General features: G+C 44.6%; 1 protein-coding gene across 2 annotated transcripts; it reads left to right on the forward strand.

The window, feature by feature from the left end:
* The first annotated feature begins 26,782 nt into the window (after positions 1-26,782).
* Positions 26,783-58,886, forward strand: LOC123061551 (glycerol-3-phosphate acyltransferase 1). Of its 2 annotated transcripts, none has more exons than XM_044484707.1 (2): positions 26,783-27,557; positions 57,798-58,886. In XM_044484707.1, exons 1-2 carry the CDS (start codon positions 26,841-26,843, stop codon positions 58,656-58,658), a joined length of 1,578 nt encoding a protein of 525 aa, XP_044340642.1. In that variant the 5' UTR covers positions 26,783-26,840; the 3' UTR covers positions 58,659-58,886. The 2 variants fall into 2 exon arrangements, with proteins under 2 accessions (XP_044340642.1, XP_044340641.1); XM_044484706.1 differs by lacking the exon at positions 26,783-27,557 and adding an exon at positions 49,936-50,868.
* The last annotated feature ends 13,203 nt before the right edge of the window (positions 58,887-72,089 follow it).

Below are 72,089 nucleotides of genomic sequence, written 5' to 3' on the forward strand. Positions count from 1 at the left end.
AGAAAAATTCAGAAGGTTAATAATGTTGTTAGCAAGTTTGGGAAATTTTTGCAGTTGGACAGAGTCAGAAGCTTTCGGGCAAGTCTAATGGTCAAGGTGAGGGTTGAGGAGCTTAGAGACCTTCCAACTAGTATTGTTTTCGGTGAAGGATATGAATTTCAAACAGATTCTCTTACTGTTCCTGTTGTGATCCTACAACAGCAGATGATGGGAGAGGAAGCACCTGATGAGGACCCCATTGATCCACAAGGAAACCCACATCCTGCTCCACATCAATAGAATTACCATCCAAACTAGCACAATTTATTCATAGGTCCTCTACATCAACATGAACAAGATGATCATCAGGCTCCAAACCAGCAGCAAGCTCCACACCTAAACCTACAACTTGCACTCAATATGGTGGCACAAGATGAGCAACATAATGCCAACTTAGAAGAAGAATATGAGCAGGAGGAGATGCCAGGTTGTGGGCACTGGGTTATGCCACAAGATGCAGATCATGAGCTTCATGCTGGAGAATTTATGGCACTGCAAGATATCCTATAACCAATGGAAGTAGAGGTTAACATCGCACTTGCTGCCAACAGTAGCATTACTGTATCTGAGATGCCACCAAATAATAGTGCTAGTTCAGATGCATCCGCTAATGGACCTTTGGCGCCACAACCACAGCGCCTACCAGATTTGAACTTGGTGGCCCAGCCCAATGGGCCTCAAGATCCACCTCAGGCCCAAGAGTTTAATCAAGCAGTGCAGATACCACCACCATAGCCCACCATTCTGCAACAGGACAGGATTCTCAACGAACAGTTCCAATTGGGACCAGATCCACTTCTAGAGGCCACCACTCAGTAGTCTGATAGTTATCAAAGGGATATTTTGGCTGATCCTATGATAAATGAGTTCCTATCTCTTCTTAAGAATAGTACCCAAGAAATTCAGAGGATCACTACAGTCTCTAACACAGATACAATCAGACATGCCCAAGGAACTGATGCCAAGGAGAATAGAGAGACGGATACAGATGAAGATTTGATAGCCACTCAAAATAAGCATGCTCTTGATGCTATCTAAATTTTAGGTGAGGACCAACAGTCTGACACATCAGCCCCACCAGGATTTCCTATTCCTGCATATCTTTACCAGGCTCATACTGTCTGCCCAGGTCCACTTCATCTTGAGCATGAAGATGTAGTTAATCTGGAGAACACTAATCTCTGCAATGTGGGCAACGAAGAAGCCTTTCTTGGGAAATAAGGTGCTATGGTTTGGAAAGAGCACTTTGCACCTACCAAAGACAGTACCAATATCATCCAAGTACCATCTGAATGGGTCAATTTTTTGTCTGTCACTCTACTCACCCCAGATAAATTTGATTTGGCTAAGAAATTCATCACTTCCATGGTTTGGGGAATCATCTCATCCAACTCTAAAACCAACTCAACCGTGCCATTTGTTATCCCAGATAAGTGTCCTACTGATAGCTCACTAGCATGCATGCTATACTCTCATTCCCAGGGCACTCAAGAACAAGCAAACTCCTCCCCTGCTGAGAAATCCACATCTGAAGCTATGTCAGCATCCTCCACCTCTGCTTTGCACAAAAGCAAGAAGAGGAAGGACAAGATCCCTTTGGTGGAAACTAAGGTAAGAAGAAGCTGCATGCTATAGAAATTGTCAAAAGGTTTTAGGAAAGCTGTATGCAGAAATAGAGATTGTCTTGCTTGTTGCTCTGCTCCACCAGTTTTACCAGCAAAGATCATTAAAAGCTTAAACACCACTTTTTGCAAGGTTTCTGACAAGGACACCACAGAAGAAATCTTAAGCAAGAAGGCCAGGAAGAACAAGGGAGACAACACTGCAACAGAAGGATCCAAAGTTGCAAAGGAGAAGAGCAAGAAGTGGATTTGACCTTTGGTTGTTTTTGTCAGGATAGATCTTTTGTGTAGTTTGTAAGAAAGTTATGTGAGATGGTCTATATGACTTTTGATGCTCTTTTACCTCTTTATCATGATGACAATTGCCTTGTTTTTTCACGTGTTACTGAAACCTACATGTTGCTTCCTAGGTTATGTCAGAGTACTGTATCTCTCTTAAGTTGGTCAGTTAAGCACCTGCATCAGATGAATAGAGACTGGAACATTCTTAACTGGAATATCAGAGGTCTGAATGACCCATAAATGGCCAACTATTGCTAACAAGATTGAAGAAACCAAATGCTCCATTATATGCTTACGAGTAACCAAAAAAGAAGACATTGACTCTGTATTCATAAAAAAATTCTGTCCTAGAAGAATCTCAAAATTCCATTTCCTTCCTTTGATTGGGGCATCTGGAGGCTTGCTTGTATCATGGAATGAACAACTTTTTTCAAGACAACTCTTCCATATAAATAACTTCTCCATATCCATACAATTCACTTCAAAACACAATGGTGAGACCTGGATACTGACCAATGTTTATGGCCCTTGCCAGCAAAGTGAGAGACACAATTTTCTGCAGTGGTTTGAAAACTTCACAATGCAAGATGATACAGACTGCTTAATAGTGGGAGACTTTAACTTTATCAAATACCTCAATAATAGAAGCAGAGAAGGTGGAAATATTAGTGATATGTTAGCTTTCAATGAAGCTATCAGTAAACAGGCCCTTATTGAAGTTCCCCTTAAAGGCAAAAAATTTACTTGGAGTAATATGCAAGACAGCCCATTGCTAGAAAAACTGGATTGGTGCTTCACTTCAGAAGCCTAGACTCTCAAATATCCTGCTACATATGCCTACCAATTAGCTAAGACCACCTCAGACCATGTCCCAATCAAGATCTCCATTGGATCATCTATCCCCAAATCCAGGGTTTTCAGATTTGATTTTTTTGGCAGGAACACCACCAATTTAAGGAAGCTGTGCACAACATCTGGACTCAAGAGGTTAATGAAGAAGATAGTGCCAAAACAATAGCAGTGAAGTTTAAAAGGTTGAGGAAGGGACTGAAAGTTTGGTCCAGGGAGATTTTAGACCTGAAGAAAATTATTCATTGTGCAAACTTCCTAATTCTGTGTTATGACAATTTTGAGGAATATAGAGATCTTTCACAGGAAGAATCCAATGGCAGAATCATCATCAAAACCCACTTAGGAACTGTCTTGGAGCACCAAAGAAAATATTGGAAGCAGAGGGCTACAATCAGACAAATTAAGGTGGGGGAAGCCAATACCAAGTACTTCTAAGCTAGAGCTACTATCAAACTCAGAAATAACTGCATTGTCATGTTGAAAGATGAAACAGGTTTTAAACATCTTGATCATAATGCTACGCCTGCTATCCTATACAAAGCCTTCAAAGAAAGACTGGGTACCAAGATAAAGACTCAAAACCCTCTGCTCATCCAACACTTGTTGCATCCCATTGATAATCTTTGTGAGTTGGAAGTGCCTTCTGAAGTAAATATGCCCTAGAGGCAATAATAAAGTTGTTATTTATATTTCCTTATATCATGATAAATGTTTATTATTCATGCTAGAATTGTATTAACCGGAAACTTAGTACATGTGTGAATACATAGACAAATAGAGTGTCCCTAGTATGCCTCTACTTGACTAGCTCGTTAATCAAAGATGGTTAAGTTTCCTAGCCATGGACATGTGTTGTCATTTGATGAACGGGGTCACATCATTAGAGAATGATGTGATGGACAAGACCCATCCGTTAGCTTAGCATAATGATCGTTCAGTTTTATTGCTACTGCTTTCTTCATGACTTATACATGTTCCTCTGAGTATGAGATTATGCAAATCCCGAATACCGGAGGAACACCTTGTGTGATATCAAATGTCACAACGTAACTGGGTGATTATAAAGATGCTCTACAGGTGTCTCCGATGGTGTTTGTTGAGTTGGCATAGATCGAGATTAGGATTTGTCACTCTGTCTATCGGAGAGGTATCTCTGGGCCCTCTCGGTAATGTACATCACTAAGAGCCTTGCAAGCAATGTGACTAATGAGTTAGTTGTAGGATAATGCATTATGGAACGAGTAAAGAGACTTGCCGGTAACGAGATTGAACTAGGTATGATGATACCGACGATCGAATCTCGGGCAAGTAACATACCGATGACAAAGGAAAAACGTATGTTGTTATGCGGTTTGACCGATAAAGATCTTCCAAGAATATGTAGGAACCAATATGAGCATCTAGGTTCCGCTATTGGTTATTGACCGGAGATGAGTCTCGGTCATGTCTACATAGCGCTAGAACCCGTAGGGTCCGCACGCTTAATGTTCTGTGACGTTTTGTATTATGAGTTATATGATTTGAAGACCGAAGTTTGTTCGGAGTCCCAGATGAGATTGGGGACATGACGAGGAATCTCGAAATGGTCGAGACGTAAAGATCGATATATTTGAAGGCTATATTCAGACATCGGAAAGGTTCCTAGCGATTCGGGTATTTTCGGAGTACCAGAGAGTTATGGGAATTCATATTGGGTCTTAATGGGCCATACGGGAAAGGAGAAAAAGGCCTAAAGGGTGGGCACGCCCCTTCCCCATGGACTGGTCCGAATTGGTCTAGGGAAAGGGGGCGCCCCTTCCTTCCTTCTCCTTCTCCCTTACCTTTTTCCTATTCCATGTGGGAGGTGGAAACCTACTAGGACTAGGGAGTCCTAGTAGGACTCCACACTTTGGGCGCGCCCTATGAGGGCCGGCCTCCTCCTCCCTCCATCCTTTATATGCGTGGCTAGGGGGCGCCCCATAGACACACAAGTTGATCATTGATCTCTTAGCCGTGTGCGGTGCCCCCTCCACCATAATCCACCTCGGTCATATCATCGTAGTGCTTAGGCGAAGCCCTGCACCGGTAGCTTCGTCATCACCGTCATCACGCCGTCGTGCTGACGAAGCTCTCCCTCGACACTCAGCTGGATGGAGAGTTCGTGGGACGTCACCGAGCCGAATGTGCGCACATCGCGGAGGTGCCGTACTTTCCATACTAGGATCGGTCAGATCGTGAAGATGTACGACTACATCAACCACGTTCTCACAACGCTTTTGCTTATGGTCTACGAGGGTACGTGGATAATACTCTTCCCCTCTTGTTGCTATGCTTCACCATGATAGATCTTGCGTGTGCGTAGCAATTTTTTTTAAAATTACTATGTTCCCCAACAGTGGCATCTGAGCCAGGTCTATGCGTAGATGTTATATGCACGAGTATAACACAAAGGAGCTGTGGGCGTGAGTATATACATATTGCTTGCCATCAGTAGTTGATTCTTGATTCAGAAGTATTGTTGGATGAAGTGGCTCAGACCGACATTACTCGTACGCTTACGCGAGACTAGTTCTACCGACATACTTCGCACATAGGTGGCTAGTGGGTGTCTGTTTCTCCAACTTTGGTTGAATCGGATTCAATGAATAGGGTTCTTTCTGAAGATCAAAAAGCAATCACTATACCACGTTGTGGTTTTCAATGCATAGGTAAGAACGGTTCTTGCTAAGCCCGTAGCAGCCATGTAAACTTGCAAGAACAAAGTAGAGGATGACTAACTTGTTTTTGCAGGGCATGTTGTGATGTGATGTGGTCAAAAGATGATGCTAAATTTTATTGTATGAGATGATCATGTTTTGTTAAAGTTACCGACAACTGGTAGGAGCCTTATTGTTGTCTCTTTATTGCATAAGATGCAAGCACCATATAATTGCTTTACTTTATCGCTATGCGATAGCAATAGTTGCAAAAGCAATAGTTGGCGAGACGACCATGTGACGACACATTGATAAAGATCAAGATGATGGAGATCATGGTGTCATGCTGGTAACGATGGAGATCATGATGGTACTTTGGAGATGGAGATCAAAGGCACAAGATGATGATGGCCATATCATGTCACATATTTTGATTGCATGTGATGTTAATCTTTTATGCATCTTATTTTCCTCAGTAGGACGGTAGCTTTATAAGATGATCCCTTACTAAAATTTCAAGGTATAAGTGTTCTCCCTAAGTATGCACCATTGCGACAGTTCTTCGTGCTGAGACACCACGTGATGATCGGGTGTGATAAGTTCTACGTTCACATACAATGGGTGCAAGCCAGTTTTGCACATGCAGAATACTCGGGCTTAACTTGACAAGCCTAGCATATGCAGATATGGCCTCGGAACACTGAGACCGAAAGGTCGAACGTGAATCATATAGTAGATATGATCAACATCGAGATGTTCACCATTGAAAACTACTCCATCTCACGTGATGATCGGACATGGTTTAGTTGAAATGGATCATGTGATCACTTAGATGATTAGAGGGATGTCTATCTAAGTGGGAGTTCTTAAGTAATATGATTAATTGAACTTAATTTTTCATGAACTTAGTCCTGGTAGTTTTTGCATATCTATGTTGTAGATCAATAGCTTGTGATATAGCTCCCCGTCAATTTTTTGAAATGTTCCTAGAGAAAAATAAGTTGAAATATGATAGTAGCAATGATGTGGACTAGGTCCGTGATCTGAGGATTATCCTCATTGCTGCACAGATGAATTATGTCCTTGATGCAGCGCTAGGTGACAAACCTATTGCAGGAGCAGATGCACGCGTTATGAACGTTTGACAAACCTCGGTATGATGACTACTTAATAGTTTAGTGCACAATGCTTTACGGCTTATAACCGTGACTTCAAAAATGTTTTGAATGCCACGAAACATACAAGATGTTCTAAGATTTCAAATTGGTATTTCATACTCATCCCGTGTCGAGAGGTATGAGACCTCTGGCAGTACTTTGCCTACAAGGTGGAGGAGAATAGCTCAACCAGTGAGCATGTGCTCAGATTGTCGGGGTACTACAATTGCTTGAATCAAGTGCGAGTTAATCTTCCAGATAAGATAGTAATTGATAAAGTTCTCTAGTCACTATCACCAAGTTACTAGAACTTAGTGATGAACTATAGTATGCAAGGGATGACGAAAGTAATTCCCAAGCTCTTCGCGGTGCTGAAATCGATGAAGGTAGAAATCAAGAAATAGCATCAAGTGTTGATGGTTAACAAGACCACTAGTTTCAAGAAAAGAGCAAATGGAAAGAAAGAGGAACTTCAAAGAAGAAAGGCAAGCAAGTTGCCACTCCCATGAAGAAGCTCAAAGCTAGACCCAAGCCTGGAACTGAGTGCTTCTACTGCAAAGGAAATGGTCACTGGAAGTGGAACTGCCCTAGATACTTGGCAAATAAGAAGGATGGCAAAGTGAACAAAAGTATATATTTGATATACATGTTATTGATGTGTACTTTACTAGTGTTTATAACAACACGTCAGTATTTGATACTGGTTCAGTTACTAAGAGTAGTAACTCGAAACGGGAGTTGCAAAATAAACAAATACTAGTTAAGGGCGAGGTGATGATGTGAGTTGGAACCGATTCCAAGGTTGATAAGATCACCATCGCACACGCCCTTTACCTTCGGTATTAGTGTTGAACCTAAAATAAATGTTATTCGGTGTTTGTGTAAAGCGTATATGATTGGATCATGTTTATTGCAATACGGTTATTCATTGAAGTCAAGGATAATTGTTATTCTGTTTACATGAATAAAACCTTCTGAGGTCATACACCCAAGGTGAATGGTTTATTGAATCTCGATCGTAGTAATACACATATTCATAATATTGAGGCCAAAAGATGCAAAGTTAATAATGATAGGGCAACTTATATGTGGCACTGCCGTTTAGGTCATATTGGTGTAAAGCGCATGAAGAAACTTCATGCTGATGGGCTTTTAAAATCACTTGATTATGAATCATTTGATGCTTGCGAACCATGCCTTGTGGGCAAGATGACTAAAACTCCGTTCTTCAGAACAATGGAGCAAGCAACTGACTTATTGGAAATAGTACATACTGATGTATGCAATCCGATGACTGTTGAGGCTCGCGACGGGTATCGTTATTTTCTGATCTTCACAGATGATTTGAGTAGATATGGGCATATCTACTTGATGAAACATAAGTCTGAAACATTTGAAAAGTTCAAAGAATTTCAGAGTGAAGTGGAAAATCATCATAATAAGAAAATAAAGTTTCTGCGATCTGATCGTGGAGGAGAATATTGGAGTTACGAGTTTGGTCTTCGTTTGAAACAATGCGGAATATTTTCGCAACTCACGCCACCTCAAACACCACAACGTAATGGTGTGTCCGAACTTCATAACCGTACTTTATTAGATATGGTGCAATCTATGATGTCTCTTACTGAATTACCACTATCGTTTTGGGGTTATGCATTAGAGACAGCTGCATTCACATTAAATAGGGCACCGTCTAAAAATCCATTTAGACGACACCATATGAACCGTGGTTTAGCAAGAAACCTAAGCTATCGTTTCTTAAAGTTTGAGGTTGCGATGCTTATGTGAAAAAGTTTCAACCTGATTAGCTCAAACCCAAATCGGAGAAGTGCGTCTTCATAGATACCCAAAAGAAACTGTTGGGTACACCTTCTATCACAAATCCGAAGGCAAGATCTTTTTACTAAGAGTGGATCCTTTCTAGAGAAGGAGTTTCTCTCAAAGAAATGAGTGGGAGGAAAGTAGAACTTGATGAGGTAATTGTACCTTCTCTTGAATTGTAAAGTAGATCATCACTGAAATTAGTTCCAGTGATGCCTACACCAATTAGTGAGGAAGTTAATGATAATGATCATGAAACTTCAGATCAGGTTACTACCGAACATCGTAGGTCAACCAGAGTACGTTCCGCACTAGAGTGGTATGGTAATCCTACTCTAGAAGTCATGTTACTAGACCATGACGAACCTACGAACTATGAGGAAGCGATGATGAGCCCAGATTCCGCAAAATGGCTTGAGGCCATGGAATCTGAGATGGGATCCATGTATGAGAACAAAGTATGGACTTTGATTGACTTTACCTATGATCGATGAGTCATTGAGAATAAATGGATCTTCAAGAGGAAGACGAATGCTGATAGTAGTGTAACTATCTACAAAGCTTGAATTGTTGCAAAAGGTTTTCTACAAGTTCAAGGTGTTGACTACGATGAGATTTTTCTCACTCGTATCGATGCTTAAAAGTATGTGATACGTCTCCAATGTATCTATAATTTTTGATTGTTTCATGCTATTATATTATCTGTTTTGGGTGTTAATGGGCTTTATTTTACACTTTTATATTATTTTTGGGACTAACCTATTAACCCAAGGCCCAGTGCAAATTTTTGTTTTTTTGCCTATTTCAGTGTTTCGCAGAAAAGGAATATAAAACAGAGTCCAAACGGAATGAAATCTTCGGGAGCGTGATTTTTGGAACAAACGTGATCCAGAGGACTTGGAGTGGACGTCAAGCAACCAAAGAGGACTCCACGAGGCAGGGGGCGCGCCTACCCCCCTGGGCGCACCCTCCCCCCTCGTGGCTCAACCGACCTACTTCTTCCTCCTATATATGTTCACATACCCCGAAAACATCCAGGAGCACCACGAAACCTTATTTCCACCGCCGCAACCTTCTGTACCCAATTTAATTTTATTTCTTGCTTTTTGGTTCTGTTTAGTAATAAATAATTCATCTAACCTCTGTTTAGATGTGGTTTCATGCTTTTAATTAGTGTCTGTTCCAAGTAGAACCTTTGGGAAGACTTGGGAAAAGTCTTTACGATCTTGCTGTAAAAAACAGAAACTTTAGCGCTCACGATATTTGCTGCCATTTTTTATTGGAGAGTGCTATTTAGTTAATTATTTTTGTAGATGATTAATAGATAAATTCCTAACGTCCATAAATTTATTTTAGAATTTTTGGGGTTCCAGAAATATTCGAAACATACAGATTACTACAGACTGTTCTGTTTTTGACAGATTCTGTTTTTCGTGTGTTGTTTGCTTATTTTGATGAATCTATGGCTAGTAAAAGAGTTTATGAACCATAGAAAAGTTGGAATACAGTAGGTGTAACACCCATATAAATAAATAATGAGTTCATTACAGTAGCTTGAAGTGGTGGTTTGTTTTATTTTACTAACGGAGCTCACGAAGATTTTCTTTTAAATGTTGTGTTGTGAAGTTTTCAAGTTTTGGGTAAAGATTTGATGGATTATGGAACAAGGAGTGGCAAGATCCTAAGCTTGGGGATGCCCAAGGCACCCCAAGGTAAAATTCAAGGACAACCAAAAGCCTAAGCTTGGGGATGCCCCGGAAGGCATCCCCTCTTTCGTCTTCGTCCATCGGTAACTTTATTTGGAGCTATATTTTTATTCGCCACATGATATGTGTTTTGCTTGGAGCGTCTTGTATGATTTGAGTCTTTTCTTTTTAGATTACCACAATCATCCTTGCTGTACACACCTTTTGGGAGAGACACACATGAATTGGAATTTATTAGAATACTCTATGTGCTTCACTTATATCTTTTGAGTTGGATAATTTTTGCTCTAGTGCTTCGCTTATATCTTTTAGAGCACGACGGTGGTTTTATTTTATAGAAATAATTGATCTCTCATGCTTCACTTATATCATTTTGAGAGTCCTTTATAACATCATGGTAATTCATTTTGGTTATAAATTTTAAATGCTAAGAGAAGTTGGATGCTTGATAGATTGTTTTGAGATATAAAGGTGGTAATATTAGAGGTGTGCTAGTTGAGTAATTGTGAAATTTATGGATATTTGTGTTGAAGTTGGCCAGTCCCGTAGCATGCACGTATGGTAAACGTTATGTGACAAATTTGAAGCATGAGTAGTTCTTTGATTGCTTTCCTTATGAGTGGCGGTCGGGGACGAGCGATGGTCTTTTCCTACCAATCTATCCCCCTAGGAGCATGCGTGTAGTGCTTGGTTTTGATGACTTGTAGATTTTTGCAATAAGTATGTGAGTTCTTTATGACTAATGTTGAGTCCATGTATTATACGCACTCTCATCCTTCCATCATTGCTAGCCTCTTCGGTACCGTGCATTGCCCTTTCTCACCTTGAGAGTTGGTGCAAATTTCGCCTGTGCATCCAAACCCCGTGATATGATACGCTCTATCACACATAAACCTCCTTATATTTTCCTCAAACAGCCACCATACCTACCTATTATGGCATTTCCATAGCCATTCCGAGAAATATTTCCATGCAACTTTCCACCGTTCCATTTATTATGACATACATCATCATTGTCATATTGCTTTGCATGATCATGTGGTCGACATCGTTTTTGTGGCAAAGCCACCTTGCTTAATTTTTCATACATGTCACTCTTGATTCATCGCAATCCCGGTACACCGCTGGAGGCATTCACATAGAGTCATATTTTGTTCTAAGTATCGAGTTGTAATTCTTGAGTTGTAAGAAAATAAAAGTGTGATGATCATCATTAGAGCATTGTCCCATGTGAGGAAAGGATGATGGAGACTATGATTCCCCCACAAGTTGGGATGAGACTCCGGACGAAAAAAGAGGCCATAAAAAGAGAGAAAAGAAGGCCAAAATAAAAAAATGAGAGAAAAAGAGAGAAGGGACAATGTTACTATCCTTTTTCCACACTTGTGCTTCAAAGTAGCACCATGATCTTCATGATAGAGAGTCTCTTATTTGTCACTTTCATATACTAGTTGGAATTTTTCATTATAGAACTTGGCTTGTATATTCCAATGATGGGCTTCCTCAAATGCCCTAGGTCTTCGTGAGCAAGAAAGTTGGATGCACACCCACTTAGTTTCTTTGATGAGCTTTCATATATTTATAGCTCTAGTGCATCTGTTGCATGGCAATCCCTACTCCTTGCAGTGACATCAATCAGTGGGCATCTCCATAGCCCATTGATTAGCCGCGTCAATGTGAGACTTTCTCCCTTTTTGTCTACTCACACAACCTCAATCATCATATTCTATTCCACCCATAGTGCTATGTCCATGGCTCACGCTCATATATTGCGTAAAAGTTGAAAGAGTTTGAAAAGGCTAAGTATGAAACAATTTCTTGGCTTGTCATCAGGGTTGTGCATGATGGGAGCATTTTTTGTGACCAAAATGAAGCATGGGCAAACCATATGACTTTGTAGGGATAAGTTTTCTTTGGCTATGGTATTTTGATAAGACATAATTGCTTTATTTTATACTTTTATATTATTTTTGGGACTAACCTATTAACCCAAGGCCCAGTGCAAATTACTGTTTTTTGCCTATTTCAGTGTTTCGCATAAAAGGAATATCAAATGGAGTCCAAACAGAATGAAACCATCGGGAGCGTGATTTTTGGAACAAACGTGATCCAGAGGACTTGGAGTGGACGTCAAGTAACCAACAAGGAGTCCACGAGGCAGGGGGCGCGCCCTCCCCCTCGTGGGCCCCTCGTGGCTCAACCGACCTACTTCTTCCTCCTATATATGTTCACATACCCCGAAAACATCCAGGAGCACCACGAAACCCTATTTCCACCGCCGCAACCTTCTATACCCAAGAGATCCCATCTTGGGGCCTTTTCCGGAGCTCCGCCGGAGGGGGCATTGATCATGGAGGGCCTCTACATCAACTCCATGGCCCCACCGATGATGTGCGAGTAGTTTACTTCAGACCTTCGGGTCCATAGCTAGTATCTAGATGGCTTCTTCTCTCTTTTTGGATCTTAATACAAAGTTCTCCTCGATCTTCTTGGAGATCTATTCGATGTAACTCTTTTTGTGGTGTGTTTGTCGAGATCCGAAGAATTGTGGGTTTATGATCAAGTATATCTATGAACAATATTTGATTCTTCTCTAAAATCTTTTATGCATGATTGGTTATCTTTGCAAGTCTCTTTGATTATCAGTTTGGTTTGTCCTACTAGCTTGATCTTTCTTGCAATGGGAGAAGTGCTTAGCTTTCGGTTCAATCTTGCGGTGATCGATTCCAGTGACAGAAAGGGAAACGATACGTATTGTATTGTTGCCATCGAGGATAAAAAGATGGGGTTTATATCATATTGCTTGCGTTTATCCCTCTACATCATGTCATCTTACCTAAGGCGTTACTCTATTCTTATGAACTTAATACTCTAGATGCATGTTGGATAGCGGTCGATGTGTGGAGTAATAGTAGTAGATGCAGGCAGGATTCGGTCTACTTGTCACGGACGTGATGCCTATATACATGATCATGCCTAGATATTCTCATAATTATTCGCTTTTCTATCAATTGCTCGACGGTAATTCGTTCACCCACTGTAATACTTATGCTATCTTGACAGAAGCCACTAGTGAAACCTATGGCCCCCGGGTCTATTCTCCATCATATAAGTTTCCAATCTATTTTATTTTGCAATCTTTATTTTAATCTATATCATAAAAATACCAAAAATATTTATGTTATCATTATTATCTCTATCAGACCTCACTCTCGTAAGTGGCCGTGAAGGGATTGACAACCCCTTTATCGAGTTGGTTGCGAGGTTCTTATTTGTATGTGTAGGTACGAGGGACTTGCGTGTGGCCTCCTACTAGATTGATACCTTGGTTCTCAAAAACTGAGGGAAATACTTACGCTACTTTGCTGCATCACCCTTTCCTCTTCAAGGGAAAACCAATGCAGTGCTCAAGAGGTAGCAGTCTGTCCGAATCACGTTAGTTGTTGCCGCATTTTATGAAATCTGGCAAATGGATGTCAAAACTGCATTCCTTAATGGATTTCTTAAAGAAGAGTTGTATATGGTGCAACCAGAAGGTTTTGTCGATCCTAAAGGTGCTAACAAAGTGAGCAAGCTCTAGCGATCCATCTATGGATTGGTGCAAGCATCTCGGAGTTGGAATATATGCTTTGATAAAGTGATCAAAGCATATGGTTTTATACAGACTTGCGGTGAAGCCTATATTTATAAGAAAGTGAGTGGGAGCACTACAGCATTTCTGATAAGTATATGTGAATGACATATTGTTGATCGGAAATAATGTAGAATTTTCTGGAAAGCATAAAGGAGTGTTTGAAAGGAGTTTTTCAAAGAAAGACCTCGGTGAAGCTACTTACATATTGAGCATCAAGATCTATAGAGATAGATCAAGAGGCTTGATATATTTTCAATGAGTACATGCCTTGACAAGATTTTGAAATAGTTCTAAATGGAACAGTCAAAGAAGGAGTTCTTGACTATGTTGCAAGGTGTGAAGTTGAGTAAAGACTCAAAATCTAGCCATGACAGAAAATAGAAAGATAATGAAAAGTCATTCCCTATGCCTCAGTCATAGGTTCTATAAAGTATGCTATGTTGTGTACCAGACCTATTACGTACCTCACAATAAGTTTGGCAAGAGGGTACCATAGTGATCCAGGAGTGGATCACTGGACAACGGTCAAAAAATATCCTTAGTGTAATATGGAAATGTTTCTCAGTTATGGAGGTGACAAAGAGTTCGTCGTAAAGAGTTACGTCGATGCAAGCTTTGACACTGATATGGATGACTCTAAGTCTCGATCTAGATACATATTGAAAGTGGGAGCAATTAGCTAGAGTAGCTCCGTGCAAAGCATTGTAGACATAGAAAATTTGCAAAATGCATACGGCTCTGAATGTGGCAGACCGTTGACTAAATTTCTCTCACAAGCAAAACATGATCACTCTTTGGGTGTTAATCGCATAGCGATGTGAACTAGATTATTGACTCTAGTAAACCCTTTGGGTGTTAGTCACATAGAGATGTGAACTAATCACATACAGATGTGAACTATTGGTGTTAAATCACATGACGATGTGAACTAGATTACTAACTCTAGTGCAACTGGGAGACTGGAGGAAATATGCCCTAGAGGCAATAATAAAGTTGTTATTTATATTTCCGTATATCATGATAAATGTTTATTATTCATGCTAGAATTGTATTAACCGGAAACTTAGTACATGTGTGAATACATAGACAAACAGAGTGTCCCTAGTATGCCTCTACTTGACTAGCTCGTTAATCAAAGATGGCTAAGTTTCCTAGCCATGGACATGTGTTTTCATTTGATGAATGGGGTCACATCATTAGAGAATGATGTGATGGACAAGACCTATCCGTTAGCTTAGCATAATGATCGTTCAGTTTTATTGCTACTGCTTTCTTCATGACTTATACATGTTCATCTGACTATGAGATTATGCAACTCCCGCATACCGGAGGAACACCTTGTGTGCTATCAAACGTCACAACATAACTGGGTGATTATAAAGATGCTCTACAGGTGTCTCCGATGGTGTTTTTTGAGTTGGCATAGATCGAGATTAGGATTTGTCACTCCGTCTATCGAAGAGGTATCTCTGGGCTCTCTCGGTAATGTACATCACTATGAGCCTTGCAAGCAATGTGACTAATGAGTTAGTTGCAGTATGATGCATTACAGAACGAGTAAAGAGACTTGCCGGTAACGAGATTGAACTAGGTATGATGATATCGACGATCGAAGCTCGGGCAAGTAACATACCAATGACAAAGGGAACAACGTATGTTGTTATGCGGTTTGACCGATAAAGATCTTCATAGAATATGTAGTAACCAATATGAGCATCCAGGTTCTGCTATTGGTTATTGACCGGAGATGAGTCTCGGTCATGTCTACATAGTTCTCGAACCCGTAGGGTCTGCACGCTTAACGTTCTGTGACGATTTGTATTATGAGTTATGTGATTTGATGACCGAAGTTTGTTTGGAGTCCCGGATGAGATCGGGGACATGACGAGGAGTCTCAAAATGGTCGAGACGTAAAGATCGATACATTGGAAGGCTATATTCGGACATCGGAAAGGTTCCGAGTGATTCGGGTATTTTCGGAGTACCGGAGAGTTACAGGAATTCGTATTGGGCCTTAATGGGCCATACAGGAAAGGAGAGAAAGGCCTCAAGGGTGGGCACGCCCCTTCCCCATGGACTGGTCTGAATTGGACTAGGGAAAGGGGGCACCCCCTTCCTTCCTTCTCCTTCTCCCTTCCCTTTTTCCTATTCCATGTGGGAGGTGGAAACCTACTAGGACTAGGGAGTCCTAGTAGGACTCTACACTTTGGGCGCGCCGTATGAGGGCCGGCCTCCTCCTCCCCCCATCCTTTATATACGTGGCCAGGGGGCACCCCATAGACACACAAGTTGATCATTGATCTCTTAGCCATGTGCGCTGCTCCCCTCCACCATAATCCACCTCGGTCATATCGTCGTAGTGCTTAGGCGAAGCCCTGCGCCGGTAGCTTCATCATCACCGTCATCACGCCGTCGTGCTGACGAAGCTCTCCCTCGACACTCAGCTGGATCGGGAGTTCATGGGACATCACCGAGCCGAACGTGTGCAGATCACGGAGGTGTCGTACTTTCCGTACTAGGATCGGTCGGATCGTGAAGACGTACGACTACATCAACCGCGCTGTCATAACACTTCCGCTTACGGTCTATGAGGGTACATGGACAAAACTCTTCCCCTCTCGTTGCTATGCATCACCATGATAGATCTTGCGTGTGCGTAGGAAATTATTTGAAATTACTGCCTTCCCCAATACCTTTCACTAAAGATGAAATTGATAAAGTGGTGCAACAAATGCCTGCTGACAAACCACTAGGTCCAGATGGTTTTAACACAACTTTCCTTAAGCATTGTTGGGACATCATTGCACCAGATTTCTATAAGCTCATAGAGGATTTCCACTCAGGCAGGTCAATATTCAGATTATCAATTATTCCTTCATCAATCTGATACCCAAGCATGATGCAGCATCAACTCCAGCAGACTTCAGACCTATCTCTTTACTCAACTGCACACTTAAGATTATCACTAAATTGCTGGCAAATAGATTGTAGAAAGTCATCTTGGGCATGGTTAATAAAAATCAATATGGCTTTCTCAATAATAGGTGCATCCAAGATTACATGGCCTGGGCTTATGAATATATTTATCAATGCCAACAGAGTAAGAAGGAGCTCATTCTTTTAAAACTAGATTTTGAAAAGGCATTTGATATGATCAGCCATGATACTATTATAGAAGTGATGCAGGCTAAAGGTTTTGGACCAAAATGGATTCACTGGATCAAAATGATCTATGAGACTAGTTTTTCCTAAGTTTTACTCAATGGGATCCCAGGAAAACAGTTCTAGTGTAAGAAAGGTGTCAGGCAAGGGGACTCACTTTCACCCCTGATCTTTGTCATTGCTATTGATATTTTATAGTCTATGATGAATGAAGCAATGCAAAACTCCCTGGTTGCATCTCCATTAAATCACAGATCCAGTTCAGATTATCCCATAATCCAATATGCTGATGACACCATCCTTGTGGCTCATGCTGATATCAGACAAGTGCAGCACATCAAGAATTTGCTACTTCATTATGCAGACTATACATGTATGAAGGTCAACTACTCAAAATCTACCCTGGTGTCTCCTTAATACACCTGAGGCCAAAATGCAAGAGATATCTAACCTCCTTGGTTGCAGAATTGGAACTTTGCCTCATAAATATTTGGGACTACCTCTTTGCAGTTCTAAACCCAGAGTGATAGATTATGTTCCCCTGCTGCAGAGAATTGAACACAGATTACTTGGATGCTCTACCCTTTTGTACACTGGAGACAAAATTACACTCCTCAAGTCAGTATTTACAAGTATGCCTACATTCTTCATGTGCACATTCAGGATACCCAAGACTATGCTCAAACAAATCAACTCTTACCTCATGAACTGCTTCTGGAGAAAATATGGTTCTGAAGATAGAGGTACTGCTCTCAACTCTTGGCAGAAAGTTCGCAAACCCAAAACACATGGAGGTCTGGGGGTTTTGGATCTACATGCACATAACCAAGCTCTCCTAATGAAACACCTACATAAATTCCTAAATAAAGCAGACATTCCTTAGGTTAACATAATTTGGGAAGCTTACTATCTAGATAGTATTCCAAGAGACAAGATGGTAGGCTCCTTCTGGTGGAAAGAAATTTGAAAGCTACTTCGAACATTCAAGCTAAATTCTATTTGTAGAGCGGGAAAGGGTGATACTGTTAATTTCTTGAAAGACAGATGGCAAGAGATCCCTCTGAATGAGAAATACCTAGAGCTCCATTCATTTGCAGTTAGTCATGAGGTCACTCTCTTTCAAATCCAGCAACTAATAGACTTTAGTCAAAACTTCCACAAACCTCTCTCACTGGAAGCCTATAGTCAATTCAATGCCCTTGAAGAATTGGTAAGTAGCAAAACAAACTCTATTGTTCAAGATGTCTGGACCTTAAACACAGCTTCCCAAAAATTCTCATCCATGAAACTATACAAATCATTGATGGGAGTGAGTATAGCACACAACATTTTCATGATGGTTTGGAATTCTGCTTGCCGTCTTAGACACAAAATCTTCTTCTGGATCCAACTGCATGATAGGCTTAGAACAAGGAATATGATTAAAAGAAGGAATATGCATTTGGAAGATTACAACTGTGCTTTATGTTCAAATAAAACAGAGGAAACCGTTTCAACCTATTCTGGAACTGTCCTTTCACATGGCTATGCTGGAGCTCAATCATACACAGCAGAAGCAGAGGCATATCCACTTTTGATGAAGTGCACCTTTTGAAAGAGAGATTACCACCGGGCATTGCAATGGAAATCATTGTCATGGGATGTTGGAGTATATGGATGATCCGAAATGGTAAAATCTTCAGGAGAGCGCCATCTCATCCAGACTCTTGGAAATTCTACCTTAAAGAAGGACTCCAGATTACCAGGATTAGAGCAAAGCAAGAAAAAGAAGAACATATCAGCTCTTGGATAGTACAGAACTTGTAATTTAATTCCCATGTTTGATCGCACTGGTGTTGGGTGATTCTTGTTGGATAATTGTTTGTATATATTTTATTATAATGAAAATACCATAGAACTACAGTTCTATGGTTTCGCCTAAAAAAATGAAGTGCACTCCAAAGACTCACCCCTCCCCCACAGCCTTCTAATATGGAGGCTAGTGGGCCCATTTTGAAGCGGCCTTAAAAAATAATGTCAATTGGCTTTTGTATCAAAATTATAACACAAATGGTTATTATGACAATCCACCACATGTGACTCTGCTAGAGTTACTCTAATACTCCTTCATAGAATGGTTCTTCATAATTTCATGATTTTCGTTATTTTAGGACCACAAATTGCAACTTACTGTCCAGGTCGACAGAGATCACCACTGAGGAGCAGCGCACGACGACGACCATGGACTCCGAGCCTGCTGGGGGAGGGATGCCGACGCAAGAATCTATAGCCTTCGACAGGCTCAAGGCCTTCTACAACAATCTCATGAAGAAGCTGGGACCCCCACTCCTCCGCGAGGTGCAAGGCTCCTCCCCCCGCCCTGAGGCCGAGCCTTTCACCCCTAAGAGGACGACCAGGGCTTCAAAGAGAAGTGCCAATGCCAGCGCTGCCAAGCCAAAACTAGCGGAGAATGTCCTGCTACGCGCGCTCGGCCTTGTGCCCGATGACTTGGTGGCTGATGAGGCAGCAGTACAGGAGCTCCAAAGTTTCTTCGACTCGCCTCTGCGGGAGCAGCACATCAGGGTGATCGCGGCTCTGTTCGGGAAGGCTGTGCCACCCACGGATGAATTGGCGAGTGCGCAGGACACGACCATCGCCATGCTCTGATGCGTGCATTGCATTGGTGTGGGTGGATGCCTAGCTCTCCAATATCGTACAACCCAGAGGTTTTGTGTTGGAACGTGCGCGGACTCAACAACCCTGCGAAAAAGAAGGCAGTGAGGGACTTTGTTACTTTGGTGAAAGTCAATTTGGTTTGTTTGCAGGAGACTAAACTTGATGTAATCGATCAGTTCATAGTAATGCAATGTGTCGGGCCGTCCTTTGACGGTTTTTCTTATTTGTCAGCGGAGGAGACCCGTGGTGGCATCTTGCTCGCTTGGGACACAAAGGTGATCACAATCGACCACATCTAGTTGGAACCCAACTTTGTTACGGGCATGGTGACTAATAAGGAGGGAGAGAAGTGGTGGATTTCTGTGATGTATGCGCCCCAGGGTGATGAGCTCAAAATGCAATTCCTCTTGGATCTTTATGCCTGGAGAGCTTTATGCCCTGGGCCGTGGATGGTGCTAGGAGATTTCAACATGATCTTGCGGGCATCGGAGAAGAGCAATGATCACATTAACCGAACGATGATGAAAAGATTTCGAAGCTTTGTGGATGATCACGAGCTAAAGGAGCTCTACATGCATGGTCGGATGTTCACGTGGTCTAATGAAAGAAATGTCCCTACCTTCACAAAGATAGACCGGGTGTTGGTGTCGGTTGATTGGGAGTTGTTGCACTCGGATCACCTGCTCCAAGCCCTCTCCAGGGGTGTCTCCGACCACGCCCCCTTGGACTTGTCGACAAATGTTCATCTACATCATAAGAAGCGATTTTGATTCGAGATCTTCTGAACCAAACTGGACGGCTTCGACGATGCAATCCGGGAGGCTTGGACTTGCAGTGACGAGATTGTGGATCCGTTCAAACACTTGGATGCTCTATACAGAAATACAGATGTCTACCTTCAGGCTTGGGGGCAACGAAAAGCTGGTAACATAAAAACCCTCATGGCGGTGGCCAACTGGCTTATTCACAGGTTCGACCAAGCCTCGGAAGCTCACTGGCTATCGGACATGGAATGGTGGTTGAGGAGGACGCTCAAGGTTGCGCTGTTGGGTCTTGCCTCACTCCAGCGAACAATTGATCGACAGAGATCACAGATCAGGTGGTTGAAAGAAGGGGACGCCAACACAAAGCTGTTTCAGGCGGTGGCCAATGGTAGGAGATCCAAGAATTATATCGCATAGCTGAAGCACGAGGAGGAGATCCTCACGGACCAAGGCAAAATTGAGGACGTGTTCGCCGGGGTATATGACAGGCTGTTGGGTACGGCCAACACGTGTGTGCACTCCTTAAATCTCGATCTGCTGGGCTTGCCACAACTAGACCTCGCGGACATGGAGGAGATCTTCGCGGAGGAGGAGATTTGGAGCGTGATTAAGGAGCTCCCACCAGACAGAGCCCCCAGCCCTGACGACTTCATCGGTTTGTTCTATCACAAAGCTTGGCCGGTGATCAAGCACGATATCATGGCTGCCTTGCTTAAGCTGTATGTGGGGGACGACAGGGGTTTTTTCAAGCTCAATAAGGCGCACATCGTGCTTATTCCTAAGACTTTGGAGGCCTTGGAGGTCAAGGATTTTAGGCCCATCAGCCTCCCTCACAGCTTCTCCAAGCTCTTTGCCAAGATTCTGGCCATGCGGGCGCGCAGGAGATTGCACGAAGTAGTTAGCGCAAACCAGTCGGCTTTCGCAAAAGGAAGAAGTATCCATGATAATTACCTTCTGGTGAGGCAAGTCGCCCGCAAAATCTATGCGGCTAAGATCAAGGGGCTCGTCCTCAAGCTCGACATCCTGAGACCCTTCGACTCACTCTCGTGGACCTTCCTCCTGGAAGTTTTGAGGGCCAGGGGTTTCAGATGGAAGTGGATCAGTTGGGTTTCCATGCTACTCTGTTTTGTGAGCACAAAGATCATTGTGAATGGGAGCCCGAGATGCACAATCTATCATGCTAAAGGCTTGAGGCAAGGGGACCCGGTGCCCCCCCCTACTTTTCGTGATCGCCATGGACGTGCTTACAACGTTGTTCTGCAAAGCTACAAACGCGGGCTTGCTCAGTACGGTCTACAGCATCCTACCTCTACAAAGGCTATCTATCTACGCGGACGACGTCGCCATGTTTGTCAAGCCAGAGACGCAGAACCTGCACTACGTGAGAGAGCTCCTCGAGGTCTTTGGGGAAGCTTCGGGGCTCAAGATCAACTTCGCCAAATCAGCGGCTATCCTAATTCGTGGTGCAGAGGAGGATGGGCGGAGAGTTAGAGCTATTCTTCGCTGCCAATTGGGTGCGTTCCTGTTTAAGTATCTTGGCATCCCTTTAAAGATCCATCAGTTGTGCCACACATATTGGCACCCGCTCCTTGATCAGGTCAGGAAGGTGGTTCCAGCATGGCAGAGAGGGCTCATACACAGACTAGGCGGCTCATCCTTCTCAAATCGGTGGTCTCTGCAAGGCCCATTCACCAAATCATGGTTCTAGATGCCCCGGCTTGGGTTTTTGAGGAAATCAACAAATGGATGTGGGATTTCTTTTGGGCCGGGAAAGATAAAGTCAATGGTGGGCAGTGCCTTGTGGCATGGGACACAATCTGTCGGCCGACGAGCCTTGGTGGGCTGGGCATCAAGGATCTGAGTCTGCAGGCCATCGCTTTGAGAGTGCGCTGGGAATGGCTACGCAGAACGGATCTGCTTCGACCATGGCAGGGCATCCCACTTGCTGAAGACACCGAGGCCAAGTCGATCTTCAATAGCTTCATCAAGATTACACTTGGCAATGGGAGAGGATTATGTTTTGGATGGACAGATGGATTCATGGTTTCACGGTCAGCGAGATTGCTCCGTTGATCCTGGAGATGGTTTGCACGAGGGCGCGCAACGCCAGGACTGTCCGACAGGCACTGACGCATAACGCATGGTCGCGAGATGTGCAAGGTGACATCTCTTTCCCGGCGCACATGCAGGTGGCTCACTTGTGCCTTGCCATTGCGATGGTACCGCGGGACGATAACCTTCCTGATCAGTTCACTTGGCCTGCTGACAAGTTCGGAGCTTACACGGCAAGGTCGACCTACCAGAGATTATGCATGGGCTTTGTGCGTTCGCCGACTGCTATGGCCATCTGGCGGAGCTAGGCACCGTTGCGCTGCAAGATCTTCGCTTGGCTCATGGTTTAGTACCGCTTATGGACGTCTGACAATCGCGCCCGGCATGGGCTCCAGGACGAGCCATCCTCTTGCTTCACCTGCTTGCAGGACCAGGACAACGTTGATCACATTCACGTGAGATGCATCTACGTGCGGGAGGCATGGAATCGCTGCTTTGACACAATGCAAATGAACATTGCACCACCAACCCAGAGCAACACGTTTACCGAATGGTGGTTCCAGCAAAGTACAAGGTTCTCGGGCAAAATTCGTCGTGGTTTTGACTCCTTCGTGATCAGCGCGGCATGGGTTTTGTGGAAACATAGAAATGCGAGGGTGTTCAATAGAGTGCCCGATCAAAGGGCGCCCGAGCAACTGGCGACGCTTGTGCTTTCGAAGATCAAGGAGTGGTCGCTAGCGGGACTAGGTGTAGGAGCCTTAGATCCTTTTGTGAGAGAGTGATTTTGTTCTACATTCGGTCTTGGTGCTTGTCAAGCAGGATGTTCGCATCTTGCTAGACTGCTTGTAAATATCTTCTGCCTTCTATAAAAATATAGTACGCCATTTTGGCGTACTCTTGAAAAAAATCCCTTAGTTTTCGCCCACCCACTTATTTCCCTTCCAGTCAACCAAAACGTTCCGGTTCCCAGTCAATCTTGTCGAGTGTTGTGATTAGTTAGGAAATATGAAATAGACTAGGATATGTTTTGTCTTGTCTTATACTCCAAATTGACCATCTATTTATAGGAAAATGGTTGTGTACTCCTGTGAGTACGTACTCCCGCTCCTCATATACCACATAGATGAGTCTTCTATACCTCTTTATTATTTTTAATATACTTCATTAGTAATTATTAGATACCCCAAAATGAATTTCATGAAAAAATTCATGTGAGTCTACATATTTTTAAATTTTTACGTATATACTGATGTGTTTGTACGTGAAAAAGATATATTACAAAAAGTACGTCGCAGATGATATTTTTTCAACAAAACTCGTATTGAGGTATCTTAGAATATTTAATGAAGTATATTGAGAATGATAAAGAGGTATAATTAATGCGTATATGAGGTATATTAAGGATGGGAGTACATACTCCCAAGAGTATAGCCGCCTCCGCTGCTTTCGCTCAGCGCGCAACCCGCGGGGAGGTCGCCCTTCATGACCTTTGTTGGGGGCTGCGCCACCCGTACCTAGGGTTCGTCCGCCGGTGTTGTTGACCGGCTGCCGTAGAGAGTCTTTTTCCCCGATCGCTCGATACGGAGTTTTCTCTCTCCTTCCGATCGCCTTGATCGGTGATTACCTTTTTAGTTTTCCGATCTAAGATTGGTTTGTGCCGCCAGCCACCGCGGTCGACCCATGCGCGCCTCTATTCCGACATTGGTGCGGCCGGCCGGCCTCTTCTTCAACTCGGTGGCCACGTACGACAAGGGGGCCCGTCATGACCGTCGTCTGCACGTTTGCCCGTCCGTCGCCCTGCATCGGCCGTCACCGCCTTGATCCGACCGGGACTTCTTCATCACCACCCATCCCTGCCCCGTGCCATCTGCCTCGCCGGCCCCGTCCCCGACTGCCTCGGGCTCGCCGACTGCCTCGAGGTCGTGCGTCACTGTTGCGTTGGTCCCTCGAGCCTCGCTACCTAGGCGCCAGTGATGCATGGGCAGCCCGGGTACTAGTGCTGACGCGCTCGTCCGCACGTTGACCGTCGCCGCCGGCTTCATCTTGGACTCTGTCAGCACCCCGTCTTCACTGAGCGACGTCCCCGACATCGTGCGCGATCGGATTGATCACCCGCCTGCCCGCAGTCCACCTCATCTACGTCGTGCGATCGATTTGACCCGTCAGTTGCGCGCGCAACTCCGTAGTTTCTGTGAAGATCGTCCCAAGTGCAACGCGCCCCTACACCGATCGAGCAACCGGCTGCTGCTATGTTGCTCCGTCTCGCCATAGCGCCGCTGCCTCATGGTTCTTCTGACGGCTGCACCGGCTCATGTGCCGCTGCTGCGTCGCCCCTTCGGACTGTAGCTTCGCGACATGCGGCCCCCGCCACTGCCCGAGGCCGTCCCCATGGCTACACCGACCGGCGCACCGCTGCTGCATCGCCCCTTTGGGCCATAGTGCCGCGGCACGCATTCCAAGCCGCCGCCCCGAGGTCTTCCCGCCGTCGCCGCGACCATCATGTTGCCGTTGTGTCGCCCCTTCGGGCCATAGCGCCGTGGCACGTGGTCCACTTTGCCATCCTCATGTGTCAACTTCCACGTGGTATGCGCCGCACCACCTCCCTTAGTGGGGGAACACCACCATCCGCGCCGTTCTTCGTCATGCTATTGGATTCTCCTCGCCTACTTCGAGCATTGCCGCCGCACTCCTAACCTATCCGCCGCCGCCTTGTCAGGCCGCTGACGCCGCTCTGCTTTCTCGGCGCCGCTGCCTCTCGTTTACGCGAGCCACGCCGCCCGTCCACCCCCTTCATCTTCGTTCAGCACCAGCTCATCGCCAGCATCGCCGTCATCTTCCTCGACCACTTCATCTACTCCGACAACTGCGGTCTACATCGGCCCCTTCTACCCACGTTGACTGGCACCGCAATCATCGTCGAGTCCTTTTCTGTTGTCCCCTCCGACTCCTCTGACATGGCGTACAACTTGTGCAGGTCCCCGTCTACGCATGCCCGGTGCTGGCAACACCGATGCGTGCCTTCGTCCACGACTTGTTCCCGGGCCTGGCAAACCTGGCTCGACGCCTCGTCAACACCGTCTTATTCCCGTCGCACCACTGCTTCGACACTACTGCGCCCATGACTAACTCGCCGCCTACTTGCGCCCGTGGCTCCATGGCGACCTCCTCGACACCGACTATCCCGACTTGACATCAACCACGGCGTTCTTCGCATGGCTACCTCGACCACGACTACACCACCCACGCTCTCGGCTACTTCGACAACGGCACAAAGGGCTACTGCCCTGCTTGAGCAACCTCGCTGGTTTCCAGTCCAGCCACGACTTTCGCGATGCATTGACCGTTACGACTATGGGGGGTGTCCGCCGGCTTACCTTCGGATTCTTCTCCAGTCTCTCCGCCTACATCGCTACCGTTGTGACTGTGGAGGATGTTGAGTATCATGATTAGTTAGGAAATATATTTTTTTGAAAAATCACGGGCGGGGGGGGGGGGGGGGGGGAGCTCCCACCTAAATATATTTCTCAAATTTGTAACCCATTATTTGACTGATTACAAGGTGAAATTACATAAGCATGTGTAACCGTAATAAGAGGTAGGAACGCCATGAGGAGGCGGCCTGCTTTTGCTCTGTTTTCTTCATCCGGTGCGTCCAGAGCATGAGATCATCATCAATGATTCTCCTAAGTGTGAGGATACTACGGTTGTTTTGCTGCCTGAAGGTCATAGCATTTCTGGAGTCCCAAATCTTTCATAGAATAATGAGGAGGATGGAGTGCCAGATTGCCGCATCCAGCTGAGAAGGGAGACGGCGGTCCCAAAGATCATCGATGGTGGCCAAGGGGGAAAGGCCAATCCGTTGCCATATCCGCTGAGCGGGCATAGTGAGTCAGAGACCGTGTGCTTGCGGAGTAGGTTGCTTTTGGAGTTGAGTCGATCCCGGAACAGCAGCCATTGTAAAAACTCGCCCATGGTCAGCGTGTAGGCGGCCCTGGTGGAGAAGCATAGGCCACCATTGAGGTAGCGCCCGTCTGGCCCAGTCAACAGTTGGAAATCCTGCAGGAGAGACAACTCAGAGCACAACACGGCAGTAGCATTAGAGGTTAGGCAGTTCCGTAGGATTGAATCTAAACCGTAGTTAAAAACAGTAGCCATACGAGCGAGGGGTATAGTGGTGTGAGAGTAGAGACACGGGAATAATGTAGCGAGAGGTTTCTGGTGAATCCTTACGTCCAACCAGAAATATGTATTAGTACCAGAGTTGGATATGTTCTGACTTGCACCAATCTCTCTCTATCCTTCTAACAAATCTTTATATAAACACCTTTCAACGACTGGCACCGCACCAAGCTATTGTTGGCAGCTGGCTGGTGAAGTTTGCACAAGCACCGTTCTCCGTACGTGAGCCGGAAGTAGGAGATGGTCTTCCATAACATCCTCCCCAAGATAGGCGCCCACTGGCTCGTCAACTTGTACCGCTCGGCCAGGAAACTCCGCAGCTTGCAGAGCAAGCCATCTACCGTTGCCGCCTCCGGGTGCACCATCCCGGCCGCTGCCGGAAGGACGGTGCTGTACGACTTCCACGGCGGGATCCTGAGGTCCAGAGCTCTCTTCCCCTACTTCATGCTCGTCGCCTTTGAGGGCGGTAGCTTTCTCCGGGCGCTACTCCTCCTCGTCTTCTTTCCTCTCGTATGGATACTCGGCGAGCACTCCGACGCCAGCCTCAGGGTCATGGCGTTCGTCACCTTCGTCGGACTCAGGCCACGGGACGCTAACCTCGTGGCCCGCGCCATCCTGCCCAAGTTCTACATGGAGAAGCTCAACGCGGAGGTGTACGATCGCTTGTGGCTGCCGGCGAAGAGGAAGGTGGCGGTGACGAGCACGCCGAAGGTGATGGCGGAGTGGTTCCTCAAAGAGTACATGGCCGCGGACATAGTTGTCGGGAATGAACTTCAGATGATTAAGGTTGGTCGCCGCTGCTACTTCACCGGGCTGCTGGGCAGGTTAGGGCCATTGCCGGGCGGCATGACGGAGAAGGTCCTGAGGTCGGAGTTTGGAGTGGACGGCGGCATGGCCGACCTTGCCGTTGTCGGGAGCTCCAACCCACTTAATCACCACTTCACCTCCTACTGCAAGGTTCGTACATTCGTGCTTAACAGTCTACTAAAGTTCTATAGTTAATTCTTTATTAGAGTGCTGTTTGCATAATTGTAGTTCTACTCATATATCACCCGATCAAGTTAGGACTTCTTTAAAGATATGACAAGTACGTTCTCGATCGATTGCATTGTTATTTGGACGAAAATGAAGTTACAGGGCCACCCGTCCGTGTGCGGTCACGGCCTCACGGCTCACTGCAAAACTGGACCGTGATCACAGGATTGTGGCGGAGCCCCCAAAAAAATTGAAGGATCTCCTATCGTCAATTTTAAGTGTGATCTTCTGGAACAGTATCAGTGGCTCTTCAGTGTCACACACCCCTATATAAATATAGCATTAAAAACATATTATGAAAATTTAAAAAAATATCCAAAATTATGGGATATGAAACCTGGGTGCCTATTATACATCCGTGTTCAATTCTGTGAGGAATGGATGCCCGTGGTAATGTCAGTAAAAACGAGAAAAAAATCGTATATATCGAAGAGAAAAAAGTGGATGTAACGTATGTCGGACCGTAATTCCCGCGCCGCGGATAACACGGGCACTCATTCCCCATGAAAATGAACATGGGTGTACAATGGGCACCGAGGTTTCATATCTCAGAATTTTAGATTTTTTTTAAAATCTCCTGAAATATTTTTTAATGCTATTGTCATATAGGGGTGTGTGGCACCCGGGTGCTCCAATGCACATTTCCCGTCATTTTATCCCTTATATGAACTGCTCGTTTCCGTTCTTTTAAAGGGGAAAACAATAGGTAGTTTTTTAAAAAAAACTGTAGGTTGTTGATTGGTCTAAGATAATACTATAAAAATGTATCCCTGCAAACGGTAAGGAGGTACAATTATAAGGAGAACCAACAGAAACTAAATATGACGTTACATAATGTGCAACCAGCCTTCCAACTTTAATTGTTTGATCATGTCACTATTACTAGAGCCGTAGAGCGGAGTCTTTGGACCCACCCCATCTGATCCCTAAATCTTTGAACCCGTCCCCGTCTGATCCCAAAATATCGATGTTAAAATTTGATACATTGCTCGTTGTTGTTCTGAACGGTAGTTTATTTCCAGAAGGAATCTTGTATGTTATCATACTCAATCGTATCGAACTGCCATCTACGAAACTTAGATAAGTTGCAAAGATGACAACCTCCAACATGCACATATCTCAATGTAGTTGGAGTGCAGCTAGGATCTTGGCTATATCTAACCCACTTTTCCAAATTGCATTTCTTACAATTGTTACGGTATTTTACGTTACACATTAGTTCTCACAACTTTGATAGCAAAATGAAATTGCAAGTGTACTTGTAAGTTCTGTAAAGAAGTGAGTATGAATTGTGACCTATATATCGAATAATTTATGGCAATAATCTTAGCCCAAATACTATATTTTTTTTCAAAGAGGGGATTAAAAACAACTGCCTCTGTATCATGTTGATGCACATAGAGGAAAAAAACCATACCTTACAACTCAACGGAGTTTCACCATGCTAAGACGACAAGGAGACTAAGTGGGCAACTAGGATAAAACATTAAGCTACATATCTTCATCCTGGTTATATTTTTTTCAACTTACCATTGGTTTTTCATGTATCAATTCAAATATTTTGTAATTACCCGAGTTCAAGTTCATTATAATCACATAGTGCATGAGAAAGCTGGGAAGTGGTTCGGTTTTACTGTCCTAAGTTGGAGAGTTACTGAATGGCTCCATTCAATGGTTTTATAGTGTACTCCTTAGGCCCAAAAAAGATGAGGTTCCGAACATTAACATGGCCGTCTGAACATAATGTTTACCATTAGTTTGTAGTCGCTCTATCCCATAATATAATGTGCATTGATTTTCAAGAAAGTCAAGCTTCAGAAATTTGGACCGAATTTAAGAGGAAATTGTCTATATCTGCAATATCAAATGTATACCATATGAAAATACATTTCATGATGAATCTAATAGTATTGATTTGATATTCTTGATGGTGATAAAAAAATTATATTTTGGTCAAAATTTATGAAGTTTGATTTTTAAAAATCTAATACGCATTATATTTTGGGATGAAAGAAGTATTTGGTATAGCTATAAAACTTGTGTTCAAATAAAAGTTATCTTACAGAAGCATTTTGGGGACAAATTTATACATAATACTTTCATACATTGAATCAAAATAGTATACTCCCTCCGTTCATAAATATAAAATGTTCTAACTTTTTTCTGAATCAGATATATCTAGACATGTTTTAGTATATTTGTTCACTCATTTCAGTCCGTGTGTAGTCTATATTGAAATATTCAAAACATAGTATATTTGTGACAAGAGGAGTAGAGTTTTTTGGGTGGTAATCATTTAAGTTTGGCCAAAAAAAATGTCAAAACACCAAGTTTTTTTCAACAGTAGGGAATGTAGCACTAGTGGGTGTTTCGTTGGGCAGAAACTTTGTTTGAGAGGCTAGCATGTGGTGTGAGTGTTGTGCTTTCATCCAAAGTGAAAGAACTACAACGTCAACTCCAAAGAATACAATGTTACACCATATAAGATGAGATGCTTAATGCTAACAACATCATTACATGTGCACACTTCAGAATTTACACAGGAAGGCATATTACTTGCCTAGACACACTAAGAGCAAGTACAATAGCATGTTTATAGCCCACTTACATGGTCATTTTGCCTATATGGAGAAGAGAGACATGAAAAAGTGAGGAAAGTGGGATTTCATGCAAGAGCTTAACTATATACGCGCTTCTAGGCAGATACAACAAATATGAAGAAAGCGATAGTGAGAATATGAGAAAGCATACCACTTTTGTAGTCACTTTTTAGCTAACTTTATTGTGTGAGTGGCTATAAATGATGACTATATATGACATGACAATATCATATAGTCAACAGTTGACTGCACTATTAACCATGCTCTAAGGCGTATAGCTTAGCGTCGTGGCGAGACCGGATATGACCAATTTGAGGTCAGGTTTGTAGTTATGTAGGATTAAGCGATGCATAGTGGAACTCCACTCTAATAAGCCGCATACCATTGCGACCAGTTGCGCGGTTGGTGCGGCCTCCATCGTCCCCATAGGACCGAGGTAGTTCGTGGGTCTCGTCGCCGATGCACCTCTGCTTGATCGGATGTAACCTCCCCCGGGTCCTTAGGAGATCCTTGTTGGGGAACGTAGTAATTTCAAAAAAAATCTACGCACACGCAAGATCATGGTGATGCATAGCAACGAGAGGGGAGAGTGTTGTCCACATATCCTCGTAGACCGAAAGCGGAAGCGTTAGCACAACGCGGTTGATGTAGTCGTACGTCTTCATGATCCGACCGATCCAAGTACCGAACGCACGGCACCTCCAAGTTCAGCACACGTTCAGCTCGATGACGTTCCGCGAACTCCGATCCAGCAGAGCTTCACGGGAGAGTTCCGTCAACACGACGGCGTGGTGACGGTGATGATGTTGCTATCGACGCAGGGCTTCGTCTAAGCACCGCTGCGATATGACCGAGGTGGAATATGGTGGATGGGGGCACCGCACACGGCTGGGAGAGATCAACTGATCAACTTGTGTGTCTAGAGGTGCCCCCCTGCCCCTGTATATAAAGGAGCAAGGGAGGAGGCCGGCCGGCCCTCTATGGGCGCGCCAGGAGGAGGAGTCCTCCTCCTAGTAGGAGTAGGACTCCCCTTTCCTACTCCTACTAGGAGGAGGAAAGGAAGGAGGAGAAGGAGAAGGAAGGAGAAGGAGGAAAAGGAGGAAAGGGGGGCCGACCCCCTAGTCCAATTCGGTTTGGGCTAGGGGGGGCGCGCGCCCTGCCTCCTCTCTTCCACCACTTGGCCCATGAGGCTCATTACTTCTTCCTCGTATTCCCGTAACTCCCTGGTACCCCCGAAAATACCCGAATCACTTGGAACCTTTCCGATGTCTGAATAAAGTCGTCCAATATATCGATCTTTACGCCTCGACCATTTCGAGACTCCTCGTCATGTCCCCGATCTCATCCGGGACTCTGAACTACCTTCGGTACATCAAATCACATAAACTCATAATACAATCGTCACCGAAACTTTAAGCGTGCGGACCCTACGGGTTCGAGAACTATGTAGACATGACCGAGATATGTCTCCGGTCAATAACCAATAGCGGAACCTGGATGCTCATATTGGCTCCCACATATTCTACGAAGATCTTTATCGGTCAGACCGCATAACAACATACGTTGTTCCCTTTGTCATCGATATGTTACTTGCCCGAGACTCGATCGTTGGTATCTCAATACCTAGTTCAATCTCGTTACCGGCAAGTCTCTTTACTCGTTCCGTAATACATCATCCCGCAACTAACTTATTAGTTGCAATGCTTGCAAGGCTTAAGTGATGTGCATTACCGAGAGGGCCAAGAGATACCTCTCCGACAATCGGAGTGAAAAATCCTAATCTCGAAATACGCCAACCCAACAAGTACCTTCGGAGACACCTGTAGAGCACCTTTATAATCACCCAGTTATGTTGTGACGTTTGGTAGCACACAAAGTGTTCCTCCGGTAAACGGGAGTTGCATAATCTCATAGTCATAGGAACATGTATAAGTTATGAAGAAAGCAATAGCAACAAACTAAACGATCAAGTGCTAAGCTAATGGAATGGGTCAAGTCAATCACATCATTCTCCTAATGATGTGATCCCATTAATCAAATGACAACTCATGTCTATGGCTAGAAAACATAACCATCTTCGATTAACGAGCTAGTCAAGTAGAGGCATACTAGTGACACTCTGTTTGTCTATCTATTCACACATGTATTATGTTTCCGGTTAATACAATTCTAGCATGAATAATAAACATTTATCATGATATAAGGAAATAAATAATAACTTTATTATTGCCTCTAGGGCATATTTCCTTCAGTCTCCCACTTGCACTAGAGTCAATAATCTAGATTACACAGTAATGATTCTAACACCCATGGAGCCTTGGTGCTGATCATGTTTTGCTCGTGGAAGAGGCTTAGTCAGCGGGTCTGCAACATTCAGATCCGTATATATCTTGCAAATTTCTATGTCTCCCACTTGGACTAAATCCCGAATGGAATTGAAGCGTCTCTTGATGTGCTTGGTTCTCTTGTGAAATCTGAATTCCTTCGCCAAGGCAATTGCACCAGTATTGTCACAAAAGATTTTTATTGGACCCGATGCACTAGGTATGACACCTAGATCGGATATGAACTCCTTCATCCAGACTCCTTCATTTGTTGCTTCCGAAGCAGCTATGTACTCCGCTTCACATGTAGATCCCGCCACGACGCTTTGTTTAGAACTGCACCAACTGACAGCTCCACCGTTCAATATAAACACGTATCCGGTTTGCGATTTAGAATCGTCCGGACCAGTGTCAAAGCTTGCATCAACGTAACCATTTACGATGAGCTCTTTGTCACCTCCATATATGAGAAACATATCCTTAGTCCTTTTCAGGTACTTCAGGATGTTCTTGACCGCTGTCCAGTGATCCACTCCAGGATTACTTTGGTACCTCCCTGATAGACTTATAGCAAGGCACACATCAGGTCTGGTACACATCATTGCATACATGATAGAGCCTATGGATGAAGCATAGGGAACATCTTTCATTTTCTCTCTATCTTCTGCGGTGGTCGGACATTGAGTCTTACTCAATTTCACACCTTGTAACACAGGCAAGAACCCTTTCTTTGCTTGATCCATTTTGAACTTCTTCAAAACTTTGTCAAGGTATGTGCTTTGTGAAAATCCAATTAAGCGTCTTGATCTATCTCTATAGATCTTAATGTTGGGTTTCGTAGTAATTTCAAAAAAATTCCTACGCGCACACAGGATCATGTGATGCATAGCAACGAGAGGAGAGTGTTGTCTACGTACCCAACGCAGACCGACTGCGGAAGCGATGACACGACGTAGAGGAAGTAGTCGTACGTCTTCACGATCCAACCGATCAAGCACCGAAACTACGGCACCTCCGAGTTCGAGCACACGTTCAGCTCGATGACGATCCCCGGACTCCGATCCAGCAGAGTGTCGGGGAAGAGTTTCGTCAGCACGACGACGTGGTGACGATCTTGATGAACTACAGCAGCAGGGCTTCGCCTAAACTCCGTTACAGTATTATCGAGGAATATGGTGGCAGGGGGCACCGCACACGGCTAAGGAATCGATCACGTGGATCAACTTGTGTCAACTTGTGTGTTTAGAGGTGCCCCTGCCTCAGTATATAAAGGAGCCAAGGGGGGAGGAGGCGCCGGCCAGGAGGAGGTGGCGCAGGAGGAGTCCTACTCCTACCGGGAGTAGGACTCCCCCCCCCAATCCTATTCCAACTAGGATTCCCAAGGGGGAAAGAGGGAGAGGGGTGGCCGGCCACCTCTCCTAGTCCTAATAGGACTAGGGGAAGGGGGAAGGCGCGCAGCCCCCTTGGGCTGCCCCTTTCTCCTTTCCACTAAGGCCCATGAAGGCCCATATGGTTCCCGAGGGGTTCCGGTAACCTCCCGGTAACCCGGTAAAATCCCGATTTCACCCGGAACACTTCCGATGTCCAAACATAGACTTCCAATATATCAATCTTTATGTCTCGACCACTTCGAGACTCCTCGTCATGTCCGTGATCACATTCGGGACTCCAAACAACCTTCGGTACATCAAAATGCATAAACTCATAATATAACTGTCATCGTAACCTTAAGCGTGCGGACCCTACGGGTTCGAGAACAATGTAGACATGACCGAGACACGTCTCTGGTCAATAACCAATAGCGGGACCTGGATGCCCATATTGGCTCCTACATATTCTACGAAGATCTTTATCGGTCAGACCGCATAACAACATACGTTGTTCCCTTTGTCATCGGTATGTTACTTGCCCGAGATTCGATCGTCGGTATCCAATACCTAGTTCAATCTCGTTACCGGCAAGTCTCTTTACTCGTTCCGTAATACATCATCTCACAACTAACATATTAGTTGTAATGCTTGCAAGGCTTATGTGATGTGTATTACCGAGAGGGCCCAGAGATACCTCTCCGACAATCGGAGTGACAAATCCTAATCTCGAAATACGCCAACCCAACATCGACCATTGGAGACACCTGTAGTACTCCTTTATAATCACCCAGTTACGTTGTGACGTTTGGTAGTACCCAAAGTGTTCCTCCGGTAAACGGGAGTTGCATAATCTCATAGTCATAGGAACATGTATAAGTCATGAAGAAAGCAATAGCAACATACTAAACGATCGGGTGCTAAGCTAATGGAATGGGTCATGTCAATCAGATCATTCTACTAATGATGTGACCTCGTTAATCAAATAACAACTCATTGTTCATGGTTAGGAAACATAACCATCTTTGATTAACGAGCTAGTCAAGTAGAGGCATACTAGTGACACTCTGTTTGTCTATGTATTCACACATGTATTATGTTTCCGGTAAATACAATTCTAGCATGAATAATAAACATTTATCATGATTATAAGGAAATAAATAATAACTTTATTATTGCCTCTAGGGCATATTTCCTTCAGTCTCCCACTTGCACTAGAGTCAATAATCTAGATTACACTGTAATGAATCTAACACCCATGGAGCTTTGGTGCTGATCATGTTTTGCTCGTGGAAGAGGCTTAGTCAACGGGTCTGCAACATTCAGATCCGTATGTATCTTGCAAATCTCTATGTCTCCCACCTGGACTAGATCCCGGATGGAGTTGAAGCGTCTCTTGATGTGTTTGGTCCTTTTGTGAAATCTGGATTCCTTTGCCAAGGCAATTGCACCAGTATTGTCACAAAAGATTTTCATTGGACCCGATGCACTAGGTATGACACCTAGATCGGATATGAACTCCTTCATCCAGACTCCTTCATTTGCTGCTTCCGAAGCAGCTATGTATTCCGCTTCACATGTAGATCCCGCTACGACGCTTTGTTTAGAACTGCACCAACTGACAGCTCCACCGTTTAATGTAAACACGTATCCGGTTTGCGATTTAGAATCGTCCGGATCAGTGTCAAAGCTTGCATCAACGTAACCTTTTACGATGAGCTCTTTGTCACTTCCATATACGAGAAACATATCCTTAGTCCTTTTCAGGTATTTCAGGATGTTCTTGACCGCTGTCCAGTGATCCATTCCTGGATTACTTTGGTACCTCCCTGCTAAACTTATAGCAAGGCACACATCAGGTCTGGTACACAGCATTGCATACATGATAGAGCCTATGGCTGATGCATAGGGAACATCTTTCATATTCTCTCTATCTTCTGCAGTGGTCGGGCATTGAGTCTTACTCAATTTCACACCTTGTAACACAGGCAAGAACCCTTTCTTCGCTTGATCCATTTTGAACTTCTTCAAAATTTTGTCAAGGTATGTGCTTTGTGAAAGTCCAATTAAGCGTCTTGATCTATCTCTATAGATCTTAATGCCTAATATGTAAGCAGCTTCACCGAGGTCTTTCATTGAAAAACTTTTATTCAAGTATCCCTTTATGCTATCCAGAAATTCTATATCATTTCCAATCAGTAATATGTCATCCACATATAATATCAGAAATGCTACAGAGCTCCCACTCACTTTCTTGTAAATACAGGCTTCTCCGAAAGTCTGTATAAAACCAAATGCTTTGATCACACTATCAAAACGTTTATTCCAACTCCGAGAGGCTTGCACCAGTCCATAAATGGATCGCTGGAGCTTGCACACTTTGTTAGCTCCCTTTGGATCGACAAAACCTTCTGGTTGCATCATATACAACTCTTCTTCCAGAAATCCATTCAGGAATGCAGTTTTGACATCCATTTGCCAAATTTCATAATCATAAAATGCGGCAATTGCTAACATGATTCGGACGGACTTAAGCATCGCTACGGGTGAGAAGGTCTCATCGTAGTCAATTCCTTGAACTTGCCGAAAACCTTTTGCGACAAGTCGAGCTTTGTAGACAGTAACATTACCATCAGCGTCAGTCTTCTTCTTAAAAATCCATTTATTCTCAATTGCTTGCCGATCATCGGGCAAGTCAACCAAAGTCCATACTTTGTTCTCATACATGGATCCCATCTCAGATTTCATGGCTTCAAGCCACTTTACGGAATCTGGGCTCACCATCGCTTCTTCATAGTTCGTAGGTTCATCATGATCTAGTAGCATGACCTCCAGAACAGGATTACCGTACCACTCTGGTGCGGATCTTACTCTGGTTGATCTACGCGGTTCAGTAGTATCTTGATCTGAAGTTTCATGATCATTATCATTGGCTTCCTCACTAACTGGTGTAGGTGTCACTGAAACAGTTTTCTGTGATGAACTACTTTCCAGTAAGGGAGCAGGTACAGTTACCTCGTCAAGTTCTACTTTCCTCCCACTCACTTCTTTCGAGAGAAACTCCTTCTCTAGAAATGATCCATTCTTAGCAACGAATGTTTTGCCTTCGGATCTGTGATAGAAGGTGTACCCAACAGTTTCCTTTGGGTATCCTATGAAGACACATTTCTCCGATTTGGGTTCGAGCTTATCAGGTTGAAGCTTTTTCACATAAGCATCGCAGCCCCAAACTTTAAGAAACGACAACTTTGGTTTCTTGCCAAACCACAGTTCATAAGGCGTCGTCTCAACGGATTTTGATGGTGCCCTATTTAACGTGAATGCGGCCGTCTCTAAAGCATATCCCCAAAATGATAGCGGTAAATCAGTAAGAGACATCATAGATCGCACCATATCTAGTAAAGTACGATTACGACGTTCGGACACACCATTACGCTGTGGTGTTCCGGGTGGCGTGAGTTGCGAAACTATTCCACAGTTTTTCAAATGTACACCAAACTCGTAACTCAAATATTCTCCTCCACGATCAGATCGTAGAAACTTTATTTTCTTGTTACGATGATTTTCAACTTCACTCTGAAATTCTTTGAACTTTTCAAATGTTTCAGACTTATGTTTCATTAAGTAAATATACCCATATCTGCTTAAATCATCTGTGAAGGTGAGAAAATAACGATACCCGCCACGAGCCTCAATATTCATCGGGCCACATACATCGGTATGTATGATTTCCAACAAATCTGTTGCTCTCTCCATAGTACCGGAGAACGGTGTTTTAGTCATCTTGCCCATGAGGCACGGTTCGCAAGTACCAAGTGATTCATAATCAAGTGGTTCCAAAAGTCCATCGGTATGGAGTTTCTTCATGCGCTTTATACCGATATGACCTAAACGACAGTGCCACAAATAAGTTGCACTTTCATTATCAACTCTGCATCTTTTGGCTTCAACATTATGAATATGTGTATTACTACTATCGAGATTCAATAAAAATAGACCACTCTTCAAGGGTGCATGACCATAAAAGATATTACTCATATAAATAGAACAACCATTATTCTCTGATTTAAATGAATAACCGTCTCGCATTAAACAAGATCCAGATATAATGTTCATGCTCAACGCTGGCACCAAATAACAATTACTTAGGTCTAATATTAATCCCGAAGGTAGATGTAGAGGTAGCGTGCCGACTGCGATCACATCGACTTTGGAACCGTTTCCCACGCGCATCGTCACCTCGTCCTTTGCCAGTGCCCGCTTATTCTGTAGTCCCTGTTTCGAGTTGCAAATATTAGCAACAGAACCAGTATCAAATACCCAGGTGCTACTGCGAGCTCTAGTAAGGTACACATCAATAACATGTATATCACATATACCTTTGTTCACCTTGCCATCCTTCTTATCCGCCAAATACTTGGGGCAGTTCCGCTTCCAGTGACCAGTCTGCTTGCAGTAGAAGCACTCAGTTTCAGGCTTAGGTCCAGACTTGGGTTTCTTCTCTTGAGCAGCAACTTGCTTGCCGTTCTTCTTGAAGTTCCCCTTTTTCTTCCCTTTGCCCTTTTTCTTGAAACTAGTGGTCTTGTTAACCATCAACACTTGATGCTCCTTCTTGATTTCTACCTCCGCAGCTTTCAGCATTGCGAAGAGCTCGGGAATAGTCTTGTTCATCCCTTGCATATTATAGTTCATTACGAAGCTCTTGTAGCTTGGTGGCAGTGATTGGAGAATTCTGTCGATGACGCAATCATCCGGAAGATTAACTCCCAATTGAATCAAGTGATTATTATACCCAGACATTTTGAGTATATGCTCACTGACAGAACTGTTCTCCTCCATCTTGCAGCTATAGAACTTATTGGAGACTTCATATCTCTCAATCCGGGCATTTGCTTGAAATATTAACTTCAACTCCTGGAACATCTCATATGCTCCATGACGTTCAAAACGTCGTTGAAGTCCCGATTCTAAGCCGTAAAGCATGGCACACTGAACTATCGAGTAGTCATCAGCTTTGCTCTGCCAGACGTTCATAACATCTGGCGTTGCTCCAGCAGCAGGCCTGGCACCCAGCGGTGCTTCCAGGACGTAATTCTTCTGTGCAGCAATGAGGATAATCCTCAAGTTACGGACCCAGTCCGTGTAATTGCTACCATCATCTTTCAACTTTGCTTTCTCAAGGAACGCATTAAAATTCAACGGAACAACAGCACGAGCCATCTATCTACAATCAACATAAACAAGCAAGATACTATCAGGTACTAAGTTCATGATAAATTTAAGTTCAATTAATCATATTACTTAAGAACTCCCACTTAGATAGACATCCCTCTAATCTTCTAAGTGATTACGTGATCCAAATCAACTAAACCATGACCGATCATCACGTGAGATGGAGTAGTTTTCAATGGTGAACATCATTTATGTTGATCATATCTACTATATGATTCACGCTCGACCTTTCGGTCTCCGTGTTCCGAGGCCATATCTGCATATGCTAGGCTCGTCAAGTTTAACCTGAGTATTCTGCGTGTGCAAAAACTGGCTTGCACCCGTTGTAGATGGACGTAGAGCTTATCACACCCGATCATCACGTGGTGTCTGGGCACGACGAACTTTGGCAACGGTGCATACTCAGGGAGAACACTTCTTGATAATTTAATGAGAGATCATCTTATAATGCTACCGTCAATCAAAGCAAGATAAGATGCATAAAAAGATAAACATCACATGCAATCAATATAAGTGATATGATATGGCCATCATCATCTCGTGCTTGTGATCTCCATCTCCGAAGCACCGTCATGATCACCATCGTCACCGGCGCGACACCTTGATCTCCATCGTAGCATCGTTGTCGTCTCGCCAATCTTATGCTTTCACGACTATCACTACCGTTTAGTAATAAAGTTAAGCATTACATCGCGATTGCATTGCATACAATAAAGCGACAACCATATGGCTCCTGCCAGTTGCCGATAACTTGGTTACAAAACATGATCATCTCATACAATAAAATTCAGCATCATGCCTTGACCATATCACATCACAACATGCCCTGCAAAAACAAGTTAGACGTCCTCTACTTTGTTGTTGCATGTTTTACGTGGCTGCTACGGGCTTAAGTAAGAACCAATCTCACCTACGCATCAAAACCACAACGATAGTTTGTCAAATAGACTCCGTTTTAACCTTCGCAAGGACCGGGCGTAGCCATACTTGGTTCAACTAAAGTTGGAGAGACAGTCGCCCGCAAGCCATCTCTGTGCAAAGCACGTCGAGGGAACCGGTCTCGCGTAAGCGTACGCGTAAGGTTGGTCTGGGTCGTCTCGTCCAACAATACCGCCGAACCAAAGTATGACATGCTGGTAGGCAGTATGACTTGTATCGTCCACAACTCACTTGTGTTCTACTCGTGCATATAACATCAACATCAATAACCTAGGCTCGGATGCCACTGTTGGGTTTCGTAGTAATTTCAAAAAATTTCCTACGCGCACACAGGATCATGTGATGCATAGCAACGAGAGGAGAGTGTTGTCTACGTACCCAACGCAGACCGACTGCGGAAGCGATGACACGACGTAGAGGAAGTAGTCGTACGTCTTCACGATCCAACCGATCAAGCACCGAAACTACGGCACCTCCGAGTTCGAGCACACGTTCAGCTCGATGACGATCCCCGGACTCCGATCCAGCAAAGTGTCGGGGAAGAGTTTCGTCAGCACGACGGCGTGGTGACGATCTTGATGAACTACAGCAGCAGGGCTTCGCCTAAACTCCGCTACAGTATTATCGAGGAATATGGTGGCAGGGGGCACCGCACACGGCTAAGGAATCGATCACGTGGATCAACTTGTGTCAACTTGTGTGTTTAGAGGTGCCCCTGCCTCAGTATATAAAGGAGCCAAGGGGGGAGGAGGCGCCGGCCAGGAGGAGGTGGCGCAGGAGGAGTCCTACTCCTACCGGGAGTAGGACTCCCCCCCCCCAATCCTATTCCAACTAGGATTCCCAAGGGGGAAAGAGGGAGAGGGGTGGCCGGCCACCTCTCCTAGTCCTAATAGGACTAGGGGAAGGGGGGAGGCGCGCAGCCCCCTTGGGCTGCCCCTTTCTCCTTTCCACTAAGGCCCATGAAGGCCCATATGGTTCCCGGGGGGTTCCGGTAACCTCCCGGTAACCCGGTAAAATCCCGATTTCACCCGGAACACTTCCGATGTCCAAACATAGACTTCCAATATATCAATCTTTATGTCTCGACCATTTCGAGACTCCTCGTCATGTCCGTGATCACATCCGGGACTCCGAACAACCTTCGGTACATCAAAATGCATAAACTCATAATATAACTGTCATCGTAACCTTAAGCGTGCGGACCCTACGGGTTCGAGAACAATGTAGACATGACCGAGACACGTCTCTGGTCAATAACCAATAGCGGGACCTGGATGCCCATATTGGCTCCTACATATTCTACGAAGATCTTTATCGGTCAGACCGCATAACAACATACGTTGTTCCCTTTGTCATCGGTATGTTACTTGCCCGAGATTCGATCGTCGGTATCCAATACCTAGTTCAATCTCGTTACCGGCAAGTCTCTTTACTCGTTCCGTAATACATCATCTCACAACTAACATATTAGTTGTAATGCTTGCAAGGCTTATGTGATGTGTATTACCGAGAGGGCCCAGAGATACCTCTCCGACAATCGGAGTGACAAATCCTAATCTCGAAATACGCCAACCCAACATCGACCATTGGAGACACCTGTAGTACTCCTTTATAATCACCCAGTTACGTTGTGACGTTTGGTAGTACCCAAAGTGTTCCTCCGGTAAACGGGAGTTGCATAATCTCATAGTCATAGGAACATGTATAAGTCATGAAGAAAGCAATAGCAACATACTAAACGATCGGGTGCTAAGCTAATGGAATGGGTCATGTCAATCAGATCATTCTACTAATGATGTGACCTCGTTAATCAAATAACAACTCATTGTTCATGGTTAGGAAACATAACCATCTTTGATTAACGAGCTAGTCAAGTAGAGGCATACTAGTGACACTCTGTTTGTCTATGTATTCACACATGTATTATGTTTCCGGTAAATACAATTCTAGCATGAATAATAAACATTTATCATGATTATAAGGAAATAAATAATAACTTTATTATTGCCTCTAGGGCATATTTCCTTCACTTAATGCCCAATATGTAAGCAGCTTCACCGAGGTTTTTCATTGAAAAACGCTTATTCAAATATCCCTTTATGCTATCCAGAAATTCTATATCATTTCCAATCAATAATATGTCATCCACATATAATATCAGAAATGCTACAGAGCCCCCACTCACTTTCTTGTAAATACAGGATTCTCTAAAAGTCTGTACAAAACCAAATGCTTTGATCACACTATCAAAGCGTTTATTCCAACTCCGAGAGGCTTGCACCAGTCCATAAATGGATCACTGGAGCTTGCACACTTTGTTAGCTCCCTTTGGATCGATAAAACCTTCTGGTTGCATCATATACAACTCTTCTTCCAGAAATCCATTCAGGAATGCAGTTTTAACATCCATTTGCCAAATTTCATAATCATAAAATGCGGCAATTGCTAACATGATTCGGACAGACTTAAGCATCGCTACGGGTGAGAAGGTCTCATCATAGTCAATCCCTTGAACTTGTCAAAAACCTTTTGCAAAAAGTCGAGCTTTGTAGACAGTAACATTACCGTCAGCGTCAGTCGTCTTCTTGAAGATCCATTTATTCTCAATGGCTCGCCTATCAATGGGCAAGTCAATCAAAGTCCATACTTTGTTCTCATACATGGATCTCATCTCAGATTTCATGGCCTCAAGCGGTGTCGTCTCAACGGATTTAGATGGTGCCCTATTTAACGTGAATGTAGCTGTCTCTAATGTATAACCCCAAAACGATAGTGGTAATCGGTAAGAGACATCATAGATCGCACCATATCTAATAAAGCACGGTTACGACGTTCGGACATACCATTACACTATGGTGTTCCAGGTGGCGTGAGTAGTAAAACTATTTCACACTGTTTTAACTGAAGGCCAAACTCGTAACTCAAATATTTTACTTCTGCGATCATATCGTAGAAACTTTTATTTTTGTTACGATGATTCTCCACTTCACTTAGAAATTCTTTGAACTTTTCAAATATTTCAGACTTGTGTTTCATCAAGTAGATATACTCATATCTACTCAAATCATCTGCGAAGATCAGAAAGTAATGATACCTGCCGCAAGCCTCAATATTCATCGGACCACATACATCAGTATGTATGATTTCCAACAAATCTGTTGCTTGCTCCATTGTTCCGGAGAACGAAGTCTTAGTCATCTTGCCCATGAGGCATGGTTCGCAAGCATCAAGTGATTCCAAAAGCCCATCAGTATGGATTTTCTTTATGCGCTTTACACCAATATGACCTAAACGGTAGTGCCACAAATAAGTCGCACTATCATTATTAACTTTGCCTCTTTTGGCTTCAATATTATGAAAATGTGTATCACCATGATCGAGATCCAACAAACCATTTTCATTGGGTGTATGACCATAGAAGGTTTTATTCATGTAAACATAACAACAATTATTCTCTAACTTACATGAATAACCGTATTGCAATAAACATGATCCAATCATATTTATGCTCAACGCAAACACCAAATAACATTTATTTAGGTTCAACACTAATCCCGAAAGTATAGGAAGTGTGCGATGATGATCATATCAATCTTGGAACCACTTCCAACACATATCGTCACTTCACCCTTAACTAGTCTCTCTTTATTTTGCAACTCCCATTTCGAGTTACTACTCTTAGCAACCGAACCAGTATCAAATACCGAGGGGCTGCTATAAACACTAGTAAAGTACACATCAATAACATGTATATCAAATATAGCTTTGTTCACTTTGCCATCCGTCTTATCCACCAAATACTTGGGGTAGTTCTGCTTCTAGTGACCAGTCCCTTTGAAGTAGAAGCACCTAGTCTCAGGCTTAGGTCCAGACTTGGGTTTCTTCACTTGAGCAGCAACTTGTTTGCCGTTCTTCTTGAAGTTCCCCTTCTTCCCTTTGCCCTTTCTCTTGAAACTAGTGGTCTTGTCAACCATCAGCACTTGATGTTTTTCTTGATTTCTACCTTCACCGATTTTTGCATCGCGAAGAGCTTGGGAATTGTTTTCGTCATCCCTTGCATATTATAGTTCATCACTAAGTTCTACTAACTTGGTCATGGTGACTAGAGAATTCTGTCAATCACTATTTTATCTGGAAGATTAACTCCCACTTGATTCAAGCGATTGTAGTACCCAGACAATCTGAACACATGCTCACTGCTTGAGCTATTCTCCTCCATATTTTAGCTATAGAACTTGTTGGAGACTTCATATCTCTCAACTTGGGTATTTGCTTGAAATATTAACTTTAACTCCTGGAACATCCATATGATCCATGACGTTCAAAACGTCTTTGAAGTCCCGATTCTAAGCTGTTAAGCATGGTGCACTAAAATATCAAGTAGTCATCATATTGAGCTAGCCAAACGTTCATGACGTCTGCATCTGCTCCTGCAATAGTTTTGTCACCTAGCGGTGCATTAAGGACATAATTCTTCTGTGCAGCAATGAGGATAAACCTCAGATCACGGATCCAATCCGCATCATTGCTACTAACATATTTCAACTTAGTTTTCTCCAGGAACGCATTAAAATTCAACGGAACAATAGCACGGGCCATCTATCTACAATCAAACATAGACAAGCAAGATACTAGCAGGTACTAAGTTCATGATAAATTTAAGTTCAATTAATCATATTACTTAAGAACTCCCACTTAGAAAGACAGCCCTCTAATCTTCTAAGTGATCACGTGATCCAAATCAACTAAACCATAACCGATCATCACGTGAAATGGAGTAGCTTTCAATGGTGAACATCAATATGTTGATCATATCTACTATATGATTCACGCTCGACCTTTCGGTCTCAGTGTTCCGAGGCCATATCTGCATATGCTAGGCTCGTCAAGTTTAACCTGAGTATTCTGTGTGTGCAAAACTAGCTTGCACCCGTTGTAGATAGACGTAGAGCTTATCACACCCGATCATCACGTGGTGTCTGGGCACGACGAACTTTGGCAATGGTGCATACTCAGGGAGAACACTTTTATCTTGAAATTTAGTGAGAGATTATTTTATAATGCTACCGTCAATCAAAGCAAGATAAGATGCATAAAAGATAAACATCACATGCAATCGATATAAGTGATATGATATGGCCATCATCATCTTGTGCTTGTGATCTCCATCTCTGAAGCATCGTCATGATCACCGTCGTCACCGGCGCGACACCTTGATCACCATCATAGCATCGTTGTTGTCTCGCCAATCTTATGCTTCGACGACTATCGCTACCGCTTAGTGATAAAGTAAAGCATTACAGCGCAATTGTATTGCACACAATAAAGCGACAACCATATGGCTCCTGCTAGTTGCCGATAACTCGGTTACAAAACATGATCATCTCATACAATAAAATTTAGTATTATGTCTTGACCATATCACATCACAACATGCCCTGCAAAAACAAGTTAGACGTCCTCTACTTTGTTGTTGCAAGTTTTACGTGGCTGCTACGGGCTTAGCAAGAACTGTTCTTACCTACGCATCAAAATCACAACGATAGTTTGTCAAGTTGGTGTTGTTTTAACCTTCGCAAGGACTGGGCGTAGCCACACTTGGTTCAACTAAAGTTGGAGAAACTGACACCCGCCAGCCACCTGTGTACAAAGCACGTCGGTAGAACCAGTCTCGCTAAGCGTACATGTAATGTCGGTCCGGGCCGCTTCATCCAACAATACCGCCGAACCAAAGTATGACATGCTGGTAAGAAGTATGACTTATATCGCCCACAACTCACTTGTGTTCTACTCGTGCACAAGCATCAACGCATAAAACCTAGGCTCGGATGCCACTGTTGGGGAACGTAGTAATTTCAAAAAAATTCCTACGCACACGCAAGATCATGGTGATGCATAGCAACGAGAGGGGAGAGTGTTGTCCACGTACCCTCGTAGACCGAAAGCGGAAGTGTTAGCACAACGCGGTTGATGTAGTCATACGTCTTCACGATCAGCCCGATCCAAGTACCGAACGCACGGCACCTCCGAGTTCAGCACACGTTCAGCTCGATGACGTCCCGCGAACTCTAATCCAGCAGAGCTTCACGGGAGAGTTCCGTCAGCACGACGGCGTGGTGACGGTGATGATGTTGCTACCGACGCAGGGCTTCGCCTAAGCACCGCTACGATATGACTGAGGTGGAATATGGTGGAGGGGGCACCGCACATGACTGGGAGAGATCAACTGATCAACTTGTGTGTCTAGAGGTGCCCCCCTGCCCCTGTATATAAAGGAGCAAGGGGGGAGGCTAGCCGGCCCTCTATGGGCGCGCCAGGAGGAGGAGTCCTCCTCCTAGTAGGAGTATGACTCCCCTTTCCTACTCCTACTAGGAGGAGGAAAGGAAGGAGGAGAAGGAGAAGGAAGGAGAAGGAGGAAAAAGAGGAAAGGGGGGCCGGCCCCCTAGTCCAATTCGGTTTGGGCTAGGGGGGGCGCGCGCCCTGCCTCCTCTCTTCCACCACTTGGCCCATGAGGCTCATTACTTCTTCCTCGTATTCCCGTAACTCCCCGGTACCCCCGAAAATACCCGAATCACTCGGAACCTTTCCGATGTCCGAATATAGTCGTCCAATATATTGATATTTACGTCTCGACCATTTCGGGACTCCTCGTCATGTCCCCGATCTCATCCGGGACTCCGAACTACCTTAAGTACATCAAATCACATAAACTCATAATACAATCGTCACCGAAACTTTAAGCGTGCGGACCCTACGGGTTCGAGAACTATGTAGACATGACCGAGACATGTCTCCGGTCAATAACCAATAGCGGAACCTGGATGTTCATATTGGCTCCCACATATTCTACGAAGATCTTTATCGGTCAGACCGCATAACAACATACGTTGTTCCCTTTATCATCGATATGTTACTTCCCCGAGATTCGATCGTTGGTATCTCAATACCTAGTTCAATCTCGTTACCGGCAAGTCTCTTTACTCGTTCCATAATACATCATCCCACAACTAACTTATTAGTTGCAATGCTTGCAAGGCTTAAGTGATGTGCATTACCGAGAGGGCCCAGAGATACCTCTCCGACAATCGGAGTGACAAATCCTAATCTCGAAATACGCCAACCCAACATGTACCTTCGGAGACACCTATAGAGCACCTTTATAATCACCTAGTTACGTTGTGATGTTTGGTAGCACACAAAATGTTCCTCCGGTAAACGGGAGTTGCATAATCTCATAGTAATAGGAACATGTATAAGTTATGAAGAAAGCAATAGCAACAAACTAAACGATCAAGTGCTAAGCTAATGGAATGGGTCAAGTTAATCACATCATTCTCCTAATGATGTGATCCCGTTAATCAAATGACAACTCATGTCTATGGCTAGGAAACATAACCATCTTCGATTAACGAGCTAGTCAAGTAGAGGCATACTAGTGACACTCTGTTTGTCTATGTATTCACACATGTATTATGTTTCCGGTTAATACAATTCTAGCACGAATAATAAACATTTATCATGATATAAGGAAATAAATAATAACTTTATTATTGCCTCTAGGGCATATTTCCTTCAATCCTGGGATGACGGGGCTAGCCGGTGAGTTGATGTCGACACGACCTACCCCCTTAGAGATGAATGTGAAGGAGCCAAAGGTTAGGCTCTCTCCCGACGGAAGGCCGCCAGAAGCAGAAAAATATTTGATCCAAGATCAGTCTCCAGCCAGCGCCACCCATGCCTGGCGCACTAACTGGTGCAAAATACCGCCAGTTTCCTCGGTATGGGTCCAAGCGCAGCTGGAAGTCCTTGATTGAAGGTCACACCAGGGTTTATCTTGGTTCGGGCCTCTGAAGAGTAATACCCTACGTCCTGCTGGTTTTCATTATTCATGATGGAGGGATACCTCATGCGAGGGGTTACAATGGTGTATGCGATTGCTACCGAGAGTTTTCTACCTATGGATAGATGATGAGGAGGACCCTAGGCCTCCATTTATATAGACATGAGAGGTCCAGGGTTTACATGGCGGTACATGCGATCAGGGGCACTTCCGCCTTCTAATCTTGGAGGGCACGAAGGTCGTCATCGCCTTCTAGGGTTTGCTCCTTGGAATGGGCCTAGTGGGCTCCTTATAGTTGATGAGGCCGGGCTCTATGGTGCTTAGCCACCCCCGATACATAGGACCCCATCAGTTGCCATCACTCAAAAGAGGGATGGTCGCAGAGGATTCTCTAGCGACGGTGGCAGCTAAGCGCCTCCTCCTTGCCTTTGACATGGTCGTGAGGAGGGGAAGTGGTGAGAGAAAATCTGGTGTCGCGCTCGCTCGAGGCACTTACAAGAGCGCAAAAACAGTGAGAGAAAGGAGAAGCATCCAAAATCGGGCAAAAGTAACCCTCCCCACAGTGTGCCTTTAAATAAGCGAGCGGAGGTGAAACGGTTAGCATTGAAATCTCACCAGTAATGGGATTCAAAACGCAATGTTGTCAAATCATCCACCACACAGAATCAAATCCCGAGTCGTCATAGGAGTAACCGCCCGAACCATGCGCTGTAATTGAGGCAACATCATTACTTCGTGGTTTCGCCGCATGCCACGTACAACCGACTACTACTACTACTACGACGACGACTACAGTTCATCATGTGCACGTTTTGCATGGGACCCAAGGTGATCACACCTTGGTACAGTGGCACATGGCGTAACCCACTCGATGTTCTGCACTCAATGCGCGCAATTGAGGGGACATTATGGTCAAATATTCCGTTTGACGACTGTCATCCTTCGTGTTGCCTATGGTTCGGTTTTGACTAAAGCTTGACCATGTTAGGCGTCACATCATGCATTGGGCAAACCAAGAGAGGGGTACCAAGTACCTCTCCGAGCAGTTCCAGGTTTGCACTTGGTGCTCTACCAGACACGTTCATACTCAGACATTCATTTTTGTTTAGAAAAAAGAGTCAATGACTACCTCTCACAAGTCATAGCTCACTCGAGACGCCAAGCATATATGGATTCGGCAACCCCTGTGACACTAGCTAGTTGGCCCCCTAACCAAATGCCCAAGTTGGATGGCTGAGTTTTGAAGATGAGGATCGGCACAAACTGGCAATGACCCACTAGGATAAGACCAGGTGTTCTTCAACATCACTCGGGATCCATGATATGCTCTTTGACGAGCCACAAGCCAGGCTCCCCGCTAAGCATGTAGGGTATTAATGAGTCTGGTACTTAAAATTGCTTTTAGGTAACCTTTTCGATACGCTTCGAGCAAGGCCTCGACTCAGTCGGCTAGATGACTATCACAGCCAGTTCCCACCAAAAACTTTCCTCATCCAAGGAGTCGGCGCGATCCCAGAGACCTTGAAGGACTCGGGGGGTTACTGGCGGTGGGATCCCCCGGGGTAGGCCCACGATCAGGATTCGACCCAGTAGGCTCAAATGGGCTGAGTTTTTGCCAGGAGATTCACTCGGCTGGCTCGATATCGATCAACCCAGTTGACATAACAACCAAATCCCAATCGTCAGAGAAGCCGACGTCCATCAGACTGACTCAAATGTGGTCACTCAAGACACCCACTGTATGTAAAGAATCTAGGTACGTCGCATGGTGTAGGTTTGATAGATTGTCTACACAAAAATCTCAAACCATGACTATTGCCGCAAAAAACCCACGACATTGATGACGTGGACAATTTTACCTATCAGCTACAACGACATGAACCTTTGAATGATACTCCTATAGGTCTGTCCCCTAATTTCTCCCACCTACCACCTTAATTATCTTCCACAGCTTGATCCCGTTCCTTCCTCTCATCCCCATATATCCGTTGCCGATGAATCTCCTGTAAACCCGCACTACCACAGTGCGACTGCCAAGAGCCCACGACTGGCACCACCCACCTTTTCATCGTCTCTCCTATCCCGAGCACTTCGCCCTTTGTAGCAGCAAGACACCATCAGAAAGGCAAGTTGGTGAAGCTTGCACAGATACAGTGTCCGTGCGGACATAGGAAACAGGAGATGGTCTTGCACGCCATTCTCCCCAAGGTAGCCGTCCACTGGCTCATCAACTTGTACCGCGCGGCCAGGAAGCTCCGCAGCAATGCCTTCCAGTACTGCCGTAACTCCACCACCACCACCAAGCCGTCCACCGAAGCCATCTCCAGCTCCGAGCGCACCATGCCGTCCGCCGCTGATAGGACGGTGGTGTGCGACTTCCACGGCGGGCTCCTGAGGTCCACCGGCATCTTCCCCTACTTCATGCTCGTCGCCTTCGAGGGCGGCAGCCCGCTCCGGGCGCTGGTGCTGCTCGGCTTCTCCCCCCTTGTATGGATACTCGGCGAGCGCTCCGACGCCGGCGTCCGGATCATGACGTTCGTCACCTTCGTCGGGCTCAGGCCACGGGACGCGGACCTTGTGGCCCGCGCCGTCCTGCCAAAGTTCTACATGGAGAGGCTCCACGCACAGGTGTACGACCACCTGTGGCTGCCGGCGAAGAGGAAGGTGGCGCTGACGAGCACGCCGAGGGTAATGGCGGAGTGCTTCCTTAAAGAGTACATGGCCGCCAACGTGGTTGTCGGGTGCGAGCTTCAGATGGTTGAGGTAGGGCGCGTGTTGTATTTCACCGGGCTGCTGTGCGGGTCAGGATCAGGCCCGGGCCTGGGGCAGAAGGCGCTGAGGGAGGCGTTCGAAGCAGACGGCAACATGGCCGACGTTGCCGTCGTCGGGAGCTCCAACCCACTCGACCACCTCTCTGCCCCCTACTGCAAGGTGCATTCGTTCGCGCTTTTTCTCCTTATTACTTCACTGGGTGTTTGGTTTAGAAGTCCTAGGACTTTTTCTAGTCCCAGAGACTAATCAAAAAAAACTCTTTAGTAGAGTCTTTTTCTAGTTCCCGTAGAAAAAGTCCCTCCCGTTTGGTTCCTAGGGACTTTTTAGGGACTTTTTCTAATCTCTGGGACTAAAAAGTCCCTGAACCAAACACCCCCATAGTACTATACGTACGATTGTCTTTAGTTCATCACTGTACCCACGTAGTCCCAAGTCCCAACGTTCCCAAGTGGTGACTTCTTTTGCATTGTCTTGCGTGCTTAAATTCAGCGTGGTGCCCTACAGTTTCGTTCTGTTAATTTTTATGAAAAATGTTAGAACATCTTATATTTATAAACGGAGTGACTAGTACTTACCTAAGCACAGGGCACAATTACTCGTCCAAACGTACTCTCACATCCTCCTTTTCAAAAGAATATGTACGTGTAAATGACATCCGATAAAATGCATCACCAAGTCATTTTGCCCTTACAATTATTATGCCAGCACCTGAAACATCATGTACAGATGAGCGGAGAGAGGTAAGCCTTTTGCACCAACGGATTTCTCGACGAGCACTGCTATGCACACTACACTTTGCCAACGATTTGTGCACGACAATCAATTGCTTCCGTCCATGCATGGCAACAGACGTCCATCGTGCGGCGGTCGTGCACACCATTCATCATCTGCACATCAGTTCCGTTTGTGGACGCTTCCAAGGAATAATGGGGAGAGAGACTCTTTTGAGCGCAAGGAGATAAGTCACATATGTACCTTTTTTTAATCACTTTCAGCTATCGCGTTCCCAACCGTCTCCATTAATAATATTTAGAGAGAAAAAAGACGTGACCGTACTACGCGGACAGGACTCCCTGTCTTGTACGTGTGGCAGCATGATAAGTGTGGGGTCGGGAAGAAAAATAGGGGAAGGGATGTACCACTCCTACTTGAGCAATAACACACCGACGGGCCGACACTAGGCAACTCAAATTTACTTTTAGATTTTGGCTACACGCTTTTTTGGTACTCTGGAGGCGGAATGGACACACCTTTTCTTTTACTGGACAGAAGAGATGGATAAACTTGGCGAGACACTGGGAGTGTCCGATCTCAGATCCAATCTCTGGTGTGGTCGGTACATGGGAATCTTTAGTATGTTTGGTGACAGTTAAAACCTTGTTCTTCCTCCCAAGGCACCTCCCGCAAGTGCCTATACAGCGGCAAACATCGGCACGACAGAACGAGGCATTAACTTGGAATTGCATTGAAGCTTTGCATCTCATCCCCCCAAAAAAAAAGCTTTGTGTCTGTATTGAAGTGGCAGCATAGTGGGGAGTTACAGGAGCGAGGAGAATGGATTTTGCGCGCTCCTGGCAGAACAAATTTTTTTTTGAAAAGGAGGTTAAGACCTTCAATCGGGCTTCTGCATCAATCATACGGTCATCTTTATTTATTATTCAACATGAGTCTAATAAGAACATATATCAAGCCACCCGAAGCCATCACTCACACCTATAAAACTTGATAATGTGGAGTGCTCTCACTCTTTATATCTAAAATCGATGTCGTCGCCAGTCCATCCGCATAACATATCGGAACCCACAACCAGGGCAGCGGACCTAAAAGCGTACACCATATGCACACGTTTTAGGCGCTGCCATCATCATCGAACCGCCGATCCATCTTCGAAAGAGAGATCTGCATCATCCTTGCTAGTCCATTCATCCGTCAACGCCGTCGCTTAGTTAACAAATTTTGAAAACTCGGTTGAAAGCTTTGGAAAAAAACAAAAAACCGGTATGTTGATATGAGGGTGCATCATGTGCCAGTAACTTATTGTGAAATAGTCATTTATTCGCAAGGTATGCAAAAAAACGTTGGTGAGCTAGAATAGCCATGTTTCTGATAGAAGTGTCTGCATTTGTTATTTTTCTCACAACTTACAAACATGGTAGAAAGCATGGAACCCCGTCTAAAATCAACCGGTGAATATCGAATCAAAGTGAGAAGCGCCTGTTTCAAAAATTAAGTTGATGAAGAGAAAAGGCTATTTTATACTATGTGTTTTGGTTGGTGATGGCAATGCTATCAATTGAGCTTTTGTCGATCGAGGGCAGACATGATTTTCTTGTTTTGCTTTAGATAAATGCCACCGCAATTCTATCGATTTAGAGAATTGTCACTGCATCTTCCCTCTTTTGAAAAATGCCACTACAACTTTGCATCGCCCTTATAGATGCCATTATGTAAAATTTCTGACTGAAATAACCCTGTCTTCCTCCTTGTCCTCTACTTCCTTCATCCACTCCTCTCTCTCTCTCTCTCTCTCTCTCTCTCTCTCTCTCTCTCTCTCTCTCTCTCTCTCTCTCTCTCTCTCTCTCTCTCTCTCTCTCTCTCTCTCTCTCTCTGCGTAGGTGCTGCCATGGCTGCCTTGTTGCATTGGATTTGTTGGCCCGCCTGACGGTAGCACGCCACGCAGCTGCACCCCACAACTCGCGCCCATCTACACCCCTGCATCGGCCACCATGCTCTGCGATCGTCGTTCAACCTTTGCTTGCCAACAGCTGGAAGAGAGACACATGGGGGAGAGAAAGAGCAGCAATACACCACCACATATAGGAGCCCAAAGAACTCATCGGAGATGCCACCATTCCTGTTGTTACTGCATGCGATGCCGCATTGTATTTTTCTGCTGATGTGTGCTAGGTGCACAATTGATGTTGTGTGGCTACTGATTTGGCGGGGAGCAGGGCTAGCTGCTGCGATCTGACATGTCTTTTGATCTTCTCCCAAATCATTGAATCTGATGGATTATGCCTCTCCGAGTGATGTGGTTACTTGAACAACTGCAGCAGCGCTGCTGCGGGGAGCCAAAGAGATGGTAGGATGGCGATGCAAGACGCGCTACTGGCGGGAGACAGGTGGGGCCACAGGAAGGACACGCTGGAAGGAGATGCCTGAGGGAGGACACGGGAGGGAGATGCCGGACGGAGATCGAGGGAGGGAGTCATCGAAGAGGCCTCGCCATGAGTTGTAGTTGCTGCTTTTGGAAAGATAGGAGGATGTGGGCTATTGCTGCTTCGGGTGAGAGGGGTATGGATGAAGGAAGAAGAAGACAAGGAGGAAGATAGGGGTATCTTAGTCAGAAATTTTACATAATGGCATCTATAAGGACGAAGCAAAGTTGCAGTGGCATTTTTCGACAGAGGGAAGTTGCAGTGACATTTCTATGAATCGATAGAATTGCAATTGCATTTATCTAATTAACCCTTTGCTTTAATGAGGGTCCGGACCCCTAAGGTGTTTTACCAACCAAGGCCAAAGAGAGATAATGGAGAGTTGTCTGAAATGAGCATAGATTGCAAACTTGACTAATGCAAATGAAATTATGCCATTTACATATGAGATTAATTTTGATAAATTTGGATGGGTGGAAAACATATTTTTTAGAAAAGGAGCAACCAAGCCCGCCAGAGCTCTAGTGAGCACTTTAAAAAAAATCCATGACATACATCTCAAGATATTCTGAAAACATTTTCCATGTACATATAGATGTATTCGACATATTCGTATAATTTATTAGGAAATACAATCATGTGAGCTACACAATAAAAGGAAGAACTCATGGATTTATAATAGTAGTGTGTGTGTGTGTGTGTGTGTGTGTGTGTGTGTGTGTGATGTGTGTAATATTTGCCATATTAAAAGCTAGGTGTTTTTTCTGTACATATGTATAATAACATATATTATATTTGATAGATAAATTAAACCTCGCTATTGAATTCATGCTCCAGCCCACTCGGTTCTTGAACTTAAGACCTCTTAGTTCGGTTACCATATTGAAATCATGCTCCAGTCAACTATTCCAATAGTCCGAACTGATGGAGAGAGACGGGCAATATATTTCAACATCGTATCAGAGCCATACATACACATAAAAAATGGAATTATTACTATTATCTTCTACTTTTTAGAAAATCCGGGTGACTTGAGTTCGAGATCCAGAAGAGATTTTCTACTTGACATCTCACACACTGTGGATGTGGATGAACTAAGGGTCTAGGAGCGAGAACTTTATTTCACCTTCACGAAGCCGCCACCTCCTCGCCGTACTAAGCAAGACACATAAACCCTAAACAAACTAGAAACACCTAGACACAAAAGCAATAGCCTTCCTGTCGGCAAGGGCCAGGATCCACCACGCGTCCCTCAGCCTAAGGTCACAGAAACGAGACAGATCGGCGGTGGCTCCAATAGGAGGTTGTGGAAACCTCACACGTGGAAGTCGCGCTTGCAACTATGGGAAGTTGTTTTAGTTCCCCTTTATCTGCCCCTTTTGCATTGTTTCTTTTTTGCCAAAACAAACAGACAAATGGTGGTTCATGGTTTGTTTTGTCTTGTAGTTGTGACCCAGTCTTGCTCCTTACCATCCAGCCACGGACTGTGCAATCTATGTGTACATTGCGTTTGGCTAAGCTGGTCATCATAGAAATACCTAATTATTGTCTAACAAAATAGAAATAGTAACCGTACTTTATTGCGGGAATTGGTTAGAATTATTTAATGATTTTTATATGAAGCATTCGTATTATGCTATTAATATAATAATTAAAACCAAAATGCATATAATTTGTTGTATTTCATCTCTCCGTATATATTTAAAGAAAATGTAGAGTTCAGTCATCCACTAAAATCTCCTCCAACTTAATCTATGTTCCTCTCTCTCTCTCTATCACTCTCTCTCTCTCTATTGATTTTATCCTTAGCAAAAAACTCGACTTTTTTGACAAATAAATTTTGTTTTCTTTAGTAAGCAAATAAATGCTTACCAAACAAGTATTTACATAATAAAATCATTTACACAATTTAACTAATATGGTCAACACACGCACAATTATGTACTTATTTTATAGTATTAGAACAGTATTGAATATAAGAATATAAGTAGCATGTGCAGTGCATGTTAATGTAGTTTTTTTTCATGCAAGGTGACATGTTAAGTTCGTATAATTGTTTGTTGAGAGGATCAAAAGTAGTATGATTCAAATATTTAGGTACAATGTATTCTACAAAAAATTGAATACCTTTCAAGCTTTTTCTAAACCATGCATCAAATAAAAAAGGCTAACATATGGGACTAGGAGAAGCATGCACACCTATATCCTTGGCAATTTAGTTAGTTTGGAAAACCTACTAGATGATTGTCGTCACTAAGACTAATCACTAATAGAATTTTAAATCACTAGAGGATAATACATGCTTTGTTACGCCATTATTTAGTTTTGGTATTAATTATTTTCCTCCCAAATGTTATTATGGAAATTCATATTTATGAATATATTTTGAAATTCAAGAACATAGTTTAAATTCTTAAGCATTTTGGTAAATTAAAAAAGTTTTCTGCAAAATTGTGAACATTTGTTCATATGTGTGATCTTCTTTAGATTTACAGATATTATTAAAATCCTTGAATATGCGTGATCTTCTTTAGATTTACAGATATTATTAAAATCCTTGAACATTTTGTAAATTTCGTGATCATTTTTTAAAATCCTGAACAATTATGAAACTCGTGAACACAATTCATAATCCACAGGTATTTTTTCATATTCGTGCATAAATTGTGATGTAATAAATGTTTTTTAAATTCATGGATATTTTTAAAAAATTGTCAACTTTTTTTTGAAAAGTGTTTTTGAGGGAGCGGAGGTGTGGTCACGGGGGAGAGGCCATTGACGCGGGAGATGTTTTTGATGGAACTGTATAGGGTGTGTGACGTACATGGTGAAGGACCAGATGCAACCCCCCCCCCCCCCCCTCCCCCGATACGCGTCCAGTTTGCGGGATTTCAGATAACTGAATACGTCCACGGACCAATATGGTATCAAGTTGGATGGCTTGCAGTATCTAGACAATTCGGTCCGGACGTTTTGAGGGTCCAAGTTGGATGCCCTCATGTCCTTTCACTAAAACACAGTTGTTTCTCTCTTCCATGCCCCTTGATGAAAATACTTTCCATGAAAAGGCATGCCCTTTAATAATGTCTATACATCCAAAAACATATTTGAAAATTAAGGAAAACAAGCATTATTACTATTAAGTTAACATGTTAGAAATCTCATATTGTAACTAACATAAATGTGACCACTGAAATTGCCTTAACGAGCCTAGAGAATTAATGTATCAAAATGTTAACATCTCAACTTGCTTTTACATTTCAAAACATTTTGAATTTTATAATACAACATCTGCAAACAAATGTAAAACGTTTTAGATCACTCTAAACTTGACTGACGGTACCCAGTAAATCTAGGCATGTAAATGGATGGGTCACACAGCTAGTGCTAAGTTACTAATAGAAGACTTAGGGAGTGTTTGGAATCTCTCCCGTCAGCTAACTCCGCTCCGCGCGAGAAGCGCGGTCTGAGCCGCTCCCAGCAATAGTGCTGGTGCTCCTTCCACTCCGGGAGCTGCTGTGGCGGAGCGGAGTGTATCCGAACATGGCTTTAATAGACAACTGCGGTGACTGATCCACTGGTTCTTCGCTTTCTTGGCTGTAGCTTCTATGTTTATCCTGTACGACGATGGATCAATTGATTTTCAACCGACTAGTAATACCCAATGAAAAGGAAAAGCCAGATTGTTAAATCTCAGCCGATGAGACTTAACGATGCTATATTCATGACACATCTTATACGAAGATTCGTGTAAAATTTTGTTTTATTTTTTATTTATTCTTTTTATATGTTTTGTCACTTGATGAAATCTCAGTCGATTGAAGTCTAACCATACCTAGAAAGAAATTTATCCTTTGATGTTCATTTTCTTCGGAAGACAATTTTTTCCCACGGTTACTGAGTCTTGATCGGTGGCCTGGTTTAACGCAGGAGCTTTACGTGGTCAGCTGGGAGAGTGGCGAGACTGCCCGTCTGCCGCGAGAGAGGTACCCGAAGCCGCTCATCTTCCACGACGGACGCCTCGCATTTCTGCCCACCGCCCCCGCCATGCTCGCCTTCTTCCTGTTTTTGCCGCTCGGTTTTATACTCTCCGTCATCCGCATCTCCATTGGCATCGTCCTGCCATACAACATCAGCTTTGCAGCCAGCGCGCTCGCTGGGGTCTGCTTCCGCACCTCCGGCCGCCGCGTCCCGGAGGCCGGCGCCAAGCGCAGGGGCGTCCTGTTCGTGTGCACGCACCGGACGCTGGTGGACCCGATCATGCTAACCGCCGCGCTGCAGAAGCCGGTGCCAGCCGTGACGTACAGCCTCAGCCGGCTCTCCGAGATCATCGCGCCCATCAAGACGGTGCGGCTGACGCGCGACCGCGACCACGACGCCGCCATGATGTCGCGGCTGCTGGAGCAGGGAGACCTCGCGGTCTGCCCCGAGGGCACCACCTGCCGCGAGCCCTACCTGCTGCGGTTCAGCCCGCTGTTCGCCGAGCTGGCCGACGACATGGAGCCCGTGGCGCTGGACGCGCAGGTGACGTCGCTGTATGGCACCACGGCCAGCGGCCACAAGTGGCTCGACCCCGTGGCGTTCTTCGCCAACCCTGTGCCCGCGTACCGGGTGGAGTTCCTCGGCGCCGTGCCACGGGATCAGACGCGCGCAGGCGGGAGGACCAGCGCCGAGGTAGCCAACTGGGTCCAGCGCCGGCTCGGCGAGGCGCTTGGGTTCGAATGCACCGGGCTCAGTCGCCGTGACAAGTACATCATGCTCGCCGGGAACGACGGCGTGGTCCGCAAGTAGAGGACTCGCGCAGCAGCTGAGCGTGTTCTCTAAATACAACCGTCCTGCAAATCAAAATTCGCCAAATATTAGTCACTCCTATCCGGAAGTAACGTAATCTGTTCGGGGAGTAGTGGATCTATTGAGTTTTCTCTTACTCGTGTGTTGACAAAAACTGGTTTGCTGCCAGAGTCGATAAATAAACGACTGTACTGAAATCTAATCAAACAACGACCTCTTGTTTTTTTCTTTTTTCTTTTGAAGCTACGACGTCTTGTTGTTAAGGGCATTTCTAACTCCCTAAAAGTTGGGATGATCGGGCAGAATAAAATTAGTGAAGTAAATTTTTACTCCATTAATGTTGACTGCACCCAGTCAATCATATTTAAAACAATACAGTGGCTGGCCAACTCGTTTGGAGAATGCTCCCTCCAACAGTTTCTTTGCTGGCCGTTCGATGAGGGTTGACTAAGTCTTTTTTCGCGTTTTGCCCGTCCGATCGTTGCTAGAATTCATTCCTGTGGATTTTACCGAGCGGTGGATCATGGCTAGGGATGACGTGTGGGCCTGGCGCTGTATCCACTTGGATCGAAACGCCTGGGTGCTGCTTCGTCCGGTGCGCGGGCGCGAGGCAGCCGCTCGTGCCGCGCCGCGTGCGCTAGGTATTCTTCTGTTACCCTCTCGCTGGCTGGTGCTCCGGCTGCAAGTGGGCCTCGCTGACGCATGGCCCCGCGCGTCAGCTTCCTGGTGTCTTTTTCCCGTGTGCGCGTTGCCCGTTTCACCTGCTGACCTCATGATTCGGCCGGCCCGGCGCATGGAGAGTGGGCGAGCGGAGTGGGCGAGCGGTCTCGTCTCGCTCGTCTCGTCGAACGGCAACGCCATGCCGCGTCGTTTCCGGGTTGTACTGCCGCTTTTTATCCCCAGGTCATCGATCACCATCTTCTGCGCCGTCGTTGGTCGCTGCTGCTTGGGACCCGCGTTCGCTGGTCCCGCGCGTCACTGGGCTTGAGTGCTTGCGTGCGTTTGCTTTGACCCGTCGCCGATCTGTGCGCGGCTGGGCGGGATGGGTGGTGGCTCTGCTCGGGTTGGTGGTTCGGCTGGATTCGCTCGGGCGTTCGTGTGCTCTGCCGCGTGCTGCTGACTGTGGGACATGCGATGGGACGGGGCCACTGGTCCGTTGCTCGTTGGTTTATTACTATACGTATACTTGCGCGTGGCCTCGCTGGTGGCCTGTTACTGTTCCCTACGCATGGGCGGGGCCGATGGATGTGCGTGCGGTGCAACGTGGGTACGCGTGACGCCCGGCGTGACCGGCGTGTGCGTCGGCGGTGCGCATTCTGGCGGGTGGCCTCTGTGGGGTCGTTGCAGCCTATGACAGTGGGCTCTGGAACCCCTGGGACCGACAGGTAGGCCGCGTGTCGATGCATGTGTGGTGGGTTCCCATGCGCCTCTGTGAGGATTGCCCCTGCCATCGCGGTGGCCGGGGGAGCTTTTCTCTTCGGCTTTCCCCTCTCCTCCTTCTATCCCTCATTTCCTCCACGCCGCTTCGTTCGCTCGCTTTCGTCCACGCTTCCACGCTGCCGCGTCCTCTCCTGTTCGCCTGCCTTCATCCAGTTCGGCCAGCTTACGTTGCGGTTCTCACCATGGCCGCGCGTTCCTCCATGGGTGGTGTTGGTTGAGGTTCATCTTCTTATACTTTCCATGTTCGTTTCTGCCGTTCCTTCTCCTATTTACCGACCTCCTTTGCTTGTCTTTGCTCCATTGGTGCGTAGTTTGCTGCCGATTTTCCCGTTGGCTCTTGTGTGGGAGCGTGCGCCATTACGTTCTTGTTGTCCAGGTTAGTGCTTATCTCTTTTGCCTCTGTGTGGACATATGCCTTTGAGGTGTTTGTTGAAATGGTTGGGTGCTTCTCGATAGGATGGTTGCCTGCTACCGTGTGCTCTGCTTTGCCATTTTCGTGTTCCGTTATGTGTGCATGTGCATGCTTCATGCTGTTCGTCGGTGGCTAATATGAGTATAGTTTGTGTTTTAGGTTGTTTTCAGGTTGGTCGGTTGTTCGTCCATGTTCGCTTGCTGGATGCTCTTCCATTTGTGCTTCGTCATTCCGGTAATGTGCTTCTCTTTTGCATGTTTGTCTCTATTTCTGGATTGTCGAGAGATGCATTGCTTAGTGATAGCCCGAAACATTAGGTCCGAGAAGATGTCGTGCTTAGTCCGTTTTGTTTGGCTGCTGCCTCTGCAGTGGCCCTGAATGTTTATACTTCTTGTGTTTGTTACTTTGCTTGAAAAAATGCGGTGGTTGAGGTTGATTGATGGTCCTTCGCTTCCTGCATGTCTACAGTTTGATTGCTCAGTGATTAAAAGCTGCTATGGATGTAGTGGATGGTGTTTTGTTATGCTAAGTGATGTTGTTTCCTTTGGTTAAAAGAAGAATTGTTCTGGTGCCATCGTGTGGCTCTGCACTTGTTTAGTACCTTTGATGGAATATACATGTTCTCTGTGACTTGCTGTGTTCTAATGGTTCTGTCTGCATTTATTTTGTAGGTTGGAAAAGCTGATCTGTTTCTGAATCTGTGACCTGCTGCTGCTCCTCAAGGTTTGCTCTCCTTTTCCATTGCATGTTCGTTACCTGCGGGTTCAGATGTATTTACTTGTCTATGCATGTTATCATGGTTGTTGATGTACTGATAGTCTCGCTATTCCGGATCTGCTCCAGGGGCCGTGTTATTTTTTAGTTTTTTTTATAATTTCGTTGCGTGTGAGCAGGATGTGTGCTCTTATTTCAACTGTTATACTCATTTTGGAAGCCGTGGTGGCTCCGTGTTCTTTGCCAGCGCTTTTGTATCTGTGTGAGGTCACGGGGGATGGGTCCGTTCTTGCTGGGGTAGTACTAGAGCTTCCAGGGGATAGTTCTGCTCCGGTTCCGCGACGAGAATTTTTTTGGAGCTCGGCCTGGTGTGGTTTTGTCCATGCTTATGAATAGGCTGCCCTCCAGGCCACAAGTTTTTTTGCAGCTGTATGGGTTTGTGGTTCGAGACTATAATTATGACTGTATGATGGCCTATAAGAGCTCCCTTCGTTCTTCCATAACGGTTGCAGTCTCTGCCATTCGGCATGTTGGTCACTTGGAGAGAGAGCTATTGCGCTTGCACCGTACATCTGCGGAGAAGGAGATAAATCCAGATGTTGGCCCTGTCCTGGTCCAGTTCGACTGGGGTCTACTCTGCTCTCAAATGCTTTCCTCTCTTCAATCTCTTTAGCTATCTTTTTTGGGCTACTTATTTGGGCCTACGTGCCTGCTTTGTACTGAATTGGTTCATTCCTCTGATGCAATAAAGTCCTTGGGATTTCTATATGGCTCTTACAGTGTCTTCTTTCTGCGTTTTGCAAAACTGAAAAGAATAGTCTTCTTCTTCGGATTCAATGCTCTTCCCACGTGCCCAAATAATAAATAGGTTACTTGTTTATTGATTCTTCCTCGGCTGGGTCTCTGGTCTTTGGACCGCCCCCTTCTCTTATAGAGAAAAAACTAGCACGGGCTTTAGAGGACCCTGTTCCTTTTGGGCTTCTGGTTCTTCATGGGCTTTTGGGAAGGTATTTCTTGGGCCACGAACTTTAGAGAATCTTGTTCATTTGGGCTTATAGTTTCCCATGGGCTCTTGGAAAGGTGTTTCGTGGACTTGCTCTCTCTCTCTCTCTCTCTCTCTCTCTCTCTCTCTTGTCTTTTTCCCACTCGGATTTGTTTGATGGCCTTTTCCTTCTGCCTATGTATTTTAAAAAGGCTTACAGTTTACTTTTGGGATGCCTCTCCCTTTCATTTAAAAAAATAGTTCCATGCCCTTTATAGAGCCTTGTCTTTTGAATTCTATTCTTGGGTCTAGGTGTATGCCTTTTTGTTGTTTAATGTGCCTGACTAGATTGCCTTTCTTTATGTTACGTTCATGTTGCAGTGTGTTATGGTTGTTCTGTTCTTCATGTCGTTCCTGTGAGTCATGCCTCAAGTCGTTCTGTTCATCATAAGGCCAGTTCAAGCACCAGTCAACCACCTCCACGCCGTGTTGTTCGACGAAGGCTGTCTTTCTGTGACTCGTCGTTGCCCTACATATCCTCAGGCCTACCTAAAAGAGAATGCACGGGGTTCCCTTTTAAAATAGGTCCTTTTCCTTTATGGGTGTGCCTCCTGCACTCTCTCGATTCCTCTTCGTACCTGTGACACGCCCTTTGTTTTTTCAGATGATGGTTTCTTCCCCATTCTTAGTCTAGAAATTATGTCCCATAATAGAAAGAGATGCAGGGTGGCTGTTGATAGACTTAGGGGAAAGGGGCCTGCCATTGGATCACCCTTAAGTGCTGACTGGGTTGGATTCACGACTGAGGAGTCTGAGATGCTGAAAGGTATGCTGAGTGCCGATATGCCTAGAAACTATTGTATGATGCATTGTTGATTTACCATTGTTACTAAGTCAAGATAAATTTGCAGATGGGTACCGAAAGAGATCTTTCTACGGTGGCCCAGACTACAAATGTACCAACTGTGGTGCAGTCTTCTGGTTCGAGGAGAGGGTGAGATCGGAATCCGCTATTACGCTAAGGCGGGTGGTTTACAACAAATGTTGCAAGGGTGGTAAGGTGTATATTACACCTTTTAACAAGCCACCCTTGTTTCTCTCTGAGTTGCTGAGATACAATGGTCCCTCACATAGCAGAGAGTTTATAAAAAAATTCGTTAGTACAATTACCTCTTTGCATTTACTTCCATGGGAACTACTATTGACCGTTCTGTAAATGATGGTAATGGTCCAAATATATACAAAATAAACGGGCAGGTTTGTCATCGAATGGGATCTCTTATGCCTAAGCAAGGAAATACCCCTAAGTATGCCGAACTCTATGTATATGATACCTAGAATGAGGTGCAAAACATGATTCGGGCTTTAGAAAAGGGTGAAAAGAGTGATGGTGGTTTAGATGAATCTATTGTTGAAGGCTTGATGCATATGCTTGATACACACAATTCTTATGTCAAAACGTTTAGATCAGCTAGAGAAATACTAGCAGTCAATAAGCATGTTGAGATAGCCATTCGTTTAGTTGCCACTGGAGAATCTGATGGCCCACAGTTTATCCTTCCTACAACTGATGAGCTAGCATCTTTAATGTTTGGTGAGTTCACGGTGGAGGCTTCTTGTTGTGACATAATAATACAAGGTAGAGATGACAATCTGCAGCAAATATCTTCTTTGCAAACTTCATATATGCCTTTGCAGTATCCCCTTCTCTTCCCCTATGCAGAATGTGGGTTTCAGCTCGGGCTTAAATATATTGGTTCAGACCCTTTAGATACTAGCAAAATAACCAGGCTCACTATGCAGGACTATTATTCCTATTGTCTCCACTATAGACCAGAGCAGCATAATCCATACCTTTGTTGTGGTTTGCTTTCCTCACAGGCCATTGTAGATGCACGCGCTTGCATAGACGAGTGGAGGGTCCTAATTTTTGAAAAACTTTGTTTGAAAGCATCAAAAACAAGCATGGTATTGAGATTGATGAGATCATGGAATATGGACAATGTCGTTACATATGTGATAAAGATGGTTGCTGGAGGATATATGGCTTTGATATACACAGTAAGATGCCTTCTGTTGAAAGATTGCCTGTTCATTTATTAAATAAACACATGGTGTGTTTCAATGTTAAAGCAAACCTGAAGTCAGTTGCTGACGATGCATGGCTACAGAGAAGAATGTTAACCGAGTAGTTTGTAGCTAATAGATGCCATGCAAATGCTAGGTCTCTTACTTATTGTGACTTCCCAACCAAATGGACTTGCCTAGAAAGCAAAAAACAATGGATTCCTAAGACCTCGAGCTATAGGATTGGTAGAATTTATTCTGTTCACCCTACAACTGGAGAACTTTTCTATCTTAGAATGCTCCTAATGGTTGTCAAAGGTGCCATGTCTTATACGGATGTTAGAACTTATAATGGGATTGTGTATGAGACCTTTAAGGAGGCATGTGCTGCTAGGGGCTTGCTTGGAGATGATCTTGAATGGTATAGTGTGTTTGATGAGGCTTTGACCTGGGGTATGGGAGATCAGGTGCGCATGCTTTTTGTTACAATACTTGTTCATTGTGGTGTTAATGATGAAAATGCTTTCTTCGAAAAATATTGGTCACACTTAGCTGAGGATATTAAGTACAATATCAAGCGCTCTTTTCGTGATGATAATCATGTTGTACCTCCTGATGAGCTGAGAGACATCTTGCTTGATAGGTTGACAATTCTATTTAGTAAAAATGGTTCTAATATTCTAGACCACAAGCTGCCATTAAAGACTACATATGATGATAACTCTGATGACAATGACATGATAACTGATGAACTGTCTGCTGATCCTAAAAGTGAACTACTAAAGGCAGAAACCATGTACAACCAATTAAATCCATATCAACTCCTAGCTTATAAGAATATTATCGACAGAGTTGTGTCTGGAAAACCTGGCTTTTTCTTTGTTTCTAGATATGGTGGAACTGGGAAAACTTTTCTCTAGGGTTCCATAATTGCTTATCTTAGAGGTAAAGAAAGGATTGTTCTCATAGTTGCATCTTCTGGGGTTGCAGCACTTCTTTTGCCCGGAGGTAGGACTGCTCATTCTAGGTTTAAAATACCAATCAGTCTAGATGACAATGGAACATGTGATATAAAAAGATCTAGCAAAGTAGCAGAGATGATCAAATCAGCCTCCCTAATAATATGGGATGAGGCTTTAATGACGCATCATAGATGTTTTGAGGCTTTGGATCGTAGCTTACGTGATATTCTGTCTGCCGACGATCCTTCTATAGCTGACATGCCTTTTGGTGGTAAGGTTATGGTTCTGGGTGGCGATTTGAGACAGATTTTACCAGTCATTGAGGGCGGGACTCGCTCACAGGTTATAAATGCTGCTATAACAAATTCACCTCTATGGCGTTTTATAGAAGTTCTACATCTTAATGTAAACATGCGTTTGGCTGTGCAAACAACAGACCCTGTTTTACAAGCTGCGATAGCTTCTTTGGCTGGTTGGATCTTGAGTATTGGTGATGGTACAGCGCCTTGCGTTACTAGACAAGGGGAGTGTGAGCCAAGTTAGGTAAAAATTCCTGATGATATTTGATCCATTCTGAGGATAATAGAATAGGCGCTATTGTTAATGTTGTATACACAAACTTTGCTAAAAATTGTTCTAATCGAAAGTACATGTGCCAAAGGGCTATCTTAACAACAACAAATGATCTAGCTCAAGAAGTTAATGACCATGTGCTAGCCTTAATGCCTTCTGCTGGGAGGGAGTACGTAAGCTATGATTCTATAGGAAATGCTGCTGACTCAATGCGTAATATGGATGTGTTTTATCCTATCGAGTACCTCAATACAATTAAAATTAACAATTTCCCATAGCACAAGTTGCTATTGAAAAAAGGCATGCCGATTATGCTCCTTAGACATTTAAGTCAGGCAACTGGTCTTTGTAATGGTACTCGTCTTGTTGTCTCTAAACTTGGTGAGAAAGTCATTGAGGCTATTATCATGACTGGTTCTAATATTGGGGATGTTGTGTACATTCCAAGGATTTGCCTCACTACCAAGGATCCTAAATGGCCATTTACTTTACATCATCGCCAGTTTCCAGTCAGGGTTTGTTATGCCATGACTGTCAATAAGAGCCAGGGATAGACTCTCCCAGTTGTTGGGTTATACCTGAAAAGCCCTGTTTTCACTCATGGCAAGCTTTACGTGGCGGTTTCACATGTGACTTCTATATGATCGAAAGTATGTCTAGAGGGGGGGTGATTAGACTACTTGACCAAATAAAAATCTATCATTTTCCCAATTTTAGTCTTTGGCAGATTTTAGCTATCTTAGCACAAGTCAAGCAATCTTAACACGATTCAAGCAAGCATGCAAAGAGTCTATGAGCAGCGGAAAATAAAGCATGCAACTTGCAAGAATATAAAGGGAAGGGTTTGGAGAATTCAAACGCAATTGGAGACACGGATGTTTTTGTCGCGGTTCCGATAGGTGGTGCTATCGTACATCCACGTTGATGGAGACTTCAACCCACGAAGGGTAACGGTTGCGCGAGTCCACGGAGGGCTCCACCCACGAAGGGTCCACGAAGAAGCAACCTTGTCTATCCCATCATGGCCATCGCCCACGAAGGACTTGCCTCACTAGCGGTAGATCTTCACGAAGTAGGCGATCTCCTTGCCCTTACAAACTCCTTGGTTCAACTCCACAGTCTTTGTCGGAGGCTCCCAAGTGACACCTAGCCAATCTAGGAGACACCACTCTCCAAGAAGTAACAAATGGTGTGTTGATGATGAACTCCTTGCTCTTGTGCTTCAAATGATAGTCTCCCCAACACTCAACTCTCTCTCTCACAGGATATGGATTTGGTGGAAAGAAGATTTGAGTGGAAAGCAACTTGGGAAGGCTAGAGATCAAGATTCATATGGTAGGAATGGAATATCTTGGCCTCAACACATGAGTAGGTGGTTCTCTCTCAGAAAATGTGTATTGGAAGTGTAGGTATGTTCTGATGGCTCTCTCCACGAATGAAGAGTGGGTGGAGGGGTATATATAGCCTCCACACAAAAACTAACCGTTACACACAATTTACCAATCTCGGTGAGACCGAATTGAGAAACTCGGTCGGACCGATTTAGCAAACCTAGTGACCGTTAGGATTTTCGGTGGGACTGAGATGCAACTCGGTAGGACCGATATGGTTAGGGTTAGGGCATAACGTAATCTCGGTGTGACCGATTACACAAACTCGGTGGGACCGATTTTGGTAATAAGCTAACCAGAGAGTTGGTCAGGTAAACTCGGTGGGACCGATCGCTCATTTCGGTGGGACCGAAATGTTACAAAAGAGAAACAGAGAGTTTACATTGCAATCTCGGTGGGACCGATCGCTCATCTCGGTACAACTGAAACGTTACGAAGGGGAACAGAGAGATTACAACCCCATCTCAGTGTGACCGAGATCCCTATTGGTGAGACCGATTTTCCTAGGGTTTGTGGCAGTGGCTATGACATTTGAACTCGGTGGCGCCGGATAGAAAGAATCGGTGGGGCCGAGTTTGACTTTTGATTTAGGTCATATGTGGATGTGGGAAGGTTGTTGAGGGTTTTGGAGCATATCACTAAGCACAATGAAGCAAGAACCTCATTAAACAACACCTCATCCCTCCTTGATAGTATTGGCTTTTCCTATAGACTCAATGTGATCTTGGATCACCAAAATATAAAATCTAGAGTCTTGAGCATTGAGCTTGAGCCAATCTTTTTGTCCTTAATATTTTGAGGGATCCACTTTCTTCATCCATGCCATGCCATTCATTGAGCTTTTCCTGAAATATTAATCTTGGAATAGCATTAGCTCAATGAGATATATGTTGTTAGGAATTACTAAAACCACCTAGGGATGGTTGCACTTTCAATCTCCCCCTTTTTGGTAATTGATGACGACATATAGATCAAAGCTTCGACAAATGATAATAAGAGTGAAAAACATTGTCGCTTTGAGAAGTATGTGAAAAGCAAGAGCTCCCCCTAAATTTGTGCATAGTTTATGATTTGCTTTGGACTGCAAATGCACAAGAGTTAGGCTCATGGGTTACTCTTCCATGTCACATACATCTTGGTGGAGCGCTCAAAATGATAATAATTAAATACATGCACTCATCACCAAGCAAAGTGAATGATCATATAGGGATAAAATGATAATGTCATCCAACAAGCATTAAGGTAGCATATGATCAAACACATGATCATCCAAGTATCACACAGACAAAAGTATCTCAAACAAGCAAAGCAAATAAAGTTCAACCACCAAAGCAAGAGAGAATAAAAAGCAACGCTCTCTCTCGAAGCCTATGATCTATACATTTTTCTCCCCCTTTGGCAACAAGTTACCAAAAAGTTTCTAGAAAATGCATAGCACTAAATCGTCTCTCAGGCTTGGTCTTCAGGTGGTGGTGTCCGGATAACTCCAAGAACGAAGGCTTCAGTCGAAGTAGATGGAGCTGATGGAGTAGGTGCTGGAGCTGGTGGCACTGAAGCTGTAGCTGGTGCAGATGAAGTGGCTCTGGTGTCTGGAACAGGCACTGCAGCAGACCTCTGAGCTCTAGGCACTCTGGCAAATGCATCAGTGGTTGTCTTGCCCTTCCTCTCCTGCATATCATCCTGAAGTTGCTCCACAACAGACTGGATCTCAGTTACCTTCACATCCAAGTCATAGAACTTTTGCTCCACGATCCTTTCCAAGCTCTCCTGGTTTTGAGTCAGGGTGGCCAGTCCCTTCTCAATCCTTAGAGTGGAGGCAATCAAGTAGCCAAGCTGATCTTGCTTGCTCTTCAGAAGATACCGAGATGCTTCTTCAGTAGTTGGCATCCTTGCAGCCTTTTCAGCCTTTGCCTTCTCCTTCTTGGCTTGTGCGTGCACAGAAGATGGTTCATTTTCATCCATCACCACTGTGTTGTCCTCAAAGTCTGGATAGATAGGCATGTGCTCCTTGTCCAGCAGATATGTACCAGTGCCCATCTTGGAGTTGATCAGCTCCTGGATCTGTGGGGCATACCCACAACTCCTCTTCTGATCTGCAGTTGTCCTCTTGATAGTTTCAACTATAAGGCTCATGACTTTGAACTTCTGTGGGACATCAAAGATATGAAGCAAGTTTATTGCATGGCCTCTGATCATCTTGTGATCACCTGACTTTGGCAAGAGAGTGTGCCTGAGGATCCAGTTGATAGTAGGCAAGCCTGACAGAAGGTAATGTACAGATCCAAACTTATGTGTCTCAAGAGCAGCATCTGGGATCTCCTTGTACATGTGTGCCATGGAGTTGTGATCCTTCTTCTTGTTGGCATAGACATCCAAGTCATCTTCACTCTCTTTTGGAGCATTGATCAACTTTGCCCATTCAGCAACCGTGGACTGGTACCTAGTACCTTCAGACATCCAGACAATCCTTCCATCTGGGTAGAAGTGAGCTGTGGAGTAGAACTGCATGATAAGCTCATCATTCCATTTTGTGAGCTTCTGAGCCACAAACTCATCGACTCCACACGCCTTGAAACTGTCATACACACCTGGATAATGTTCATCATTCTCCTTGATGTACTCCCAGTCGACCCATCTCATGTCACACACTATGGGCTTCTTGTCAAGCAAGACTGTCTCATAGAAGTCCTGATGTTCCTTTGTATGGAACATGTAGTCCACAACAGTCCTTCTCCTGGTGGCATATGGATCAGACTCTCTCCATAGCCTCAGACCTGAGTCCTTCCTGATCTTCATGTTCTCAGCTACTGGATGAGCATCATTGTGATCTGGAATTTTTGGCTTCAGCTTCCTCAAGACATGTGACTCATCATCTTCTTCTTCCATTTCAGCTTCAGGCACTAGGGCCTTGTTCTTCTCCTCAGCAGGGATGTTCCTGGTGCTCCTCTTTGGTTTTGGCTTTGGAGCTGGAGCTGCAGCCTTTGGAGCAGTCTTAGGCTTAGATGGAACAGCCCCTGCCCTGATGGCATCACCCATAAGCTTCTGAGCTTTGGGTGCTGGTGCAGCATCTTCTTCCTCTTCCTCTTCAGAATCTCTCATGATTGAGGATCTCCCAAGCACTCTGGCAGTGGTCTTCTTGACCCTCTCTTTCCTCTTCTTCTCTGCCACAACCTGCTCTTTGGGTGCAGATCCCAAAGTCTCTTGAGTAGATGCTCTGGCCTTAGACATTGGAATTCTCTTGGCAGGAACCTTTTGCTTCATGCCTGGCTTGGTGGCAGCAGCTGTGCCATATTCCTTCTTCAGGACTTTTCTCTTTGAGGTGGTTTCTTCTTCCTCAGCCACATAGTCCTCATCCTCTGACTCTGAAGTTCTTTTCTTGCTGGCCCTGGTGGCAGCTTTGGGTAAGTTGCTTGGGGTGCTCCTGCTGCCATCATCTGAGCTGCTAGAGGGACTAGTGCCCTCACTCAAGTGAACCTGCTCCTCTGACTTGTTCTGGCTGTCACTCTGATCAGACATATTGCAAACACTGACAGCAGACCCTGTGAATAGATATAGATGAGATAGAGTGGATAAGCATCACAAAATGCAGAGGTTTTTGCAAAAGAATGAGTCAAAAACTTAGTTTTAGTTTTCCACAGAAAGCATTTCGGATCTACCGATTTGTAAACTCGGTGATACCGAAGCAGCTGTTGGAACCTAAACTAGTGAACTCGGTCAGACCGAGTCACAGTTCGGTGGCACCGAGACTGCTAGGGTTTCACAAAGTCCTGAACTCGGTCACACCGATTTGCAATTCTCGGTCAGACCGAGAATCACATGTGCAATGGCCTGAGCCGAATCAGTGGTACCGAGTTCCACAACTCGGTGGGTCCGAGATGGTTTCGGCGGAAACCTAACCCTAAATTTTCAATTCACGACTAAACTACGGAGTGTTTTGACTGGATAAGAATGATCTCAATCGTGGCAAGATACATGGCGAACACAATGTGCTAGGAATCAGATAGGGATAGCACAGTGATCGAGTTCATACCCTAGTTCGGCGATGAACTCGCTACGGCGGCAACGGCGGGGATGATTCCCGTTGACGGCGGTGGAGACCAGCGACAGGAGGCGGCTGGCGACGAGGAGGACGATCCGGAGACCCTGGAGGCAGAGCGGGCTAAGCGCGGGTCGAGGAGGTTCGGAAAGTTTTCCAAAATTTGACCCGTGGATATATATAGCCCGACCCTGTCGGTGTGACCGAGTGGAACAACTCGGTGGCACCGAGATTCATAACTACAAGCAGTTACTGAAACTCGGTGTGACCGAAAAGTTCGAATCGGTTGCACCGAGGTTGAAAACCTAGATCGACTTAGTGATCTCGGTATGACCGAAATGGGTGAATCGGTCAGACCGAAACGCACAAAGAAGTTTTGGAAGTTTAAGTCTATGACGAATCGGGGACTCCGAGTGCTCCTCACACAGAGTGGTTCGAATCTGACTTGATCAAATTTTGTGATGCAGCATGAATAGAGTTTGAGACGAGAAAAGCATAGATAGCTAGAGAAGGTTCTTAGGCATTCTTGTCCATCCACTTGGCCAAAAGAAAAGGAAACCAATCAATCAAAACAACAAGTGGATGTCCTCGAATGAGTAAATTATGCAACCAACATGCTCACACAATAAAATGGCAAATGAAATATGTGGCAAAGCATGCACAAACAATTCTAGCATCTATCAAGCAATTGGCGATGACTAGGTCATCTATATATGAGTATATTGACTTAGGAGTCAAATGAGAACATTTGATCATAGGTCATACTCATCGTTTAAGCACAAGTGGGGTTACCACTTTTACATAAAGCGTTGTTGTGTTCACACCATTAGAGTTGCTTTAACTCAATTGTTAGA

The sequence above is a fragment of the Triticum aestivum genome, chromosome 3A (assembly GCF_018294505.1).
Source record: "Triticum aestivum cultivar Chinese Spring chromosome 3A, IWGSC CS RefSeq v2.1, whole genome shotgun sequence".
NCBI classification, from domain to species: domain Eukaryota; kingdom Viridiplantae; phylum Streptophyta; class Magnoliopsida; order Poales; family Poaceae; genus Triticum; species Triticum aestivum.

Bases quoted from the DNA above. Each gene is read 5' to 3' on its own strand.
- LOC123061551 (XM_044484706.1), top strand. From the start codon at position 50,119: ATGGTCTTGCACGCCATTCTCCCCAAGGTAGCCGTCCACTGGCTCATC. The intron at 50,869-57,797 runs GTGCATTCGTTC...GGTTTAACGCAG, and splicing joins TCTCTGCCCCCTACTGCAAG to GAGCTTTACGTGGTCAGCTG.